A 72,089-nucleotide genomic window follows, 5' to 3' on the forward strand; every position below is an offset into this window, starting at 1 on the left:
AGCCTGGGGAACTGAGGGGATGGTGGTGCTATCAACAGTAATAAGGAGGGTAGGAAGAGGGAAAGGTTCAGAGGGGAAAATAATAAATTCAATTTTAGACATATTGAGTTTAAGATGTTTTCAGGACATGCAGTTCTAGATCTGGAAGGCAGAGATGGGAGACTGGGAGTTAGGGGAGAGGTTAGAACTGGACAAAATGATCTTAGAGTCATCTGCATAGAGGTTATCATTGAAGCCATGGAGCTGATGAAATTACCAAATGAAATAGTATAGAGTGAAAAGAGAAGAGGACAGAGGACCAAGTTCCACGCAGTGAGGCCCACATGGATGAAGGGCCACCAAAAGACACAGAGCAGTGGTTAGAGAAGTAGGAGCAGAACCCAGAGAGAGCAGTATCCCAAAAACCTGGAGACAAGACAGCATCGAGGAAAAGAGGGTGATCAATAGTGTCAAAGGTTGCAGAGAGATCTGGGAGAATAAAGATCGAGAAATGGCCATTCCATTTGGCAATTGAGAAGAGATCATCAGTAACTTTGGAGAGAGCAATTTCAGTTGAATGATCCCAGCAGAAATCAAATTGTAAAGAGTTTAGAAGAGAGGGAGAGGAGAGGAAGTGAAGATACCTGTTATAAAAAACCTTTTCAAGGAATTTAGCCGCAAAAGAGAGGACAGATATTGGAAGGTGGCTATCGGGGATGAATGACTCAACCGAATTTTTTGAGGATGAGGAGATAGGAGTATGGGTATGTGTGTAGGGAGTAGGAAAGCATCTAGTAGATAAGGAGACATTGAAAATCAGTGAGAATTGGGATAATAGAAAGCACCATTTGCTGGAGAAGAGGGGATGGAATGGAATCACTTGTGTATGTAGAGAGGTTTGCCTTGGGAAGAAGAAAGTTCACCTCTTCATGTGAGATGGGGGTGAAGAAGGAGATTGTAGCAGAAGGCAATTGAATAATGTAATATAAGGAACAGAGAAGAAGAAGGAGCTCTGTGAATGGCCTTAGTTTTTTCAATGAAATACAAGGCAAGGTTTTCAGTTGAGAGGGTAGGAAGAAGGGGTGCTATGAGAGGTTTGAGGAGGGATGAAAAAGTTTGGAAAAGCCAATGTGGTAAGCAGGATAATAAATTAATTAGGAAGGTACAGAAGGATTGCCTTGCCATAGTGAAGGTCCAGTTGAGATTATGTAACATAAACTTGTAGTGGACCCAATCAGAGTGATTTCCCACTTTCTTCCAACTTCATTCAGTAGCGAGTAGGAAGGAAGACAGCAGATGGTGGATGTAATTTAAGGCTGAGGTTTAGTAGAGTGTGGTCTTCTGTAGGCTGAAAGGGCAAAGGACTTGTGAAAAGAGGACAGTTTAAAGTTGAACTGGTTCATTAGGGGTTCAAGAAGGGGAAGGGGAAAGAGTGTAGCCAGTGCAAGGGTGATCATAGCCTGGGAAAGAATTGAGGGATCATGGTGAGGATGAAGAACATGGTTCAAAGTTGCAAGTTAGAGGGAGAGGTTGAATGACAAAATATTATAATCAGATAAAGGAAATTCTGAATTCATGAATGTGACTGTGCAACATTTGTGGGTGATAGCAAAATCCAAGGGTATGAGGATCTCTGTGAAGCTGAGGTGGGAGTAGATAATGGGAAATGAGCAAATTGAAGAATTGAGAGGTTAGGATGTTTGAGGGAATATCCATATGTATGTTGAAATCCCCTAGTCTGAGGGTAGGAGTTAGGGAAGATAGACTGTTAGCTAAGCAATAGACTAATTGAGGAAAGGAATATCTCTGAGGTCTGCAGACAACACCTGCCAGAGTTTTGATTGGGTGTTAATATTTATTGAATGAATCTCAAAGGAGGAGAAGTTACTGAATAACAGTGTTAAAGGAAGAGCCTAGAAATGGCAATGGGGAACAAGGAGAAATCCACTTCCCCCGCAATAGTGAGTCTGGATGAATGAGCAAAAGTCTAACTAGTGTTGGGAAGGGTAGCCAGAGAAACTGCCTTTAGGAGGGAACCAGGTCTCAGTGAGTGCAAGAAGATGGAGCTATGAAGAAGCAAGAGGGTCTAAGATGGAATCTTCTTTCTGACCTATGGAGTAGGCATTCCAGAGAACACAAATCTAGAAAGGCCTGATAGCTCTAGAGTGGAAGTTTGGAGGAGGTTGGGTTGAGGGGGATGAGAATAAGAGATTGGTCAATGGAAGACAGAAATAGGGTTTGAACATTGGCAACTGGACATTCAGAATCACTGGGATGGGGTGGAAATATTGTTACTGTTGATGTTAATCACTGAGAAATGAGTTCAGGTAGGTTATCATTGTTTACAGAGGTTCCTTCCTTCCCTTCCTCCCTTCCTTCCTCTTTCCCTTCCTTCTTTCCTTCCTTCCTCCCTCTTTCCCCTCTTTCCTTCCTTCCTTTCCTTCCTCCCTCCTTTTTTCCTCCTTCCTTCCCTTCTTTCCTTCCTCCCTCCCTTTCTCCTTCCTTTCCTTTGTTCTTTCCTCCCTCCTATCCTTATTCCTTCCTCCCTCCTTCCATCCACCCTTCACTCCCTTCCTTATTTCCCTATTTTTCTTTCTTTCCTCCCTTCTTTCCTTTTAAAGTTAAAAACTCCTAACTTCTATGGCTTCCAGAAAGCAGCAGGGAAATGGAAATATTGTTTCTGCACATTTTGCAAATCAGGAACTAAACTTGCAGCAGAATGCTTGCCCATGCCCGTCCAGTCCCAAGAGTACCATCTTTATGTTGAGACACACTTCTGTAAGGAAGGAGGGAGGAGAAGGAAGCTCTAGCATCTCTAGCTCTTCAACCCAGATGGACATATGGATCAAAAGAAGGAATACTTGACAGGTAGAGATTCATGTATGGACTGGGCCTTTGGAGAAGGCTCTGGAGAAGAGGGCTCTTGGATTTAGGGTTTGTTTTTTTTCCTGTGCCCAGAAGTGACCCTCTCATCCTCTTCCCCCTGCCTCATTTACTCATCCTCTCACCATCAATGCCCAGTTCTTAAGGTATTCTGTCTTCCTTGTTGTTGACTGACATAAGGAAGAAACACTCAGTACATATCCTTTGCTCTTAGAAAGCAGCCATACTTTACAGCTGAGGAAACTGAGGCCTGAAAAAGTTGCTCAGGGTCACACAGGTGGTAAATAGCAGAGCTGAGATTGGAACCCAATCCCTCTGTCTCCAAATCCAGATCACTTTCTACTGTACCACACTGCCTCTGTAGGTCTCTTTGAGCTCAAAATACAATTGTTAATTCTAGTATTCCATATTTCCATAAGAGAATAGGTATATGTGTCTATATATAGTTTTGGGAGTCATAGAGTATGATCAAATGATAAGTTCGTAAGTATGTCCTGACCAGGAATGGCAAAGTTTAGGGAACAGGAACATAAAACTGCCCAGGCCTCCTGACTGGCTGTCAATGAGTCACTGGTAGTCAGGTTCCCCAAGCAGGCAACTGCTTACTGGCTGTCATTAAGATAGGTTCATGCCCTGGCTTATCTTTGGAGCCTCTCTAGCTCAGCAGAGACTGACAATATCCTTTGTATTAGGCAGAGATGACGCAGGGTTAGCAGGGCATGTACTGTGGGCTGCCCTCCCAGTAGTGGGAGTGAGGCGGCCCCCATGAAGTCATGCTCCATGGCCCAGTCACCCATATAACCAGTGACACCCATCTGTGACCAAGCTTGATTGTATGCAGGTCTGGAGCCTCAGAAGGCAAGAAAGCTGAGCAGCATACGTAGATGCTCAACTCCATGGCCTCGTTGTTACCCACTGACCACTTAGACTGGTGACCAGAGAGAGAGAGAGGGACCGCATCACTGCAGGTCCTGCTCCAACGTGGGGGATCTGGCAATGAAATGCCTAAAGTAGGAGATAGGTATGAAAGATAAAGTGTCAGATAAGAGCCTAAAGATCACCCCTGTCACTGCCCTGTTCAGAGCCCCAGTGGCTACTTACCACCTCTAGAATCTAATAGAAATAAATGCCTTTTGGCATTTAAAGCTTTTCACAAACTGGCTCAAAACTACTTTTCCAGCCCTATCAAGCATTGCTTTATAGCATTTTACTGTCCAGCCAGACCAGCCTTCTTGCTGTTGCTCACTTCTGATATCCCGCTCTCTTCAATGAGGGGTAGAGGGTTGGGCTAGAATATCAGGGGTGGGAACCTGCGGCCTTGAGGCCACACGTAGCCTCCCAGGTCCTTAAGTGGGGTCCTTTCACTGAATCCAAACTTCACAGAACAAATCCCCTTAATAAAAGGATTCTTTCTGTAAAACTTGGACTCGGTCAAAAGGCTGCACCCAAGGATCTAATGGCCTCAAGAACGAAGGTTCCCCACCCACCCTGGCAGATGACGATCTCTAATTCCTTTCCATCTGTTGTTTCTCTATCATTCATCTCCTACCCCCATGCCTTTGCACATGCTGTTCCTCATGCCAATGGTGCACTACCTCCTCACCTCTGCCACTCAGAATCCCTAGCTTCTTTTAAAGCTCAGTTCAAGCACTTTGTGGGAAGGGCTTTCTGATTCCCTCGCCTGCTTAGTGTCCCCTCTGCCTCCATTACCTTGTATTTATAGGATCATAGATTTAAAGCTGGAAGGGGTCATTAAATCCAATCACCTGTTTTACAGATGAAGAAACTGAGGCCAAGAGAGATTAAGTGATTTGCCTAGTTTTGCATAGGTATTAAGTGTCTAAGGAAGGATTTGAATTTAGGTTTTCTGGACTAGAAATGCAGGCCCCTATACACTATACCACAATGCTGCCCAAAGGCATCTGTATATATTTTGCATCTACTTTTTGAATCACTCCCTCCTCATCTCCTCCTGGTTTCCTTCAAGTCTCTGCTAAAATCTCACCTTCTGCAAGAAGACTTTTCCAGTCTCCCTTAATCCTGGTACCTTAACTATGAGATTCCCTCCAGCTTGTCCTTCTTATCCTTATCCAGCTTATCCTTATCCGTAACTTGTTTACACATAGTTGCTTTTGCCATGGCAAGAGTGCTGGGCCTGGAGTCAGGAAGACTCGAGTTCAAATTTGTCCTCTGATGCTCACCAGCTGTGTGACCCTGGGCAAGTTACTCAACCTCTGTTTGCCTCAGTTTTCTCATTGATAAAGTGGGGATAGTTAATAGTACCTGTCTCCCAGGGTGTTGTGGGAATCAAATGAGATAATATTTGGAAAGTGCTGTATAAATGCTAGTTTTTACTATTACCATTGTTTCTCCATTGGAATATGAGGTTCAGGAGTGCAGGGACTATGATTTGCCTTTCTTTGTATCCCCAGCATTTAGGACAATGCCTGGAGTCCAGCAGGCACTTAGTAGGTGCTTCTTGACTAGACTGCACCACCTGTACCTGTACATGTATTTTCCTCCTTACCGCATCGCATACACTCCTAGAAGACAGATACCATTTTGTTTTTACTTTATATTCCACCCCACCCCCTATACAAATATGCAAAACAATTACACAATGCCTGGCACATAGCAGATTGATTAAGAATATGCCTTGGTTCCTTTGTCTTATTTCATTCAGATGGATTGTTGTTGTTAGCATTACGGTCCAGAGTACTGGTGTTTGGCTGTTTTCCTTTCTGTCCAGATAACTAACGATTAGCTCATTCCATCCAGTGAATTAGTGATAATGACCATTTACTAAAAGCCAGCTTGGAGTCAGGACACTTTGGCTTATGTTCTGGTTCTTCCACTTACAAACTCTGTGACCTTGGACATGTTGCTTTGCCTGAGCCTCAGTTTCCTCATCTGTCAAATGGGGATGCTAACAATATTTATCCTCGTTGCTGTTGCGGTGAAGTTTTAAAATGTTATAGGAATGTGAGCTATTGTGAGGCAATCCCTTCCTGTTCTAATGTTCTTCCATTCTTCTGGTTAGTTTAGAACCTACAGTTATTCAACTGCTTTCCCAGGTCACTGAGACTCAGGGCACAGCAGGAGAGGAGAAGGGGCGGGGCCAGCCTAACCACTTCTGACTCATGGCTCGGACTCCCTCCAAAGAGAAAGTACCAGATTACAAAAGAGAAGTTTAAAAACAGGAGTTTTCCCTGGCCTACTCTCCCCTCCGCCTGTGACTGCCTGGGTTTGGGATTGTACATTTTCTGATTCTCTTGGGGACCTTACCAGGCACCCCTTGAACTTCCTGGGATTGGGTTGTTTTGTTTTGAATTGTATTTTTTGGCCACATGAACGCCTTGCTCCTGCTGGCCAGGCCCAGCACAGCTGCTGTCTGGTTGCCAGGGCTCAGGGCCAGAAGGAATTTTCCACCTGCCTGTCTCTGCTGTCCCCTCAAAGCCTGCTCAACATCTGCAGGTTCACTCAGGCATGTCGACCAGAGTGTTCCATCCTGCCCCCTCCTGGGCCCAGGTCCCTCCCAGAGCACCTCTTATCTAAGAATCTCAAAGCAACTTTAATCATAGTCACTGTACTTTGGGTGGGAAGGGACCACATTTACTAGATAACAGGAGAAAAGGGAAGAACCTCTCAGATCATCTCACCTATGCCTTCTTAACCCTATTTTTGTGTCCTGGGCCCCTTTGGTAGTCTGATGAAACCTATGGACCCTTTCTCAGAATAATGTTCTGAAATGCCAAAAATCAAATATAGGAGACTACAAAAAAAATAAATTATACCAAAATAAAGTTATCAGTATTAAAAAAGAAAAACAAGTTCATGGATCCTAGGTTAATAATCCATTCTATTCCTCAGTAGTTAAATTGATCAAAGGATATGAAAAACATCTTTCAAAAGGACTGCAAACTGAAAAAGAAACTATGTGAATTTTCTAAATAACTAATAATAGGAGCAATAAAAGTCAAAACAACCTCACACTTCGAAAGTTGTCCAAAGTGATAAAAGATAGGAATGGTCAATGTTAAGGGGGTTGTGGGAAGATCGGCACTCCAATGCATTGTTGGTGAGCTTCGAATTAGTCCAATCACTTTGGAAAACAGTTTTGAGTTATACAAATAAAGTGACTAAAATGCCCAGACCCTTTGATCCAGAGATTCCACTGCTGGGTATGTAATCCGAAGAGGTCGTTGATATAAAGAAAGTTCTCATATCCTGTATACAGTTTGTTTGTACATATTTGCTTGCTTATTATCTCCCCCATTGGAGTGTGAGCTTCTAAGGGCTGTGCCTTTTGACACTTTGTATCCCTAGGGTATAGCACGGTGCCTGACACTTAGTAGGCACCTAATAAATGTGTATTAACTGTCTGACTCAGAGACATCGACATTATTTATAGCAACACTTTTGGTAGCAGCAAAGAACTGGAAACAAAATAGAAGGCCATTCATTGGGGAACGAGTGAAGAAATTGTGGCATGCGAATGGAATGGAATATTACTGTGCTGTAAAAAATGATGAAAATGATGAATACAGAGAAACATGGAAAGAAGAACTGTGGAACTGATATAGGGTGAAGTAATCAAAGCCAAGAAAACAATATACACAATGACTTCAGCAATGTAAATGGAAAGAACAAGGGACAACCACAAAGCAATGAAAGTGACTCTTGCAAAATTTAAAAGAATAAGCAGACTCCCAGAAGAAGAGATATGAGAAAATACCTCCCACAGTCTTCCTCTTGTAGAGGCGGGAGGTCCATGGGGGGGAGGGGGAGGGAAGGGGACACATTATATATTATATATATATTCAGATATATATTATATATTCTCATATTTTTTTCCCAGTGTATTGTTCAGATTTGCTGATTATTTTTCCTATTTGTCTTTGGTGGGGGGAAGTTGTTATAAGGAATGGAGAAGAAAATTTAGGAAATGTAAAACAAAAATATCAATACAATTAAAAAGAAAAGAACCCAATCTAGCCCAACCCCCTCATTTACTATATCTGTGATCTTGAGCAGATTATTTAACCTATCTAGTCCTCAGTTTCTTCATCTGTAAAATGAAGGGGACAGGGATTAGAAAAATTTTATTATTATAAATTTAATTAATTTAAAAATTCAATTCACAAAGATTTATTAAGTGCCTTCTACGTACAAGGCACATAGTATGGGAGGCATGGGGCATAGTGGTTACAGAATTGGCCTGGAAGCTAAGAATACCTGGGTTCAAGTCTGGTTTTTGACACATACTACTATTTATACCCTGGAAAGTCATTTCAACTCTTGGTATTCTCAGCCAATTTTTAAAACTTGTTGCAAAGAAGATGATGGCAACACCGTGTTGGCAGAGGGAGTTTTCTCACTGAGCAGTCCCCTATGCCAACAAAATCACATCCCAGGATCTAGCCCCTTATTGTTGTTTAGTTACATCTGACTCTTTATGACCCCATTGGGGATTTTCTTGGCCGAGGTACTGAAGAGGTTTGCCATTTCCTTCTCCAGCTCATTTTACAGATGAGGAAACTGAGGCAAACAGGGTGAAGTGACTTTCCCAGGGTCACACAGCTAGTCTCTCTGAGGCCAGATTTTAACTCAGGAAGATGAGTCTTCCTGACTGCAGGCCTGGTACTTTATCCACTTCCCCACCTAGCTTCTGGTCCAGTCCCTTCCCCTACACAAAGACAAAAACAAAACAGGTTCTGCCCTCAAAATGTTTTCATTCTTACATTTAAATAAGTACAAGAAAATATAAAAAAGGAGAGACTTTACAGGCTGTGGCAGCTTGGGGGGTCAGGGAAGGCTGCATTGGAAAGGTGCCCCCTAGGCTGAGTGAGCCCTGAAGGAAGATGAGGATTCCCAGGGAGGGCACTGCAGGAGCGGGGCACAGTTAGAGATGGATGGAATGTTGAGTTTGGGAAATGTTGGTAGTAGTCCATATTAGTAAAAACATCAAGCATGTGATGGGGAGTCCTAAGATACGGGGCCCAGAAAAGGTTGGGGGTTAAGGGGATCTGGCTAGCGTCTACTGTCTCAGTGTGACCGCTATATTCTGTGTATACTCAGAACTGTGTCTTCTGAAGACCTTCCTATTCTTCTACAGTGGCTCCAAACCAAGTGAGATGTTGATGAATTCATTAATGATAATAATGATATCATATTGAAAAACACCATGGAAGATTTGGGAGTTGCTTATCCCAAGAAATCATGCTTTCCTTGGAGCAAGTAGCCAAATATATAAAGCAGCAGCTAAAGGCTATAATTCACAATGATGATGACTTTTCTGAATCATTGTATGAGAAAGAAAAAATGAGTAGAAACTATTGTGTGGCATGTGGATCACACCAGACTGCACCTTTAGGATTCATTCCTCATTCCTTCTCACCTGTGGAAATGAAGTTTCTTTATCAGCACGTGCTTGGGGATCTGTTGTGAAAGGTCTTGGTTGATATTGGTTCCCTCTGGCTCAGTGCAGGGGTCTGCTCAGTGCCAGGCCTGCAGTGAGGAAGATGTGTCTCCCTGAGTTCCAATCCCTGGCCTCAGACATTTACTAGCTATATGACCCTGGGCAAGTCATTTAACCCTGATTACCTCATTTCCTCACCTATAAAATCAGCTGGAGAAGGAAATGGCTTGCCACTCTGGTATCTGTGCCAAGAAAACCCCAAATGGGGTCATGAAGGGTTAGGTTTTGGTGGACTATTTTCATAGTTCAGCACTGCAGCTACATGCCATGGAAATGAAGCAAGGGTTTACCAGCTGCAAGAAATGATCATTGCAAAATACAAGTCTACTAACAGAATAAAGGTGCATCATGCAGATACATGCACTCAAATCTCACTTCCGCAAAATCTTGATCTTGTTATACCAAAGTATGTCTTTGAATATTTTTCTTGACAGATCAGAACAGGTCAGAGCCTGGGAATCAATCAGCCATAATATAAGGGGAAAAGGAACCTTATTACTAACAGTCTCAAATCTCTTTCAGATCTCAGATCTACAGATGGCTATACATCTAAAGCAGTAGATTAGGGAAGTACAGTTGAACTATGGTGTATCCACGAAAAAAAAAAAGACACTGATAGAGAATCACTTGAAAGTTTCATTTGCAAAAGATCCTTTAGAATGAAGATTTACTTAGTCTGTAATATTTTTAATATATGTGATAATTTAATTAAAATATTTATTTCCAACATCTTACAAAAAGAGAGAGAACAAGGCAGTGACAAAGTTGGACTGTGGGGGCAGCCAGGTGGAACAGTGGATAGAGCACCAGCCCTGAAGTCAGGAGGACCTGAGTTCAAATCCAGCCTCAGACCAAACACTTGACACTTACTAGCTGTGTGACCCTGGGCAAGTCATGTAACCCCAATTGCCTAAAAAAAAAAAGTTGGACTGTGTTCCTGTGTTTCCACTCCTCTGCATCACTTTGAAGTTCTATCTCTTGGTATTCTCCATATTGGTTATTTCTTATGGGGCAACAATATCCTATATCACAATTTGCTCCTCCTGAGTGTTGGGTCACAGGACATGTTAATTGTTTCCAGATTTTTGCTTACAAGAAGATTTTTGAAAGTACTATTTTAGTGCTGACATAATGAATCGAAAGGTAAGAGCAACTTTATAGGTGGACTAGACACTCTCCAAGGCTCTTCCCAGATTGAAATTCCTTGATATCAAATTAGATGGCTTGCCCAAGGTCTCACAACTAGTTAGTAACTCTTGCCACCTTCTGGATGAGAGGCCTAACTCTAGTGGTTAAAGACAGGGCAACTAGGATACCTGAAGCTTATCTAAAGTCATAAAAGGATTTTAAAGTCATAAGAGGGAGTAGAAGTACTCCCTCTTCTGGTCCCAGTCTCCCAAACAACTTCCTTTGCTATTACCAGACACCCTGCCAAAGAAATCTCCAGATCCTAGAACATTAGAGCTGGAAGGGACCCTGGAGACCACCTTATTCAACCCCCTAATTTTACAGATGGGGAAACTAAGACCCAGAGAGGTTAATGATTCACTTAATATCATACAGCTGGTTGGTGCCTGAGATAGAACGGCAAAAGAGAGAAAAGGGACCTTCCTAGCTCCCAGCCTCACTACCATACCACCACCGCCTTATGAGAGTTCTGATGCCCACCCTCCTCTGCTAAACCTTAAGCTGTCTATCTCCCCTCCTCATCCAGGGCATGGAGGGTCAGTCTGAGGTAGGACTCGTCCTCTTTTAAATGATAAACAAACCACTGTGGCAATATCACCACCCCCTTCCTCTCTGTTCAGGCCACCACCCCACCCCTTACCTACACTGACTGAATTCTTAGCTGTAAGGCTGGAGCTGAGGGGAGAGGAAGGGCTCTATCTCAGAGCTACTAGTGAATGACAATATTGGGGAAGAATGAAAGATTAGAAACAGAAACAACTGAAGCCTTAAGAAATCAGCAGGAGATCAGGAGGCTGAAACTTGGACCTAGAGAGACTGGAGAGGTCTCCCTGCCTGGGGGCAGGAGGTCTGATGGACCTCCCTCCAGTGCTGGGTTTGAGGGAGCAGAGAAGTTTACACCTAGTGCCTTGGATGTGTTTTTGCTTCTTCTGTTACCTCTGTCCTCTGAAGCCAGCGTCCCTAACCCTCTCTGGCTGCTGACTCCCACATTTCTGCCCTTGGCATTAAGCTCATCCTCTCGGTACCTCTAGTGCCTACATCTCAGTGTCCATAGTGGGCCCCCCTCTCTTCAGGGCTCCATCTTATTCATTTGACTGCCAGTAGCATGACCTGGGTGCACCTGCTCTCAAGTGTAAACACCTAAGAAAGGCTTGAGGGCTCAGGAGGGTGGGGGACGGGGGCCTGAAACTCCTTACCCACAACTGAAATGAGTCACAGTCTCAGTCAGCTGGCCAGCTGCTGCCTGGGTACTTGGGCAGGGGGCCCTACCTGAGCCCTGAGGGGGCCCAGGGTGGAGCGGAGTGGGGAGGAAGAGTGGGGAGGGGACAGACAGGAGATCCTTGTGGAAAGGAATGAAAGGCTTTCTCCCATATGCCCTCAGGGGTAAATCATAGACTGTTAGCTATTAGAAGTAGAAAACTTTATAAATCATCCTAATTTCACAAGCATAATTTTGGAGACACTGAGTCCCTAAAAGGTTAAGTAGCTTAGAGCCATGTAGCTAGCAACATGCCTTAGTGGATAGAGTGTTGGTATAGTACTAAGGAAGTCTTGGGTTTGAATATCTTCTGTTACACTGATATGTGACTAAGAAACACACCTCTGAATCTCAAATTCCTGTCCGTAAAATCAAGATAATAATACCTACAGTACTTGTGCTAGGTGTCTCAGTGGATAGAGGGCTGAGCCTGGAGTCAGGAAAACCTGAGTTCAAATCCAACCTCTGACACTTATTAGCTGTATGATGCTGGGCAAGTCACTTAACCCATTTGCCTCAGTTTCTTCATGTGTAAAATGGAGATAATAATAATAGCACCTACCTCCCAGGATTGTGAAGGTCAAATGAGATAATATTTGTAAAGCACTTAGTATAGTACCCAACACATAGTAGGCACTATAGAAATGTTAACTATTATTATTATTATTATTATTATTATTATTACTCAAATGTTTGTAGTGAGGTTCAAATGAAATATGTCAGATGTTTTTCAAAATACTGTATAAATGTCAACTATTATAATAGTGGGGTCAGGATGAGAACTTCAGTTATAAGACTTCTAAACTGATCATTAATCTAGAGCTGGAAAGGACCTCAGAGGCCACCCATGTCCAACTCCCTAATTTTATGAATGGGGAAACTGAGGCTTGGAGAGGTAAAGTACCAAGTCACGCCCATGGTGAAATAGCTATCTAGCGCCCATATCTAAAGTTCTTTCCACTAGACCACATGGGCACAAGGCCTCCCAGGAAAAGACTCCAAATAAAGGGTTTAATACCAAACTTTAATACCAAGAGGCTCCAGGGGGGTGGTTTTCAAAACCTGGACCTCCGTGGAGGAAAGGCCAGAAACTGACACACTTTGCTCCACTTTATAATTTAGTCCAGCTGCTTGTGACACCATCAGGTTTCACCACTCCCCAAACTGCTCTGTCTTCTGACATCATGAGACTCCTTCACTTTGAGGTAAGAGGCTGACCCACCCTCTTGGGGATCCGACCTTGGTTGGATTCCTGAAGCAATACAGGAAGGTGACGACTCTCAGCATTTCAATATTTCAAAAGAGTCATGACTTCACTGGAGTTAACACACCTCCACAGCACAGGTCACACCCCCTCCACACCTAACTGACTCCTCTCCTCCTGTGGTCAGTTTTCAGGAGATTCATTTGAATTCAATTCAGCGACAACTACAAGTCTCTGTGTCAGGCTTAGGGAGCTAGCAGCAGAAAACAGAAAGGCCCTCAAGAAGCTCACGCTCTCCTGGCAAGATATAGTTCCTACACTGAGGTGGTGCTTGGAAGGAAGTTAGAGGAAAATCCAAGACAGGAGGAGAGCAGAAGGAATTCCAGGCTGTAGGAACCACTTACTGATCCTTTGTTAAAAAACACCCTATCCATCACTGGCTCAGTACTCTGTCAGGGCTTGTACTTCCCGTGGCCTTAGAGAACCCAGGGTCATCTGCTGGGGTGTGTGGGAGTCAGATAAAAACTTTGGTGGAGAACACTATCCCCACCCGCATTCCCAGAAAAAAAGGAATTAAAATTCTCCCCAAACCCTCTCCTCTGTGGTCACTGGAGTAATAGAATAACTGACTCTTCTTCTCTACTCCCATATGTGGCCATCATCCTAGTTCACACCTTTATCACTCTCAGCCGGACTAGTCTTTTAATTGATTTGCCTGCCTGTCGTCTCTTCCTCCCACCTCCCACCCCTCTGATCCTGGACACTCTTGATACAGCTGCCAAAGTGATTTTCCTATGTTATTTTCCAGCTCACTCATCTCCTATGGCTCCCTATTACCCCGGGAATCAAATAAAAACTCATTTAAGGTTCTTTATAACCTGATTCCAATCTTACTCTGCACGATTATTCTTCATGTAGGCCAGCCAAGCTAGCTTTCTTGCTGTTCATGGAACTGTATCTCCCAGTCTTGACATAGGCTGACTGTCCCCCAGGCCTGCAAAGGCACTCTCCCAACCCCCCACCTCTGTCTTATCGCCAGCTTGAGGACCTTGCTGATCTCGGCTGCTATGGTCTCAGATTACTTGTTATGTACTTTTTTATGGAGGAATTGACTTCTCTGATAGAATTCGAATCAGGATTGTTTCAAGGGCTTTTTTGGCCTCTCCAGCATTTCTGTACCCAGTAATTAGGGATAGAGAAGGAAGCTGTGATTTCCCTGGGATAGGAAACTCTGTCTATGAAGGTAAGACTTTTTCCTCTGAAATTTAGGCTCAGATTGTCACCACTAAGAGGTTCAGAGACTTGAACAGGGTCATACAGCCAGTATATAAACCCAGGTCTTGGCTTCAAGGCCAACTCTCTATTTGCTGTGGTGTATTACTTGGCACATAGTAGGCATTTTATTTGCTATGGTGCCTTAACTGGCATACAGTAGGCATCGAATTGCTGTGGTGCATTGCCTGGCACATAAGAGGCATTTAAGAAGTATCTGATTGACTGATTGCCTCCCCAGTATCTAGAGAAGGGTTAGTAATATAGCTCACAGAGAGAGGCAAATTATCTCTATCCAAGTCCTCTCCTCCTCATGACTCAAATCTGTCAATGATAGCTCTGTGCATTCGGCTCATTTAAATTTCACAACAGTGTTGAGGTAGATCATCCATTTTACAGATGAGAACGCTGACAAATGTTCCACAGCTAGAGAGCTTAGAGATTAACCCAGGGCTCTTGATGTCAATGGGCAGATGATGTCAATGCAAGGTGGCAAAGGGGATAGAGAGCCAGACCTGGAGTCAGGAACACATCTTTAGGAGTTCAAATCCAGACTCAGGCACTTACTAGCTGTGTGACCCTAGACAAGTCACTTCACACTGTTTGCTTCAGTTTCCTCATCTGTAAAATGGGCTGGAGAAGGAAATGGCAAACCACTCCAGCACCTTTGTCAAGAAAAGCCCAAATGGGGTTACAAAGAGTTGAACATGACTGAAACAAACAACACAAACCAATATTATTTTTATGGTCCTTTAAAACCAGCAAAGCACTTTACAAATATTATCTTTTTTGATCCTCACAATAACCTTGAGAAGTAGGTGCTGTTATTATTCCCATTTTACGGATGAGGAAACTGAAACTGAGAGCACTTTAGTGACTTTTCCAGAGTCACACAGCTAGTAAGTGTCTAGCAAGATTTGAACTCAGATCTTCCTGTCTTCAAGTCCAATGCTCTGTCTACTCCACCACTTACCCAGCTGCCTCACACCCAGTGAAGGCCATGGCCATTGTGTAAGCTAAACCCCAGAAGCCAGCAGAGCTCTCTGTACATAACAGCCACTTAACAAATATTTATTAAGCTGAATTTACTAACCTCACCCTCCAGACCTCCCAGGGTTGGGAGTGAAAAAGATTGAGAGTCTATTGCATGCTGGAGTCATTTCTTACCAATGAAAATTTTCCAAACTATCCCCACCCACTCTGATTTCTCCTAACATCCTATAGCATCTATCATCCTTACCCCACATTTTAACACTTCGTTGTACACACCCTTCTATTTTTTTTTTATTACTTCACATGGATCTCTTGCTGGAGACACAACCACCATTCAACCAAATACATGTTTGGTTGCTTTGAGATCTTTGAGATAAAAGTCCCAAATTAATTAATCTCAGGCATTAATTCCCTGTTCAGGAATACTTTCTATCTGAAGAATTCAACTGAGTCACGGCTTTCCTACGACCTCCAGAATAAGCAAGGAGAGGTTCTCTTTAGAGGCAAAGACTTTCTGGGAGTTTGTACCTGTGGCCAGGGCCACATGTATGTATCTGAGGAATATGTAGCATGGTATAGGTGCCCAATAATATCAGCTGAATGAATAAGTGAATGAGGAGCAGTGAGTACCAGGACCCAAACTAGGAGCTCAGTATATGCAACTCACCCCACCCAGCCCAGTTCCTGAGGAGACGACATAATGTGGTAGGAATCAGGACACCTGGCTTTGAGTACTGGATCTACTACTAACTGTATTACTGTCTAGCCATGCTATTTTGAACAAGTCTATGTCCATCCATCTCTGGGCCTCAGTTTCTTCATTTGTAAAATCAAAGAGTTGTATTATACTACTAGGTCCTTTGAGAGTCTTAACAGCCCGAGATGCCATGATTCCCATAAGAACACAAGGAGAAAATTCCTTCTCCAGGCTTTCCCTTCATCAACCTTGAACCCTGATGGACATAATTTATTCATCTCTTCTATTCTATTCCTGAGGCAACCTTAAATCCCATTTGAGGAAACTGAACCGCAAATGGAGGAGGGAATGTAGGTGGGACATGAGGAACCCAGGCAGGGAGTGTGTACCTGCTCAAAAGCCAATTGTTAAATGTTCAATGTGAGCATTTCTGTGCTACAAATCAGGGCTTGAGTTTTTTTTTTCTTTTGTTGATTGTCTGGGCTTAAGAAAGTGATGGAGAAAATAATACAGATTAAACTTAAAAGCCTACTGGGGATTTTTTTCTTCAGAGAGTTAGTTGGTTAACATTTACCAGCACATTCCTGATCCCAGGTGTCTTGTCCAGAACTTTCAGATGTCTCTAAAATATGTTCCTTTTCTAGATTGTTCTACTATTCACCCTCTAATAATCCTCCTCCACCATCCCTCCCACCCCCCAACCTTCACAAACTTCCTAATCAGTGGTGGGATTGGCTTCTCTTTCTTTTCTTTTTCTTTTTTTTGAGGCAATCAGAATTAAGTGACTTGCCCAGGGTCACACAGCTAGTAAGTGTCTGAGGCCAGGGATTGACTTCTCATAGACAAATCAGGGCTTGTCATAGACGTCTTTTTCTTAGTCACTGGGACCAATGAAAATTACTTTGTTGTTGTTGGAATAAGGCCCCCTCAAGGCAGCACCAATAGTCATTCTTCTCACACTCGGAAAGTCTACCTGATTGAACGGAGGTGAAGAGATGTCCAACAAGCAAAGTATTGACCCAGTACCATTTAGTAGAAAGAATATTGGATTTGAAGATAAAGGATTTAGGCAGCTAGGTGGCACCATAGTGGATAGAGTTCTGGGCTTGGAATCAGGGAGACTCATGAATTCAGATTTGGCCTCAGACATTTACTAGCTATATGACCCTGGGTAAGTCACTTAACCCTGCTTGCCTCAGTTTCCTCATCTATAAAATGAGCCGGAGAAGGAAATGGCAAAACACTCTAGTATCTTTGCCAAGAAAACCCCAAATGGGGTTACAAAAGAAGAGTTGGACATGACAAATGACTGAACATGTGACCCTGAGCAAGTCACTTACTCAGGCTGTCTGCCTCAGTTTCTTCAACTGTAAAATGAGGGTAACAGAACCTCCCTCCCAGGGTTTTTGTGAGTATCAAATGGGATACTATTTATAGGATTCTTGGCACACTGTAGGCACTTAATAAACACTTGTTCTCTTTAGATAGAAATCCAGGCTCTGTTGCTTATAACCAGTGTGACCCTGGACAAATTATTTAATGTCTCTGGACTTCAGTCTCACCCTCTAAAAAAAATACGAGGTTGACAATAAGGTCTGTCCTAAATCTATGAAGTGTTATAAACACACTTTTTTTTTTTAATTTTTTTTTCCATATGCTTTTGAGTTGAAAATTTTTCTCCCTTTTTCTCCCCCCCACCCTCCCCAAGACGGAGCACAATCTGACATAGGCTTTACATTTACATACCCATTAAACAGATTTTCACATTAGTGAAGTTGTAAGTAAAAATTATAACCAATAGGAGGAACCATCAGAAAGATGAAACAAAACTCAACAGAAGGTAAAAATAAGTGAGAGCGATCCAACTTCCATAGTTCTTTCTTTGGATGTGGACAGCATTTTCCATCCTGAGGCCTCTGGAGATGTCTTAGATCCTCATAATGCTGAGAAAGGTTCAGTTTAACATGCTTAGTCATTGCATAACGTTGCTGCTATTGTGTACAAAGTCCTCTTGGTTCTGCTCACTTCACTCAGCATCAGACCATATAAGTCTTCCCAGGTTTTTCTGAAGTCAGCCTGTTCATCATTTCTTATGGCACAATAGTATTCCATTCCATTCATATACCACAACTTGCTCAGCCAGTAACACACTCTCTTTCTCTCTGTTCATCTCATTTTCTGTTTAACTTTACCTTTCTCTCTCAGTCTCTCTGCTGGGACCTTCCCCACACCCTTACTAAGAAGCCTGGTCCGATAGGATGATGGATTGGGAAGGAGAGGAGTTGAGTTTGAAACCTAAGCTCTGCTACTTGCCACCTGTAGGACTTTGGGTCAGTAGCTTTATTTCTTTGGGCCTTAATGTCCTCATCTGTAAAACGGAAGGGATGGACCAGCTTTGTATCTATAAACTTACTACTCCTAGCTTCTGTTTCTGTTTCTTTGCCTTTCCCTCCAGCTGCCTTGCTTACTCTCTTATCGCCTGCCCCACCTATAATGGGACTAGGTTGTATGAACTTTGTGAGTGACCTCTGTGTTCTTGTAAATTATCCTGATTTTTGAGGGGATGAACTCCAACCCTGTCTTGCATTTCTTTGTTTTTCCCTTGGGGAAAGGGAAGAAAGTGAGGTGGAATAGGGGAGTGAGATAACAAATGATTACAGCATAACATGGGCTAAGTCCTAAAAATGAGTCATGCACCCTAGACGCTTCTTGACTGCTGAGGTAAGCCTCAGTTTAGAGACTGGACCAATGGAGTCACAACAAAGTGATGGTCTGGGCAATCTCAAAAGAGGCTTGGGGGAGATTCTGTTCCAGAAGATGCCATGCCTTGACAAGAAAGGAGGATGGTGATTGAGTCAGGCAGGGTCTAGAGAATAGCTTGGGAATTCTGAGGATCACCTGGCCTGAGAATAGGCTAATTCTTACATTGGCACTCCTAATTACCCTATTCTGCTACTTAATGTATTCTTTTACTTCTGTCTCTTAGGACTCTGGACCACCTTCAAAGCTCAGCTCGAACACGACCTCCTCCTCCTCCTTCAGAAAGCCCTTCCAGACACACCCTGATAGCTGGCAGTGCCCCCCACCCCCGCCATTACCGTGGATTTACTTGGGATATATTTTGTATATATTTATATGTATATGCATGTGTTTTTTCCTTTATAGAGTATAAACTTCTTGAGGGTAGATTTGTAGCATTTTTGTCTGTGTATCTTCAGTACCTAGCACAATGCCTGGAACCTAGTAGTAGTAGTAGTAGTAGTATAGTAGTAGTAGTAGTAGTAGTAGTAGTAGTAATGGTAACAGTAGCAGCAGCAGCAGTAATATTAGTTGCTGCGCTAATAGTAGTTATAGTAGTAGAAATTGTAGTAGTAATTGCTGTACTAGCAGTAGTTGCTATACTAGTAATAGTAGTTATTTCAGTAGTAATTGCTGTACTAGTGATAGTTGTAGTAGTAGTAGTTGCTATACTAGTAGTAGTTGTAGTAGTAGTAGCTAGCATTTATATAGTATTTAAGGTTTTCAAAGTGCTTTAACCTATACTCATAAAACATATAGAGTATATAACATAATGAGGCACTTAGGTGCCCCATGGCACCTAGACTCAGTGGATAGAGTGCTGGGCTTGGAATCAGGAAGACTCGTGAGTTCAAATTTGGCCTCAGACATTTACTAACTATATGACCCTGGACAAGTCACTTAACCCTTTTTGCCTCAGTTTCCTCATCTATAAGATGAGCTGGAGAGGAAATGGCAAACCACTCCAGTATCTTTGCCAAGAAAATTGCAAATGGGGTCACAACAAGTTGGACGTGACTGAAATGACTGAACGACAACGATAATAACTGATTTGATAGCGGGCATTTAATAAGCATTTATTGGTTAAAAGCCCACTCTTATGGTTTAGGATGGGGGAAGAGAAGGTAGGAACAAAGTGAAAATAGGAAGCAACGGCTCCTGTGTCACCCAAGCCAGCCTTAGCCAACATGGCAGCCAAAAAGCATTTATTGAGTGCTTACTATGAGCCAGTTATTGAAAGCAATAAAAACCAGCATTTATATAGCACTCTTAAGGTTCAAAAAACAGAACACGTTATCTTATTTGATTCTCACTACAACCCTAGGAGGTAGGTGCTATTATAATTCCTATTTTACAGATGAGGAAACTGAGACACAAAGCATTTAAGTGACTTGTTTAAAATTATATAACTAGTAGGTGTCTGGGACAGGATTTGAACTCAGGTCTAGTTCTGACTCTGAATCCTAGGGCTCTATCCACTTTGCCATCTAGTTGTACTATCTTTGTTTCAGTCTCTTCTGGAATAGGACTGAGGTTTTGGGTAAGAGCATCTAGTGATGGTAGCAATGGAAGGAAGAAAAAAGATCCTTGAAAATAGGAAGCCTAGCAAACCCAGGCGTCAAGGTACCTTGAGATGAGACATTGACCAGCACAGGTTGAGAAAGCAGTGGAAGGCAAAAGCCCTGGGACTCAATGTGGGTTTAACCTAATGAGTGGGAAAGCAAAGGTAGTTCATTGAACGGGGAAGGGTGGGGCTCAGTCTTTCGAAACATATTTATTTAGCTTCAGATTCTCTCGAAGAAGGTCATTTGACTTGAGCTTGAATCCCACCCTATTTATTATGTCAAAGTTCTCAATCTCATTTTCCTCATCTGTAAAATGGGATTTACAACACCTGTCTCAAAGGGTATGTATTAGAATCAAGTGAGACATCGTATGTAAAGCACTTTGTAGACCTTAAAGAACTTTATAAATGTTTGCTATCATTATTAATTATTATTGTTACCATCCATCCATCTCTCCATTTGCCATCACAATCATTACTGTGCTGTTCCTTGGCCTTTCTGTCATCCTGTCCCTTTAGTGAATCACTCTGCTTCTCCTCTCCCTCTGTCTGTCTCTCTTTGTCTCTCTCTCTCTGTCTCTCTCTCTCTCTCTCTCATTTTTTTTTCCATCTGTGAATCAACTATTCTCTTCAAGTGAAGTTGGTGTGAGCAGGTTTTCTTATCTCTACTCTTAAGATCAGTTATTCATGCAGGTCAAAGAAAGAAAGGAGAGGCTGGGGACAGCCTTTGCTGTCTTCTCCAGATCTAGGCTCCTCTATTAGTCAATCCTCACTGGCCTGGGGCCAAGCAGTGCCTCCATTTTGCTGTTCCCTGTGTCCCTCCAGCCCCAGAGCTCCCCCAGCCCTAGCTGGGTCTGGCTAGGCCCGGTTCCCACCCTCGACAGCCTCAGCCAGTGCAGGCAGGATGAGATTGGGAACATCTCCAGCAGCCCCCAACAGCTCCCCCCACTCCCCAAGCCCTGCCCAGTCTCAGTTTCACTCTTCTCTGAGGCAGGACTGCGATTCTGGGCAGGGGCTGCCAAAATCAACACAGCAAGTCTCTGTGGGCAGGAACAGGTTTGCCACCTGCAGGCCTGGTTTCCAGCCCCACATGCCTTGGTCTCTACTTCTCCTGGGGTCAGCTGGAGTTTCTTTTTCTCCAGGGCCCCAAGGTTCCTTTGTCCATCCCCATCCTTCCATCTGGTAACTGATTGTCATGCCTGAGAGGCCTATCGTCCGTCACCCTCTCTCCATGTACACCCCAGAATACTATCCAGATGGGCCTTAGCTTGCTCCCAGGAATAATATGGGGGTCCAAATCTGACCCCCACCCCTCCCACCCCACACCCTCCATTTCTGGATGAGTTCCCAGATTCTTTCAGGACTAAGTCCCAAATTGTCTATCTTATGGCTGACAGAGTGTGCTCATAGAAAGGTGAAACAAACGTGGGTGAACTCCGAACCACGGCCCCCAGAACAGAGAATTCACATAAATGGGCAATGGGCCTTCAGAAAGCCCAGATTTGACTGGCAAACATGTTGGCATGGGATAGAGGAGAATAATTCCCACTACAGCACATTGTCTCCACCTTTGCCTTCACAAGGGACAGGCTAGTGGCCCCACTCCATCAGCCTGATTTGCTTTGCAAAATCATTTGCAAAATGTGAGGTTAACTTCCCCCCAACCCTCCTCACCTCCCCCCATCTAGAGTGGTGGCCTTAGGCTCTCCAGAGCTTCATTCTGGGGTACATATGGCTAGTATGGTCTAGGTGAGATGTGAAAATGTCCTACTCTGTACTGTGCAGGGGGAACTCTAGAGTCCCCTAATATAACACGGCTTGACATTATTTTAAAAAAATTCTTCACATCAAAAGTAAGATTATCTAACATTAAAAATGAGTGTATTTATAATGTCATAATAAGGTAGTCTTCATTGCACCCCAGTGATAGGTGGCTTCCCACCTTGTCTTTTCCTAGGGTTGCCTCTGATCTGGATCAACGGATCTTCTACAAATCCTGCCCTCCCCACCCTGTTCCTTGGTCAATACCTCCAAATATTCTCTGAAATGGCCCCTCCCAAATCCCCATAAGTGTCCTGACCTGCTATATGAATCTGTTTTTTTAACTTGTTACCTTTTATAACTGTATTTTAATATACAGTTCATTTACTGTTACAATAGCAAGCTTTTAAACTTTTTATTTATTTGTTTTTGGTGAGGCAGTTGGGGTTAAGTGACTTGCCCAGGGTCACACAGCTGGTAAGTGTCAAGTATCTGAGGCTGGATTTGAACTCAGGTCCTCCTGACTCCAAGGCCAGAGCTCTATCCACTGTGCCACCTAGCTGCCCCCTAACTTCTTAATTTTGATGATTATTTAAATAGAATTGGTTTTCTTTGTATTTCTAGGTATTTTTTTAATGTATCTAAAACCATTCATCTGAGCAGGGGTCCAGAAATTTAACTAGATTGTCACAGGAGTCTGTGACCAAAACAGTTTAAGAACCTTTGCTTACACCTTGAATTCGTCCCAGAACCCCCCTGTTGTCTGTGTGTTCAGTCTCAGGGCAGTTGGGTTGCCTAGGTAGTCCTCTGGAGAGGACTCAGACCGGGAGGTGGCCTTACAATTCCTACGGGCACAGATGGGCAATCTGAGCTAGGGATGACTGGACAGAGGGCTAGTGGGGCCCATGCCTGATACCCCATACTCTTGAAAGCTGAGGTTACAATGGCTGGGAGCCCCTCATAGTGCCTTTCATATCAAACTGCCAGACCCACCCCACCCCATTAGCTTTGGGCGTGGCCCTTGGGCAATATGATGTCATTGGTGCCCTTTGCCCCCCAGAGGCAGGCTTGGAGAGAGCCACACAGCTGCCTCACCCAGCATCACCCTGCCCCCCTCTCCCCATCCTAGGGCGGGGTTCTCCTCCTCCCCCTGCTCCTGTGACGACTGGACTCAGGTCCCAGGGCTGTACAAAGAGTCCTTTGTCTGAGCTGGAAGCGATTGTTCTTCCCTTTATGGAAACATGGGCTGTGTCTGTATAATGGAGCTTTCAAAGGCACAGATCAAAGGGCATCAGAGCCCCTTGTGCTCTGGCTGAGGATTATGAAGCCACCCATTCTAAGGAACACCCTGACACCCTGTCATCAGGCCTCTAATCCTTATGCACTAAAAGCTAATCTATTCCCACCAAGAACACCCCTTTCTCACTGGGGGGCAGGGCCCCTAAAGGACCATGAGACCTCAAAGCCATGGGGGACCTGGACAAGGGTGGGGTGTCTCACCTTCTTGGCACCCAGGGCTGGTAACTGGAGCCCCTGCCAGCTCGGAGATGGGTGTGAACGTGCCAAGAGCACCACTGCTGCAAATGGATGGCAGCTGATTTGGCACAGTACCGCCTTTGCCTTCACCTCTCCCAGCTGCTCCAAGTACACCCCCCGCCCCCAACTAGGGCCCACTCAGAGCGCAGAGTCTTCCTCCCTGGCACCGTGATCAACTAGACCACAGTTCACCCCATATTGCAGAGCAAAAAAATGGAAAGGGGGGCTCCCAATTCTGTAGGTATCCCACCCTCCTGCTGGCTTTATAACCCCATTAGAGGCCTTGAAGGAGTCTCTTCAGGTGTCTTTCCCTGTCTCTGCCCTGTCTTCTTCATTTTCCCCCAAGGTCTCCTAGGTTTATATTATGATTAGAAAAATAAAGCCAGAGGTGTAATAATGGGGTCTAGTGGAGAGGGGCAACGTATAGTCTTGTCTAAGAGTCCATGCAGTCTGGCCTCCTCTCTGAAAACAGTGACTCAGACTAGGTCAGACTCAGTCTTTTATCTCCTCCCATTCTGCTGAATCCCTCAACATACTTATGAGCACTAGGACCCACAGTACCTAAGGACAGCCTTGCCTGATTCCCAGCCTTTCATTTAGTCATCCAGGGCAGGCTACAGGCTCCAGCTCATTGGCACCTCCTCCCCGGTCATGGCCCTCCAGCAGCTCCGGGTTAGAGATTTTGGATGAGAAACCGTTCAGTCCCTGCCCAGAGGGAGCTTAGAATCTGGAGCTTACAGTGGGGAGATGGAAGAGATATACATGGATCTGATATGAATAAACATACAGGTTGAATAGAATACACACAGAGATTATATCAAATACATGAATAATATAAATACAGATGAACAGAAATGCCTACAATGGGGAAAGTAACTGGCTGGTCTGTGGTCTACTTGCCCCAAGGATGAACACCAAAGTAGGCACACGATAAATTCTTGCTGATTGCTCGACTAGTCTAGAATTCTAGATCTTTTAAGAAAGGCATGGTACAGGGGTGGCTAGGTGGTGCAGTGGACAGGGCTCTGGCCTTGGAGTCAGGAGGACCCGAGTTCAAATCTGACCTCATTGACATTTACTAGCTATGTGACCCTGGGCAAGTCACTTAACCTGCATTGCTCATCAAAAAAAAAGAAAGAAAAGAAAAAGACATTTTCAAATTTAAAAAAAAAGGAAAGAAAAAGAAAGGCATAGTGCAAGTGAAGACATCACCCATGATGTCATTGGTCCTTTTCAAAAAGGAAGGACCAAAACTAACAACAACAGCAACAAGCAGTGGGGAAATTGCCGGATTTAGACACAGGGGAGCTGGATTCAAATCCTGTCACTGCTGGCATCACATTGGGCAAGTCACTTCACATCTGAGCCTCAGTTTTCTCATCTGTAAAATGAGAGGGTGAAGCTAGGTGATGTCTTAGGTCCCTTCCAACTCTAACATTCTAGGAATCTCTGATTCAAATTATGCTGGAGTTGATGAGTTAGCTTTACTAGTTAGTTAGGCAGGTCAGAGAATGGAGTTGAGGAGGGGAAGAGGGGAAAGTTTCTGAGGATCTGAGGTTTAGGAGGTGTGAGGGGAATTATGGTTGGGGAGGGGTTCTTACTGGAAAACTCCCACTCTGGGCTGTTTGGTTTGGCCCTGTGGAGTGAGAGTGGAGTGAGAACCAGGAATGGTGAAGGGCCATCCACTTTGATGTTGAAATCCTCGAAGACAGGAATAGGGGATTGAGAAGAGGGGTGGGTTGTGGGGAGCTCCTCTGTGGCTATACAAAAGCTTCCTGGCCTTAAACTGCAGAGGGAATAGATGTACAGAGCCTAGATCTGGACCATAGAATAACAGGGCTGCTGGCTGGGACTGTGTGCCATGTTTCTCAGAGGCTAAAGATTGGAAAAAGCAACTGCAGTGAAACAGGCATGAGCCAGACAAAGAGAGGTACTCCAGGGTGTTGGAAGGTATCCAGGTATCCAGGGATGGATTTCTCTTCTGTCAGGGGTCTAAGGTTAGGGAAGGGAATGGATGGAAATGGGAAAAACCTAGGGGCTTAGCTAAGTCCCCTTCATCCCCTTCCTTATCTATAGATTTACTGGGCTACCCTTATCTCTCTGGACTTCAAACAGCTGCTTCTTATCACTGGCCTGACCCAGCCCAGCCCAGTCAGTTATCAGGTTCTGAATAACAGCTTTCATGGCCTGGGTGGCCAGTGCCAGGAAGGAGGGGACACTCAGGGCAACTAGGGACTGTGTCCAAGTCTTGTGCCCCTCCCAGCTCTGTGTGAGAAAGGCCTGAGGCTGAGTTGATGCTTCGTGGGAAGACCACCCTGAGTCAGGCCAGACAAGGTTGACAAATGAACCCAGGACAGGCAGTACAGGATAGTGGTTAGAGTATCAGATGTGGAGTTAGGAAGTCCTGGATTCAAAACTCATTTTCAGCCCCTACCATTTATGTGACTATGGGCACACAGCTTCAGTTTCCTCACCTGTAAAATATTTTAGTGACTGGAGATCATTGTCTAGAGCTGGAAGAAATTCTGAAGGCCATCTAGTGCCACACCCTTATTTTATAGATGAGAAATGGAGGCCAGGTACCCATGGTCACACAACTAGTAATGGCCAGTAAGTGGCTTGCTCAAGGTCATACAGGTATTGGATGTGAGAGAAAGGATTTGAACCCTGATTCACAAGCCTGGGTTCTTTCCACTGTATCATTTGGCCTCCTTTGCTTATAGTACCTAAAGTTATTGTGAGGCTCAAAGCCCTGTGTAAATCTTAAAGTTTTGTTTTTGTTTTTTGATGTATTAGCTGCTCATGATCACTGCTTCACTAGAATTTCTTGAGTGAGAGACATAATGGAATGAATATTGACTTTGGCATCAAAGACCCTGGATTTGAATTTAAGCCCTGCTACTTGCTTCTGTGATGAGGCTTCTCTGGACCTGTTTCCTTATCTGTAAAATAATCATACTAGACTAGATGGATTCTAGGGTCCTTTCATCCCCTATGCTTGGAGTGCTCTCCCTCCTCATCTTTGCCTGTTGGGGTCCCTAGCACCTTTCAAAGTTCCTTTGAACTCATGAGGCACCTTCTAAAACAGTTCTTTCCTGATCTCCCCTGTTGTTAGCAACCCCCCAACCCATTTTGTATTTTTTTTTGTATGTTTTATAGGGCAGCTAGGTGGTGCAATGGATAGAGCACCTGGTCTGGAGTTAGGAAGACTTCTCAAATTCAAATCTGGCCTCAGACACTTACTAGCTGTGTGACCCTGGGCAAGTCACTTCACCCTGTTTGCCACAGTTTCCTCATCTGTAAAATAAGCTGGAGAAGGAAATGGCAAACCACTCCAGTATCTTTGTCAAGAAAACCCCAAAGGGGTCGCAGAGTCGGACACAATTGAAAAATAAAAAAAAAAGTTTGATATTCACTGAATTACGTACATGTTATATTCTCATGATAGAATGAGAACTCACTGAAGAATGGATTTGATTTGTGTTTGTAGCCCTGGCACCTTAGGTTGTTGAGTTGAATTTCAGGGAGGATATGCCAGAAAATATCTAACAACCTGCTCTCTGGAAAAAATGTACCCACAACAAACTTTTAAAACCTTTAAAGTTTAACCTGCATTATTTTTTTTATTTTTTATTTTTTAAATCTTCATTCTTTTTCTCCATCACTTACAAACCAGTAAATCAAGCCTTGATTTATGATACGTAAATAAATATTCATACTGACAATTTAACAACCAGCTGGCTCTATCCCAGCTCTAAATCACATGAAACCTTTGTGGTGTATATTGGAGAGCCCTGAATCGCAGGACCTGAATTTGAATCTTGATGACCTATTTGTCATTTTAACCTATTCATCCTCAGTTTCCTCATCTGTAAAATGAAGGAGTTATATTAGATGATCTCCAAAGTCTCTAGTAGTTCCAAATCCTTATGCTGGTTTCTCAAAGAGACCCTCTAATCACTAGAGGAGTGCATTCAATTCCTGCTACAAAGAAGCATCTGGGACCCCAATTCAACTCAATAAGCTTGCATTAGGTACCAGCTATGTGTAAGCCACTGAGATGATAATCATAGTGAACATTGGTATAATATGGATGTCAGCCATCTATCCACACAAAAAGATATCGTGGATAAAAAAGTGATAGGGGCAAAGGAGAGAACCAGACAAAGTGTTCTGGAAAGTTAAGGAGGGACAGATTACTAAAGATTAAAGGGCAGGGGGCTCCCCAAGGCAGCAGAGGGGAGGAGAGGAGAATGGTTGTGATAGTGGTGGTAAAGAGAATTCAGAGACAGCTTCAGAAAGGTGGCAACTGAATTGGTATGTCTCCCAGAAGGGCCTGGACTTTAGACTCTGAGAACTGGAGAACTAAGCCTTCACAGCATTTTCAGAGGTAGTAAACAGCTTCCAGACTCTCAAAGGCTAACTTGTTGGTATTGGGAGTGGGAGATGACAGTGAAGAGACAGCAGCAGCAGCAGAGACCAGCCAGGTTCCAGGATGCTAACTCCGCCTTCATCTTGACCCCTCTTTTCTTCTTAAAGCATCGTGCTCCAGCGGGAGTCGAGGGGGCAAAGCCACAGGGTGGATTGAGGGAAAGGGGAAAGATTTTTATTCCCAAAGTTTGATTCCAGGTAAACCCCTTAGATCTTGGAGCACATAGTTTAGTACCTCCAAGTCCTTTGTGGGTAGTGGGGAGATAAGTTACCCCTCCAGGCAGCAAACTCTGGGAGTGTCAGCTGGAGATTGGGCCAAGGCTCATTGACACCTGCAAATAGGAGAGGCAGGTGACAGGCTTGGGGAATTAGGCAGGGAGGGACCCTGAGACCGGCCTGGGAGTGCCACTGTTTATAGGATGCTGAAGTCCTGGCACCATGCCCAGTACTGCGGCTCTGTCATGGCCTTGGCCCTTAGGCCCCTCCTTGTACCTATCCTGTTCTCTGTGCTCTGCCCTAGGGTTCCCATAGAGCTCTCTTGCTGCCTTAAGCTCTTCCTAACAGACTAAAAAACAAGAAAGCTTTAGAGGTCACTTCTAGTGACCCCCATCATTGCAATCTGCCCTTTGTGGGCGGGAGCTACGGTGATGAAAGCTCATAAGGACAAGTAGAGATTGTCAGCCCAAGGATAAAGTGTCACATCCTGATGTCCACACCTTCCCGAGTTTTTGTTTGCCCACCCAAATATTCAAATGATTCAGTGAAACCACTGATTTGGATGAAAACAATCAGCGATCTGCAGAGATCACTCCAGAATTCCACAAAGGGAAAGCGGGATGTCCAGAGGAAGGAGCAAGGAGGCACCCTTTTGCAAATACATGTCGCATATATGTGTTCCTTACTATGATTACACCTTTAAGTTAGTGCTCACTCTCTCCAAGGACTCTCTGGGCATATGTGTGAGAGCATAACCCAGGCTTTGAGGGGGAATATTTTGCACCACCTGTTACTAGATATAACTTCTCATTAGATCACCCTTAAACTAAGGGATCAACTGGCTGATTGTTCAAGGAGAACACAGGGGTGGGAGCCCAAGAGCTACTATACCAGAAAGTTCAAACCTTCTAAATTACCTTAACTACTCAGGAGGGAATAGTCAGCCATTCCCCAGGTACCCCAGCCTGTGCTTATGAATATTAAGCTGGGTGAGTGGCCCCAAAAGGTATAGTAAACCAACATAGTTGAAACTTTCAGATTCTATGGTTGGTCCACTGGCATTGCCTTTAAGAACTTGGGGTCACATCTATAGCTTGATGAGACATCAGAGGACTTTGAGAATCCAAACCATGGCCTAAAATCTCCCATATATCTTCACCCACTATGTGACAACATGGCAAAGTTATAGGGGGGAGACTTTGAAGAAAAGGGGCAACAGCTGCCTGACTAAAATTCCCAAATAAAATCCAGACTCTTCTTATTTCTAATTCATTGTCAATCTGAAGTATTGATCTAAGATACAGGTACTGACAGGATGGTTGTCCATCCCATTGCATCCCAAGTGCTCGGTATATAGTAGGCATTAAATAAACGCTTACTGATTGATTGATTGAACATTAAGCATTCTTCATCCATACGATTTTCCTTTGTGGACTGTGAGGCAAATTTCTTTTGAGGGGTCAGGGGTTTCTTGAAGGAGACCCTGTAATATCCTAGGACTTCATGCAATCAGTGCGAATATTAGCTAGCATCTGGAGAACCTTGCTGTCCATGGAGAATCTCTTTTTTCATTTAGTTTTTCTATTCCTGTCCCATCTTGCCCCGCACCCCCCATCATTGTAGAAGTTGAGAAGTAGATGAGGAGCTAGGGTTGCAAGAAACAAAGAAAGGAGGAAGAAAGGAAGAAAGAGAAAAAAAGAAAGAAAGAAGAGAGAGAGAGAGAGAGAGAGAGAGAGAGAGAGAGAGAGAAAGAAAGAAAGAAAGAAAGAAAGAAAGAAAGAAAGAAAGAAAGAAAGAAAGAAAGAAAGAAAGAAAGAAAGAAAGAAAGAAAGAGAAAGGAAGGAAGAAACGAAGATCAGATCAGATGGAGTCACAGACAGCAGGATAGCTTTGAAAGTTACGAGTTGGATTTATTATATACTCTGAAAGAAAAGCAAACTGCAAATAATAGAGAATTGCTTTTTGATATACATTCTTTCTGTCCTGGGCAGCTAAGTGGCACAGTGGATAGGCCTGGAATAGGAAGACTCATCATCCTAAATTCAAATCTGACCTCAGACACTTACCAGCTGTGTGACCCTGGGCAAGTCACTTAACCCCTATTTGTCTCAGTTTCTTCATCTGTGAAATGAGCTGGAGAAGGAAATGACAAACCACTCCAGTATCTTTGCCAAGAAAACCCCAAATGGGGTCACAAAGAGTTGGACAGGACCAAAACAAATGAATAACGACTTTCTGTCCTACTGTGTATATGGAAATGCTCGTTTTAATACATGTTTGTTAGGTTTGGGAAAAAATGGGAAAATAAATTATCTTAGCTCTAATTTGAAACAGATTTGCTTAAGCATTCACTTTACAAGAGAAAGAGAAAGGCACAGAGACAGACAGAGACAGAGACAGAGACAGAGACACAAAGAGAGAATGCCTCTTTAATATAGACTTTGTTCTTGAAATCCTCCATAGGTGATGAACATCTTTGATGAATATAAATCTTCCTATTTTATGCCTCATTGAAACTGATAATCAGAGAATCATTGAGAAAAGTTATGTCTGTTGTTATGTCTATTGAGGAATCCTGAATCACTTTAACATATGCATGGGCAGCACCTTGCTGAAGGAGGACCTTTGAAGCTGTGTTTTGCTCTATGGAGTCAAACTCTTTTTTTTCCCCTCTCGTCAATAAATAGCAGTCAGTCAGTCAGTCAGTCAATAAAAATTTACTAAGTACCTATTATATGCCAGGCACTGTGCTAAGTACAGCAAGATCTTGTATTGTTTATGCAGAATCTCACACCTTTAAGCTAATTGGGTTACTCTAAAGATGTAGTCTGTCTGTTATTTTTTTAAATTACCTGCAAAAGTCTCCCTGTTCCTTTCTCAATTTCCCTTCAAAGATATCCTCAGCACATTTAATTGTACAACTCAGTATAATTCCCAAAAAGATTTTATACTCTTACTACAGTGTTTTTATTCAGTGTGGGTCCCCCACCTCACCACAAATTGCAATTTCTCCTTATGACTTGATAGTCAGATCTTGACTGACCTAGGAATACCTCTTTGAATTCCCCAGCTAGGCTGATCCTAGAATGACAGGTGCATAATCTGTCACCAAGCCTGAGCTCAAAGTCTTTTTTTTTCTTTTTGGTGAGGCAATCGAGGTTAAGTGACTTGCCTCATAAGTGTTAAGTATCTGAGGCCAGATTTGAACTCAGGTCCTCTTGACTCCAGGGCTGGAGCTCTATCCACGGCTGAGCTTAAAGTCTTTCCATCTCCATAGGACCTGACAGAACTTATGCTTCTCTGGCAGAGCCTTTAGAAATATAAGGTCGCCAAAAGATGGCAACAGCCACTGGTGGAGGGGCTATAGAAAGACAGGCACAACAATAAACTGTTGGTGGATCTATGAATTGATCCAATCATTCTGAAAAAGTTTGGATTTGTGCTAAGTAATTGACTAAAGTGTCTATACTCTTTAACTCAGAGGTCCCACTGCTAAGCACATACCCAAAAAAGGCCAATGATAAAAAGAAAGGTCTCAAATATGCCAAAATAATTCTTAACAGCACTTGTGGTAGCAAAGTACTGGAAACAGAGTAGATTCCCAACCATTGGGAAATGAGTAATCAAATCGTGTTACATGAACCTCACAGAATCTTACTGCACCGTAAGAAACAATGAATATGAAAAAAATTGGAGAAGCATGTAGCCTGATGAAAAGTGAAGTAAAGCAGAACCAAGCAATATGAACAATGACTATAACAATGTAAATAAAAAGAACAACAACAAGAAATGAAACTGAATACTGAGTAATTATAGTGACCAGGCTTAGCCTTGGAAAAGAGTTGAGAAAGTGTATTCTTCTCTTTTCACCAAACAGGTGGGGGACTATGGGTGTGTAACATTGCAAATACTGCCAGACTTGGGTGGCATGTGAGTTTTGCTGAACTGCTTTTTTCCATCTTTCTTTTTTATTTTATCTCTACAAGGGATGGCTCTCTGAGCAATGGAGAAGACAGAGATATATTTAGAAATAAAGGTGACATAAAATCAAAAGATACTAATAAAAAATTTTTAAATAAAAGAAAAAGAAACTAGAATCATCTTCTCAGCGCAATGAGGTATTGGAGGACTTTGAGAGAAGAAATTGCTCTCAGCCTCAGTTTCTTCATCTGTAAAATGGGAATGATAATAGAACCTACTTCACAGTATTGTAATGAAATAATAATGCATAAAGTGCTTCGCAAACCTAAAAAGTACTATATAAGTGTTAGCTCTTATTATCATTATTATCATTATTTTATAGAAATGGGAAAATAGGTCTTGGTGCCTCTCATTTCTGATGTTTTCCCCACTTTGGGGGCAGTAATTCTGTCTCGGATCTATTTCTTCTCTTCATCTGAAATCTTCCCTTCTTTAAGTCATCTTAACCAATCAATACTTCAATGCCTTCAAAATTATATTGCTGGGGCAGCTAGGTGGCACAGTGAATAGAGCTGCAGCCTCCGAGTAAGGAGGACCTGAGTTCAAATTCAGCCTCAGACATTTGACACTTACTAGCTGTGCAACCCTAGGCAAGTCACTAAACCCCAATTACCTCATCAAAAAAAGGAAAAAACAAAAAAACAAAAAAACAAAAAAAAAATGAAATTATATTGCTGCCCTTTTGGTTTTCTTCTGTGTATACCTAATCAGGACCTGCTACCTTCCCTGACTTTGTAATCTTCAATGTCATTTCAACTTCCTCCCATAGCAAATCAAATATTGGAGCATTTGAGTCCTGTTACTAATGATGAGAACAGATTGCTACAGAAATGCTAGCAAATATGTACCATTTGTGACTACTGGTTCTCTTTCCAATTTCATCTATAAATAACACGGCTTAGGTCCTAATTGGAGCAAATAATGAATCCCCCATGGCATTTTTCAGTCTTTCATCATATCCTCATGGACAAGGTGAACTGGATCTTAGTACAGTTAAGTGTATTTAGGACTGGATGATAAGTGGCCCAAATGAGTACCAATTAATTGATTGATGTAAATCTCAACAGTGATATCTAGTGAATGTACTTAGGTTCTGTACTTAGCATTGTTTTTAAGTGACTTGTATAAAGGCATGGAAGGTATATTATTTATCCAATTATGGATGATAAAAGGCTAAGAAGGCTTGCCAATACATTAGAAGACAATGGGGATCAAAAGATGCCTTAACAGGCTAGAAAAAATTTGATGAATCTGAGTCTGAAATGTAATAGAGATAAATGCAAAATCCTACAGTTGAGTTCAACTCTACTACTGTAGGATGGGGGAGATATGACTAGTAATATTCCTATGAAAAAGACATGGAGGTTTTAGTGGACTACAAGGCATTTAGGTGTCATAGTGGTTAGAGCACTAAGCTTGGCGTCTGGAAGACCTGAGTTCAAATCCCACCTCAGATGCTTACTATCTGTATGACTCTGGTCAAGTCACTTAACCTCTCTCTGCCTCAGTTTCCTCAACTGTAAAATGGGAATCATGATAGCATCTACCTCCCAGGATTGTTGAGAGGATCAAATAAGATATTTGTAAAGTGCTTGGCATAGTTTCTGGTACATAGTGGGTGTTTAATAAATGCTCAGTACCTTCCCTCCTTCTCTTATAAGCTTAACATGAGACAATAGTATAACATGGTACTGAAAAAAGCCAATGCAAATTTAGGCTTCATTAATAGAAACACTATCCAGATTTTAGGAGGTTATGGTCTCATTGTGTACTCTGCTGTACTCAGATTCCATCTGTAATGCTATGTTTAGTTCTGGAGTCTGTATTTTAGGATGGACAATGATAAGAGAGGAGGGAAATGTGGATGATTAGAACATGTGGAACCTTGCCATGTAAGGATGGTTTAAGGAAATGGGAATGTTTAACCTGGATAAAAGAAGACTTATGGAGACATGATAATTGTCCAGGTATCTAAAGAGCTGTGAATGAGGGATTAGATTTGTTTTGCTTAGCTTCAGAAGCACTGGGATCAATGAGGGAAAGTTGCATAAGCAGGTTTCAGTCTCATATAAGGGAAAACTTTATAATGCTGAAAGCTGTCCAAAATGGAATGGACTCTGCTATGGTGTTGGATTCTGCACGACTAGAGATCTTTAAGTGGAGGCTGGATGACTTGTTAGGAATATTATGTGTTTTTGGAGGAGGAAATTTGTTTAGTGGAAAGATCATTAGTCAAGAAGGCAAAGCAAGAGAAGGGAGGGCAAGGAAAGGGAAGAGGGAGGGTAAGTAAAGGGAAGGGAAGGAAAAAGAATGGAAAGGAAAAGAAAGGGAAGGGAAAAGAAGAGAAAGGAAAGGAAGGGAAGGGAAAGGAAAGGAAATGAAGGGAAGGGAAAAAGAAAGGAAGATTAAGTGATTTCTCCAAAAACATATGGCTGGTCAGTGGGACTCAAAACCAAGCCTTCTGACTTCAAGTCTAATGTTTCAACCCTCCCTGTGCTCCACTCCTGAATCTCTGGACATTCTCCAGCATGCTACATCAGACTTCTCTCATACTAAAAGTTCACTCAGCCCATGTAACTTCCTTGCCCTGGAAGTTCACTCTATCCTTGACCTTCTCACATTGGAAATATGCTTTTCCCATAGGACCCATCTTCTCATTGGTCAGTTCCTCCTAGATATCCATTGTAAGGAATGTTCCTAGGCTAGCCATGTCTTCATTCCTTTCTGTGCTCCACTCTCCAGAACTCCAGAATTTCTCCACCATATCCCTAATCAAGTATCTTTGCCTTACCCCCTATACCTTTTCAGCTTCCTTTGACATCTTGTCTTCCCTCATTAGAATGTAAACTTTATGAAGACAGGGACCATCTATTTTTCTACGTTGATTTGTATTCCTAGACCTTATTACAATTTCTGGTTCATAATTCTTAATAAATGTTTGCTGACTGTTGACTAATGTTCTTTCCATTAAACAAACTTCTTCCTCAGAAAAGGGAAAGGGGATGGATGATGTCTCCCAGCTTTGAGGAATGTAGAGAAGAGTAAAATGAGGCCTGCATCCTCAAGGAACTTACAGTCAAATGACTGAAAACAGAAGGCAGTCTAAGCTAAAAACCAAATGAGCAGTGCAGATTAAAAGATGTACGAGAAGCAGTCACTTTGGTCAAGAAGTAATGCTTGAATTTGGAAGGCCAAATAGCCCTCTCTGGCCATATCATGTAATGCAAAGAGCATTGAATTTCAGGTCTGAAGCCCTTGTTTGTGTCTTGGCTCTGCTGTTTTGAGTCCCAGGGTTATAAAACCATGGAATCTTAGAGAAGGAAGAGACCCCAGGAGTTACCTACTCCAATTGTCCTTGAGGTAAGAAGTCCATCTACAACATCCAACTTAGGGAGTCACTTGTGCTCTGCTTAAATACTTCCATTGAGGGAAAGTTACAAATCTACAAATGGGCTCTTGCTGCTATTAGGCAATCCTACTACACCTCCCTTATCAACTCACTATCCCACTCTCCACAATGGCTCTTCCAAACATTTTTATCACTCCTCAAACTTCCCATGGCTCCCCTTTCCTCACTCTCTTAGCTGAGAACCTTGTCTCATGTTTACAGAATGAGTCAAGGCCATTTGCCTTGAGTTCCCTCTTCTCCCCTCTTCCTCATCTCATATCACTCAGATGCCTTCTGCCATTATCTCCTCCTTCACCTTTGTCTCACAAGAGGTGACCTTACTCCTTACCAAGGCAAATCTCTCTGCCAACACAAATGATCCCCTTCCACCCTGTCTCCTCCAACAAATTGTTCCACCTGTCATCCTTATTCTCTCACTCATCTTCATTCTCTGTCTATTGGCTCCTTCTCTACTACCTATAAAAAATGCCCATGTTTCTTTCCCCATCCTCAGAAAAAACCTTCACTTGATCTGTTCATCCCTGTTGCCTTTCTTCCAACATCTTTCTTCTCTTTTGTGGTTAAACTCCTTGAGAAGGTTGTTATGGGTGCCTCTACTTCCTCTCTACTCACTCTCTTCTTGACTCCCTAGTTTCTGAGGTCATCATTCCACTGAAACCACTTTCTCCAAAGTTACCAATGATCTCTTAGTTGCCAAATCCAATAGTCTTTTCTCAATCCTCATTCTCCTTGACCTCTCTGCAGCCATTGACGCTGTTGATCACCCTCTTCTCCTTGATACTCTCTTCTCTCTAGGTTTTTGGAATGCCATTCTCCCCTGGTTCTCCTCCTACCTATCTGACTGCTCCTTCTCAGTCTCCTTTGCTGGATACTCATCCAGTAGGTGTCCCACAGGACTCTGTCCTGGGCTCTTGTCTCTTCTTTCTCTATATTACTTCACATGTGATCTCCTTAGCTCCTATAGATTTGACTATCATCTCTATGCTAATGATTCTCTAATCTGCCTATCCTGCTCTCACCTCTCTGTAGACCTCCAGTCTCACACCCCTAACTGCTTTTCAGACATCCCAAACTGGATGTCCAATAGACATCTTAAACTCAACATGTTTAAAAGGGAACTTATTATCTTTCCCCTAAATCATCTCCTCTTTCAAACTTCTCTATTACTGTTGCGGGATACCACCAGTTTCCAGTCCCTTGGGCTTTTAACCCAGGTATCATCCTCAGCTATTCACTATCTCTGCCCCCTTCCCCTGCCATATCCAATCTGCTGACAAGGCCTATTGATTTCACCTTTACAATGTCTCTCAAATATTCCCCCTTCTCTCTTCTGACACTGTCACCCCTCTGGTACAGGCTCTCATCACCTCACACCTGAACTATTGCAATAGACTGCTGGTGAGGCTACCTGCCTCAAATCAGTCTCTGCTCCAATCCATCATCCATCCAACCACCAAAGAGATTTTTCTCAATCATAGGCCCAACCATGTCACCTTTCTACTCAATAAACTCCAGTGGCTCCCCATTGCCTCCAGGATCAAATATGAAATGCTCTGTTTGGTGTTCAAAGTCCTTCACAACCTAACCCCACCCGCACCCCCACCTATGTCCTACCTTCTCAGCCTTCTTATACCTTGCTTCTTGCCACAGATTCCTCAGCTTAGTGGCTGTTCTAACAGCAAGACATTCCATCTCTCAGCTCTAGGCATTTCTTCTGGCTGTCTCCCATGCCTGAAACACACTCCCTCCTCATCTCTGCCTATTGCTTTCCTTGTCTTCCTTTTAGTCCCAACTAAAATCCATCTCCTAAAGGAAGCCTTCCCAATTCCTCTTAATTTGAGGAAGCCTTCTCTTTGTTAATTATTTCATATTTATCTTGTATGTGGCTTCGCTTGTGTATATTTGATTGCTTGTCTCCCCATTAATTGTAAGCTCCATGAGGGCAGGAACTGTCTTTTTGTATCCCTAATGCTTAACACAGTGCCTGGTACATAGTAGGCACTTAATAAATGCTTATTGACTGTTGGACAATTCACTACCTCTTGAAGAAGCCCATTCAAAATGTGAACGGCTTTAATTGTTCAAAAATTTTCCATTCCCTTGATCCTCGTTCTGCCCTGTAAAGCCAAGCAAAACAAATTTAGTCTCTCTTCCATATGACAGCTCTTTAAATGTTGGAAGATGGCTCTCCTCCAGGCATGGTGAACTAGAAAAACAGCCTGAAAGGAGCCCTGGATTGTGAAGTAGAAAACTCAGTAAGTTGCAGAAGAGAGAAAGCTCCATTCCATCTCACCAAGCTCCTGCCTTTGTGGTGAGGGCAGAGGATGCCAATTCAGCTCACTATTCTACTGACTCTGTGGTGAGAGGAGACAAGCCATTCAATTCAATCAAGCCACACCTCCTGCCTAGTGGCTGAAAGAGGAGGAACACAGGAGAAATCCCATCCCATCAAGTCTCTAGCACAGCTTCCTTTCTAGGGGAAAGGGAACTAACATAATTCCTTCACTTCCATGTGTTTATTCCCTTATGGGAATTGTGTAAGATCCTGAGAGGATTCCACCCTGAGGCCAAATCTCTATAGACAGTAAAAAACCTATCAAAACTTTTCCCTCAATGATTAACAAACTCCTTCCTGATCATCCCATCCCCATCCCAGAGATTCTGAACTACATTCCCCATGTCCACTGTAAATCCTTTATTCCCATTATCCTTTTTTTTTCTTTTTGGTGAGGCAATCAGGGTTAAGTGACTTGCCCAGGGTCACACAGCTAGTAAGTGCCAAGTGTCTGAGGAGGGATTTGAACTTAGGTCCTCCTGACTCCAGGGCCAGTGCTCCATCCATTGCACTACCTAGTTTCCCCCTACTCCCTTTCTCATTGCCCTGGGCTTCTGGTTTACTTTTGTAGTGGGTGGGGTGGGGAAGAAGTCATTTACTATACAATTTCTTATTAGATTTCTTGGTTATTGTTCAGTATGGTACAAACTTCAGGTATAGGCATATAGGATATGGATGTTTTGCCTCTGCTCAAGTAGCCCTTATTCCCATTCTCCTTATCTGTTCCCCTATACCCCCACAGTACTGAACTATAAAACTATCCCTCCTTTCCACTGTGCTCTCTGGAATTCCTGTTCCATAGGCAACAAGATTGTTTTCATCTTACATCCTTTCCTTTCCTACTCCTTTCATATATTGGCTTTCACTGAGTCGTGGTTCCTTCTTTTGACAGAGCCTCTCTGGTTGTCCTTTCCAGCAGTGGCCATACTTTCTCTCATTCCCTCATCCTGGGATAATTAGAACACTCCTTGCTCCTCACTACTCCTTCCAGATTCTCCCTGTACCACTATCATTCAGTAATCTCTCTTCCTTTGAGATAAGTTCACTCAATCCTCATCTATCACCCAATCAAAATAATGGTAACTGGTGTCTACAGTCCTCCAGTACACTCTCCTTCTTTTCCCAATCAGTTTAATGACTAGCTCACAGTCTTTCTTCTCCAACTCCTGCTGTTATACTAAGGGACTACATCATATATATTTCTACACCCTCAAGCACTCTAACCTCATTATTCACTCATTTCTCATGACCTATTCCTCCACACCACCTCAAACACAAAGATATTTATATTCTTCTACTTCTGTGTTTATTAATTCTGAAATTCCCTTATCTGATCATAGTCTATGGTCATTCCACCTTTCCTTCTGCTTTACAACCTCTAATCCTGCTCTTCCTCCACACAAGTACCTCCAATCCTTCCACCCCTTTCTCTCCCAGGCTATCACCTCTGGCTATTCCTCTCCTTTTGCCCTCTTGACTCCTTTGGTGAACCAGTTCCATTCTACACTATCCTCTTGAGTCCCTTGTCTCCTTATTTTATCACTGATTTTTCCATGCCAAGTCTCATGCTTGGCTCGCTTTTGCAATTAATTACCTTTATTCGTATGAATATGTGCAAGAAAATCACAAAGCTATGCTGACTGGGTCCACTATAAATTTATGTTACATAACCTCAACTGGGCACTCACTGCTCTAAGGCAATCCTTTCATACCTCCCTAATCTTTTCTTCTCTCTTAAACCTTCCCATAGCTCCCCTCCCCCATCCTCTCACTTAAGAACCTTACTTCATATTTTATAGAAAACACTGAGGACTTTTGCTGAGAATTCTTTCTTCTCCCCTCCTCCTCATCTCATATCACCTAGATGTCTTCTGCCACTATCTACTCCTTCATCCCTGTCTTCAGTCTCCCTCTAATGGCTATTTCTCTGCTACCTACAAACATGCCTATGTCTTCCTCTTCAAAAATCCCTCACCAGATCATCCATTCCTGCTAGTCAACATCCCATATCCTTCTTCACTATTGTGGCTAAACTTGTTGAGAAGACCACCTACAATAGGTGTCTCCACTTTCTTTCCTCTCACTCTCTTCTTAACTCTTTGCAGTCTGGCTTCCAACTTCATCATTGATGAACTCTCCAAAGTTATTAATGATCTCTTAGTGGCCAAATCTAATTGCCTTTTTTCAATCCTCATTCTTCTTGACTTCTCTGCAGCTTTTGATACCGTCAATCACCCTCTTCTAGGTATTTTCTCCTCTAGATTTTCATGATGCTCCTCTCTCCTGGTTTTCCTCCTACCTGTCTCTGCTCCTTCTCAGTCTCCTTTGCTGGATCTTCATCCAGGTCATGCCAGCTAATAGTGGGTAGACCACAAGGCTCTGTCCTGGCTCTTCTCTTCTTCCTCAGTGCTTTTACATTTAGGAATCTCATCAGTTCCAGTGGATTCACTTATTTCTATGCTGATGATTCTTAAATCTACTTATCTAGTCCTTATTTCTCCTGACCTCCAACCTTGCATCTCCAACCATCTGCTGAACATCTCATAGTGGCTATTCTGTAGAAAGCTTAAATTCAACATGTCCAAAACTGAATTTATTATCATTCCCCCAACATCCTCTCCTCCGTTTAAACTTCCCTGTTACCACTGAGGGTATCACCATACTCCCAGTCCCCTAGGCTTCATACTTGACTCCTCACATTCTCACATCCCAGATTTAATCTGCTGCTAAAAACTTGTCAATTTTACCTTTGTAACATTCATCACATATGCTTCACTCTCTCCTCTGATACTGCCACCTCTCTGGTATAGTATGGTATCATCTCATGACTGGCCTATGGTGGATCCGCCTGCCTTATATCTTGCCTCACTCCAATCCATCTTCCATTCAGCCACCAAAATCATTTTCCTAAAGATCTGAACATGTAACCCTTCTACTCAATAAAGTCAGTGGCTCCCTATAACCTCAAAGATCAAATAAAAAATGTTTTGTTTGGTGTTCAAAATCCTTCATAATCTGCCCTCACTTGCAATCTTTTCACACCTAATGCCTCCCTGCCACCACCACCACATGCTCTTTGATCCAGCGATTAACCTCCTTGCTGTTCCACAAACAAAAACTTCATTTCCCAACTTGGGCATTTTCACTGGCTGTCCCCCATGCTCTTCCTCCTCAACTCTGCCACCTGTCTTCCTTCAAGTCCTGGCTAAAATACCACCTTCTACAGGAAGCCTTTCCTGATTCCTCTTAATTCTAATGCCTTTCTTTTTTTTCTTCACTTCATAGTATTTTATTTTTTCCAATTATATGTAAAGATAGTTTTCAACATTCATTTTGTTTTCAGATTTTGAGTTCCAAATTTTTCTCTCTCCCTTCCTTTCCTCACCCCTCCCCAAGACAGCAAGTAATCTGATATATGTTATACAAGTGCAATTATACTAAACATATTTCCACATTAGTTATGTTGTGAAAGAAAAATCAGAACAAGAAAGAAAAAACAACCAAAAAAAATTAAAATGTTATGCTTTGATTTGCATTCAGACTCCACAGTTCTTTTTCTGGATGTGGATAGCATTTTCCATCATGAGTCTTTGGAATTGTCTTGGATCATTGTATTGCTGAGAAGAGCTAAGTCTTATCAAAATTGATCATAGTACAATGTTGCTGTTACTGTGTACAGTGTTTTCCTGGTTCTGCTCATTTCACTTAGCATCGGTTCATGTAAATCTTTCCAGGTTTTTCTGAATTCTGCCTGCTCATCATTTCTTATAGCACAATAGTATTCCATTACATTCATATACCACAACTTGTTCAACCATTCCCCAATTGATGGGCATCCTCTCAGTTTCCAATTCTTTGCTACCACAAAAAGAGTTACTATAAACATTTTTGTACATGTGGGTCCTTTTCCCTTTTTTATGATTTCTCTGGGATACAGACCTCATAGTGGTATTGTTGGATAAAAGGGTATGTACAGTTTTGTAGTTCCTTGGGCATAGTTTCAAATTACTCTCCAGAATGGTTGGATCAGTTCACATCTCCACCAACAATGCATTAGTGTTCCAATTTTCCCACATCCCCTCTAACATTTATCATTTTCCTTTTCTTTCATATTAGCAAATCTAATAGGCATGAGGTAATACCTCAGAGTTGTTTTGATTTGCATTTCTCTAATCAATAGTGATTTAGAACATTTTTTCATATGATTATAAATAGCTCTAATTTCTTCTTCTGAAAACTGTCTGTTCATATCCTTTGACCATTTATCAACTGGGGAATGACTTGCATTCTTATAAATTTGACTCAGTTCTCTATATATTTGAGAAATGAGGCCTTTATCAGAAACACTGGCTGTAAAAATTGTTTCCCAGCTTTTTGCATTTCTTCTAATCTTGGTTGCATTGGTTTTGTTTGTGCAAAACCTTTTTAATTTAATGTAATCAAAACTATCCATTTTACATTTCATAATGTTCTCTCCTTGTTTGGTCATAAATTCTTCCCTTATCCATAGATTTGAAGGACAAATTATTCCTTGCTCTCCTAATTTGCTTATGGTATCACCCTTTATGTCTAAATCATGTACTCATTTTGACCTTATCTTGGTATACAATGTGAGATATTGGTCTATGCCTAGTTTCTGCCATTCTATTTTCCACTTTTCCCGGATGTTTTTGTCAAATAGAGAGTTCTTATCCCAGAAGCTAGAGTCTTTGGGTTTATCAAACAGTAGATTACTATAGTAATTTGCTACTGTGTCTTGTGTACCTAACCTTATTTCACTGATCTACCACTTTATATCTTAGCCAGTACCAAATAGTTTTGATGATTGCTGCTTTATAATATAGTTTTAGATCTGGTATGGCTAGGCTACCTTCCTTTGCTTTTTTTTTCATTAATTCCCTTGATATTTTTGACCATCTCTCTTCTAGATGAATTTTGCCATTTTTTTTCCAGCTCAATAAAATAATTTTTTGGTAGTTTGATTGGTATGGCACTAAATAAGTAAATTAATTTAGTAGAATTGTCATTTTTATTATATTAGTTCAGCTTACCTATGAACAATTGATATTTTTCCAATTATTTAGATGTGACTTCATTTGTGTGAAAAGTGTTTTGTAATTGTGCTCATATAGTTCCTGGGTTTGTCTTGGCAGGTAGACTCCCAAATATGTTGTATTATCTACAGTTATTTTAAATGGAATTTCTCTTTCTATCTCTTGTTGCTGGGCTACATTGGTAATATATGGAAATGCTGGTGATTTATGTGGGCTTATTTTATATCCTGCAACTTTGCTAAAGTTGTTAATTATTTCAAGTAGTTTTTTTGTTAGTTCTCTAGGATCATATCATATCATCTGCAAAGAGTGGTAGTTTTGTTTCCTCATTGCCTCTTCTAACTTCTTCAAATTTTTTTCTTCTCTTATTGCTAAAGTTAACATTTCTAGTACAATACTAAATAATAGTGGTGATAATGGACATCTTTGTTTCACCCCTGATCTTATTGGAAAATCTTCTAGTTTATACCCATTATAGATAACACTTACTGAGGTTTCAGATAGATAACTACATATCATTTTAAGGAAATCTCCATTTTTTCCTGTATTCTCTAGTTTTTTAATAGAAATGGGTGCTGTATCTTGTCAAAAGCTTTTTCTGCATCTGTTGAAATAATCATATTATTTCTGTTAGTTTTGTTATTGATATGGTCAATTATGCTGATAGTTTTCCTAATATTGAACCAGCTCTGTATTTGTGGTGTAAGTCCCATCTGGTCTTGTGATAAAGTGCTATAATCTCTTTGTTAATATTTTATTTAAAATGTTTGCATCAATATTCATTAGGGAAATTGGTCTATAATTTTCTTTCTCTGTTTTGGCTCTTCCTGGTTTAGGTATCATTATAATATTTGTGTCATAAAAGGAATTTGGTAGGACTCCTTCTTCACCTATTTTCCCAAATAGTTTATATAGTATTGGAATTAATTGTTCTTTAAATGTTTGGTAGAATTCACTTGTAAATTCATCCGGCCCTGGAGATTTTTTCTTAGGGACTTCATTGATGGCTTGTTCAATTTTTTTTTTCTAAAATGGGGTTGAGTATTTTATTTCCTCTTCTGTTGATCTGGGCAATTTATATTTTTGTAAATATTCATCCATTTCACTTAGATTGTTAGATTTATTAGCATACAGTTAGGCAAAATAGCTCCTAATTATTGCTTTAATTCCTCTTCATTGGTAGTGAGTTTATCCTTTTCATTTTTTATACTGGTAATTTGGTTTTCTTCTTTCTTTTTATAAATCAAATTAACCAAATGTTAATCTTTTTTTTTTCATAAAACCAGCTTTTAGTTTTATTTATTAGGTCAATAGTTTTCCTACTGTTTCTATGATTTGCTGTTTGATCCACTCATTCTTTAGGATTAGATTAGTTAGTTTCCAATTAATTTTTAATCTACCTTTCCATGATCCTTTATTACATGTAATTTTTTATTGCATCACAATCTGAAAAGGATACATTTAATATTTCTGCCTTTTTGCATTTGATTGTGAGGTTCTTATGCCGTAATACATAGTCAATTTTTGCATAGGTGCCATGTCCTGCTGAGAAAAAGTTATATTCCTTTCTATCCTCATTCAATTTTCTCCAGAGGTCTATCGTATCTAACTTTTCTAAAATTCTATTCACCTCCTTGACTTCTTTCTTGTTTATTTTGTGGTTAGATTTATCTAGTTGTGAGAGGGGGAGGTTGAGGTCTCCCACTAGTATAATTTTGCTATCTCTTTCTTCTTGTAACTCACTCAACTTTCCTCTGAGAATTTGGATGTTATAACACTTGGTACATATATGTTTTGTATTGATATTACTTTATTGTCTATGTACCTTTTAGCAAGATGTAGTTTCCTTCCTTATCTCTGTTATTAGATCTATTTTTGCTTTCGCTTTGTCTAAGATCAGGATTGCTACCCCTGCTTTTTTGACTTCAGCTGAATTGTAATATATTCTGCTCCAGCCTTTTACCTTTACTCTGTGTGTATCTCTTGGCTTCAAATGTGTTTCTTGTAAAGAACATATTGTAGGATTCTAGTTCTTAATCCACTCTGCTATCCACTTCCATTTTATGGGAGAGTTCACAGTTATGATTACTAACTGTATATTCCCCTCCATCCTATTTTCCCACTGTTTACACTTTTCTCTCTCCTTTCACCTTGTCCCGCCTCACCAGTGTTTTGCTTCTGACCATGACCTCCCTCAATCTGTCCTCCCTTCTATCAGCCCCTCCCCCCCATTCTTTCCCTTTCCCCTCCTACTTCCCTTTAGGGTAAGATAAATTTCTATATCCAACTGAGTGTGTACGTTATTACCTCTTTGAGCCAAATCTAATAAGAGTATGGGTCAAACAATGCTCACCCCCCTCCCTTTTTTCCCTCTACTGTAATAGGTGTTTTGCACCTCTTCATGTGTTGTAATTTACCCTATTCTGTCTCCCCCTTTCCTGTTCTCCCAGTACAATCCTTTTTTTCACTCCTTAATATTTTTTGTACCAGCACATCAAAATCAACTTCCACCCACAATCTCTGCCTATGTATACTCCTTCTAACTGCCATAATAGAGAGTTACAAACATCATATTCCCATGTAGCGTTATAAACAGTTTAACCTTATAGAATAACACAGTTTTTTTTTCCTGTTTACCTTTTTAGGCTTCTCTGGAGTCTTGTATTTGAAGATAAAATTTTCTGTTCAGCTCTGGTCTTTTCATCAGAAAAGTTTGAAAGTCCCCTATTTCATTGAATTTCCATCTTTTCCTCTGAAAGATAATGCTCAGTTTTGCTGGTTAGTTGATTCTTGGTTGTAATCCAAGCTCCTTTGCCTTCTGGAATATCATATTCCAAGCCCTCTGATCCTTTAATGTTGAAGCTACTAAGTCCTATGTAATCCTGACTGTGGCTCCTTAATATTTAAATTGTTTCTTTCTGGCTGCTTGCTGTATTTTCTCCTTGACCTACTAGTTCTGGAATTTGGCTACAATATTCCTTGGAGTTTTCATTTTGGTATCTCTTTCATGAGGTGATTGGTGGATTCTTTCAGTTACTATTTTACCCTCTGGTTCTAGGATATCAGGGCAGTTTTCCTTGATAATTTCGTGAAAGATGCTATCGAGGCTCTTTTTTTTGATCATAGCTTTCAGGTGGTACAATAATTCTTAAATTATCTCTCCTGGATCTATTTACCAGGTCAGTTGTTTTGCCAATGAGGTATTTTACATTTTTTACTATTTTTTTTCATTCTTTTGATTTGTTTGACTGATTCTTGATGTCTCTTAGAGTCTCTTGTATAACTCTCATTTCTTTTCCTAATTTTTCTTCTGCCTCTCTTATTTGATTTTTTAAATCCTTTTTGAGCTCTTCTAAGGTGGCTTTCTGGGCTTGAAACCAAATTATCTTCCCCTTTGAGGCTTTATATGTAGGCATTTCGACATTTGTCCTCTTCTGAGTTTGTGTTTTGATCTTCCCTGTTGCCATAGTAGCTTTCTATGGTCAAGGCTCTTTTCTGTTTTTACTAATTTTTAGACTATTTCATGACTTTTAAAGTTGAGCCCTGCTCCTAAGCTTCTTGTGTTGGGAGCCAGGGGCCTGGTCACTGGCTTTCTGCACTGGGGTTCAGGTGCTGGAGACTTGCCTGGTCTAGTCTCACCTGTTGTGCTGGGGGTCCTTGACTGGCAGTTTGCCTTCTACACTGGGGCTGGAGGCCTCACAGCTGGCCTGCTGTGCCACTAGCCTGCTGAGCCAATCCTGAGAGGCCTTGGTTACTGATCTGTGCTGTGGCTAAGAGCTTCCTGCTGGCTTGCCTGGACACAGTTTGTTCTGGGCTGTACTTTTCTTCTATCCAAATGAGACAGACCTTTCCTGAAGTCTTTCTAAGTTATCTTAAGCTGGAAAAATTATTTCACTCTCTGTTTTTGTAGATTATGTTGATCCAGGGTCCATGTAGAGGCTTGATTTAACGTTGTTCCAAAATAGAACTCATTATCTTTCTCTCAAAACCTTCCTCTCTCCCAAATTTCCTTATCAATGTTGAATGAATGAATGAATGAAACATTTATTAAGTGCTTCTTATGTGGAAATCACTGTACTAAGTGCTAGGGATACTAATAGAAAAATGAGACAGTCCCTAATCTCAAAGAGCCTACATCCTAATGGAGAAGACAACACATATAGCAGACTCCAACTATCCTACCAGTCACCTCTTTGCTTCCCTCGCTTCCTTCAAAAATCAACCCAGATGTCAGCTTCTATAGGAGATCTTTCCAGGTAGACTTGACTGCGAAGGCCTTCTCTCTTGAGATTAGTTCACATGTATATATCTTATACATATGTAGTCGTTCACATGTTATCTCCCCCAGTTAGAATATGACCTCTTTGAGGGCATGGACCTTGTTTGGGCCTTTCTTTATATCCACAGTTCCTGGCACACAGGAAGTGCTTAACAAATGCTGACTGACTAGATTGATTGACTAAATGGCAGATTTCAGCAAAATGACTCAATTCAAACCCAGGTCCTCTGACTCCAAAACTAATGTTCCTTCTGTTATAATACAATGCCCCTGAACCTCCCTTCCTAAGCTGAAAAACAGCTGGGATAATTCCTGTCCTACCTAGCACATACAAAGATGTTACTAGAGTCAAATGAGAAAATGCACAACATGAATCTCTTTATTAAGGACCTACTGTGTTAGGCTTTGGAGATTCAAAGTCCCTGCCTTCAAGGAGCTTACATTCTATTTGGGAAAACAAGTGCACACAGATGTAAACATAAAATATACACTGGGGAATAATTTCAGATGGGGAAAGGGAGGGACTGGCAGCTGAGGGGAATCATTAGAACGAGCAGGCTCTAAACTCTTCACTTTACATATCAGGAAGTGAGGGCTAGAGAGGTAAAGTGACTTGCCCAGGATCACAAGATAATAAATAGAAAAACTAGGATTTGAACCCAGGTTCTTTGACTCCAAATCTAGCATTTTTTTTCTACTGTACCATTCAGGAAAGGTCTCATGTGATGTATGGCACTTTAGCTGAGCTCTGAAGGGAATCTAAAAAACTCAAAATAATCTCCACAGCATCCTTCAGGGACCTCATCTCCCTTACCTTTTCCATCCTTACCATGCCCTGCTGGGGGTAGGTTACACTGAGTACTTATAATTTTGTTTTGTTGATATCTTATTTTTTACATCACCTGCATTTCCCAATAAATACCTCCACCCACCCACCTAGCCAGCCATCCTTTTCAATAACAAATGAAAAAAGGGAAAAAAAGATTTCAGCATAACTAGCCAATACATCAACCAAGTCTGCCATTATGTATAGTATTTCATACCCACAACCCCGGGCTCCCACTCTGCAAAGAAGGGAAGGAGATTCAATGCCATGACCTCTTTTTTGGAACCAAGCTTGATCATTATAATTTCACAGCATTAAGTTTTGACTGATGAGCTGTTGTCATCTCCTCTTCTGTTATGGTTATTATGTGGATTGAATTCTGTTTCTGCTTTGGCCCTCTCTATCTTATGACCCTTCCCATGTTTCTCTATAGTCATTGTATTTGTCATTTCTTACAGTACAGTGACATTCCATTTCATTCAAATATCACAATTGATAGACAAAGAACCTGTTCTTTACTACTACAGAAAAAAGTTGCTATAAATATGTTGGTGTATTGTGTGTGTGTGTGTGTGTGTGTGTGTGTGTGTGTGTGTGTGTGTGTGTGTGTGTAAGTAAAATCATTGACGCCTTTGGGGTATATACCTAATAGTAGGATATCCAGTTCAAAGGGAATGATCAGTTAGTCACTTTTTTTTAGCATAATTCTAAATTATTTTCTAAAATGGTTGGGCCATGGGCTACATCAATTGGGGGATGGCTAAACAAGTTGTGAAATATGACAGTAATGGAATACTACATATCGTTCTATAGGAAATGATGAGCAAGCTGATTTCAGAAAAACCTGGAAAGACTTATAGAACTGATACAAAGTGAAGTTAGCAGAACCAGGAGAATATTGTACATAGTAACAATATTGCAATGATGATCAATTATGAATGATTTAGCTCTTCTCAGCAATGCATCTGATCCAAGACAATCCCAAAGAACTCATAATGAAAAACACTATCCACAACCAGAGAAAGCACTGATGGAGTCTGAATGCAGATCAAAGCGTATGATTTTTTACTTTTTTATTTTTTTCATGGTTTTGTTTTCTTTTGGTCTGTTTCTTCTTTCATAACATGACTAATATGGAAATATGTTTTACATGACTGCACATACATAACCTATATCAAACTGATTACCATCTTAGGGAGGGTGGAAATGAGGGAGGGAAGGAAAAACTTTGGAACTAAAAATTTTTTTAAGTTGAATATTTAAAAATTGTTTTTACATGTAATTGGGGAAAAGATAAAATATTAAAAATAAAAATACAATAAGAAATTTTTAAAAAACAAAATAGTTGGGCCAGTTCACAAATTTATTAATAGTTAATGTGCCTGTCTTTCCATGGTCCCTCCAGCGTTGACTATTCCCCCTGGAGGCTGATGGGAAAGCATGAGGTCCTCAGGAGAATATGCCCAGTCAAGACCCTAGAAAGCCTAAAGATCTTAGTATCCTGATGACTGAGCTTTTCAATCCAATTAAATTCAACTCAATAAATATCCAATAAGATGGGGATTGGGAGTGGAAAGGACAATGTCTACAAAAGACAAGGTAGTTCCATATTACAGAACTTATAGGTGCCACACCAGGCTTGAGGGAGGGGGGCAGGCAGGAGAAATTATTCAGGTTATAGTAAATTGATGAACTCTCCTTTACCTAAGCAGGTGATTTCTTGGACATATCATTACCAAGCCCCATGCTCTGAGCAGTACCTTCAGCACCAGGATAACACCTATAATCAGACAAGTGTAATACCCCAAGTGCATGATTAAGTGCCTTAGAAAGGCACAAAATAAATTAATATGTACAGTTCAAGGAAGGGAAACAGTCCTTAGGGACAAGGGGGATACCTATGCCTCTCATTCTTTCTCCATGGCCTTGACCCCATTTAACCCCTTGCGGTTTTGGGTCAAGCGGCATGGGCACAGCTGGGTGAGCCTGTCTCTCTGGATTGAATGCCCTCCAGTGGGAAACCAGAAAAGTCTGCTTTTCTGGCTTCCAGCTACCCTAGGGCATATTTCCATGAGCTTCACCAGGTTCCACACAGGAGCCACCCCAGTAATCTCCCTGATCTAGCCTCCAGTCAACCCTAAGCATTTCTTCTAGTAATGACCCCTACCCCAATAACAGTTGCTATAGCCACTGACCATCATTGCCACCAGTAAGACTGCCCCATTGGCTGCTGGGCTTTGTTGAGGTTCGTGACTGGGTGTCTGTTTGCAAAATGTTGACACCCAGGGCAGCCAACAGTTCTGACGTTTCCTGGGCCCTGCTCCATGCTCTGGGCACAGGCCCACATGTCACACACACGTATACTAGGAAGGCTCAGATTCCACCCAGTTCCTCTACAGTTACCACAACTGCTGCCTGGGAGATGGGGAAAGGAAAAGTTAGCCCCACCCACCACCTTAGGTGCCTTTGGAGCAACAAATGGCCATTTCTGAGAAAGCCCCAGGCAAGAGTGGGCCAGGTAGTCATGGAGACCAGGTTCTGGGGGCAGGCCCATTTCCGCCTTCTCAGAATACACTGTATTTGTGTCTCTGTGGAAAAAGGCACCAGACTTGTCCTAACCTGCTCTCCCAAGTCTGGCCCCTCCAGGCAGCTTCGGCCTTTCCCTCCCTCCTACCCTAGTGGTTGGGTGCCTGCAGGCCACATTGAGAGGCTACGGTCTGGGCTGGGAAAAGTTCTTCTAGTAACAATAATAAATTAATGTGCTGTCCTTTGTCTTCACAGGGCCTCTCCTAGGCCCACCATCAGCAGTTTCCCTAGAAGAGAGGAAAAGTTTCATGGGATCCACTCACAGTGCTTTACCCAATGGACAGGAATTTGTGAGATGACTGCCTGGAGCTAGCAAGAAGGACTGTGGCCGTGGAGCCCGAGCTAATGTTCTCTTGTCCTGGATACCGAAGCTAAGGTTTTAGGTACCTTCAGGCATAACATGCCATCATAGAAAGAATGGTAGACTTGGAGCCAGGAGGGACAGGTCAAATCCAGCCCCTGGTGTTTACAAGCCATGAGCAAAGCCTGGCCTCTGAGATTCCAGTCGGCTCTAAATCGATGACCCTATGAATTGATCAACCTTTCTCAGTTTCATTAATCTGTAAAACAGAGTTAATGACACCTCTCCCATCACAGGGATGCTGTGCCAATCAAATGAGATGGCATGTGGGCAGTAATTTATAAAGCCGTAAGGCACTATAGAGATAATAGTGTTATTAAGGGACTAATAAAAACTGGATCTAGAATCAGGTAACCTGGATTCAATCCTTCCTGTGATATCTACTAGCTAAAGGGCAAGTCACATCACCTCTTGCTCTTAGAGGCAACTAGCCGGGTGGTATGGTAGATAGAACTAGTGGGCCTTAAGTTAAGAAGACCTGAGTTCATATCCCGCCTCAGACACTTACTGGTTGTATGACTTTGGGAATGTCATTTACCCTCAGGCTCCTCATCTTAAAATGGAAATAATAATAGCACCTACCTTGCAGAGCTGTTGTGAGAATCACATAAAATAATACTTGTGAAGAGTTTAGCTGAGTGCCCAGCATATAGTAGGTGCTACTGTTTCATTCCTTCCTTTATCAGTGTCCTCATCTATAAAATAAGGTAGCTGGGTGGATCAATGGATAGAGCAGCGGGCCTGGAGTCAGGAGGATTCATCTTCCTGAGTTCAAATCTGACCTCAGACATGTACTAGCTATGTGACCCTGGGCAAGTCACTTAAGCATATTTGGCTCAGTTTCCTCAGATGTAAAATCAGCTGGAGAAGGGAATGGCAAACCACTCCAGTATCTTTGCCAAGAACACCCAAAATGTGGTCACTAAGAGTTGGACACAAAGGAAAAAAATCGACTGATCTATAAAATGAGAATGATAACTTGAACTATTATCTCACAGAGTTTTTTTAAATGAAGATCAAATGAGATTATATGTGTAAATATAGTTTAGCTAATAGCTAACATTGACATAGCGCTTTTATATAACTATTAAACGCTTTGCAATCTTCTTCACTTTTCATCTTCTTAACTCCAGGAGCCCAGCTGCTTATCTACTCTTGACACTTAGCATAAGTTACCTGATCCTGTTAGGCGTCTTTTCATACATGTATTTGCTTTGCTAGAGTATAACCTCTTTGAGGGGAAATATCAGCTATTATCTATTTTGTCAGGTTTCTTTTTTGGATTTGACCTGTGATTTCATTGATGTAGGGAATTCCCAGAGAGAAAACTCTACAGATGTAGTTTGCTCCTTTCTGCCACATATAGTCCTACTAGAAAGTCACTGAGAGGCAATGAGAGGTTACGGGACTTTCCCATAGTCCTAAAGCCAGCATGTATCATAGGCAGAACTTGAACTCTGCTCTTTCTGCCATCTTCCGGATGCTAGCTCTCTCTGTTCATTAAATTACAATGCTCCTCATCTGTTGTTAATTATTATCCTATTATAATCAATCAGCAAACATTTTAAAGCACCTACTATATGTCATGCACTATATATTATTGTTAGTAGTAGTATATCTTTATACGTCGGTCAGTAATTATTACAGTATAAGGGCTGTGAAGACTTTTTAGAGTCTTCTAAAGAGGGACAGGGAAATCAGGGAGAGTCCTCAACATTTTGAAACTTACTAAAACCCAATAGGACATAGTATAATAGTGTTTATACTATTTTGAGCACACCATGGATTAAAGTGTATTCCCACCATGAAACATGATGGTCCACAGAATAAAAGCCTAATTAGTAGGGTCAGCTGGTCACACAACAATATTAAAAGAGGTTTTACTGTACAAGGATGATCTCAACATTCCATCTTTTGCCTGGGGTAGGTTTCTGATGGAAAAGACTGCTCTCAAGTGATATAATCCAGCCCCTCTAGGGCCTAAGAGAAGAGTGAACTGAGGTTATATGGACTCTGGAGAGACTTCAGAGAAATGGAGAGACCTGGGGGTGGCAGAGGGGCAGTAGCAGGGAAATGGAAAAGGACTTCTCAAGAAAAACTGAAAGAAACAGAAAGGGATAGAAAGAGGGCAGGAGCAAGAGACAGAGGGAGAGACAGGAAAACAGAGGGCCCAGTATAGAGAAAACAAGGGCTGCAGAGACTTAGTCCATACTCCTTGTGGTGGTGACCATCCTAGCAACCATCATGATATAATCAACCTTTGAACCAGGGACAGGGAGTTTCACAGGCTCAAAATCCTGAATCAAGTCCTATTGTAGTTATGAAGTAGTAGTCAAGGCACACAGAACTGACTAGTCTTCTAATTAGGTCATCTTTAGAATATGAGCTATTTGAAAGTAGGAAATACCTCTCATTTTCTATATTTATATTTCCATTGCTTAGCACAGGGACTGGACTTGTAGTTCTAATGGTATAGGGAACTCCCCGTGAGTAAATGCCCACCGTTTAAGACAGATTCTTTCTCTGGGAGAGTTGTCTGGACTCTAGACTCTACAGTGCTTCTGGGCAACAGTAAAAAGTTTCTGGACCCTTGACCAAAAATTAATTCAAAATCAAATGCAGAATGAATCCAAGGTGTTTCTGGCAGGGCATTGCACAATTTCACTATAGCCTTGGTTATGAACACAAAGCACATTCATGCCCTCAGGACATGAAATACCAATAAGGGCTGCCAAAACTCGAAAAGGGGTCTCAAGTGGAAAAAGTTTAAGAAGCCCTGGTCTAGAGCAATAAGAAATTAAGTAACTTGCCTGGGGTCATACAGTCAGTCTGTGTCAGAGATAGAGTTTGGACTCAGGCCTTCCTGTATTCAAAACTAGCTCTCTATTCAATTTATCATGCTGAGGACAAGAATAGAACTTGGGAACATCTCTCCATTCCCTGAAAGCAAGGACTGTGCCTGATACTTTCATCTAATTCACACATGTATTAAATGTCTACTATTTGCAAAACACTTTGCCTCAAACAGAAGATATAACAAATGAGTGGATGTATATCAACTCCTCCTTCTACTCCAGGGTCTTTATGAGAGCAGCTAGACCAGGAGAAAGTGACCAGGGATGAGGCATCATCTGAGGGGAGCCGGCTTTTTATGAGGAGAAGATGAAAAGAGCATGAGTGAAAGGAAACTCAGATGAAGAGAAGTTTGATAAAGGTAGACCTGGGGTAGAGGTAGTGGGGATTCAGAGAACTCAGTGGCCCAGGGGAGGACAGAGGCCTAGGATGGGGAAGAAACAGGATGAATTAAACAGGGTTAAGAATGTAGGGAGAGGGGGCAGCTAGGTGGTACAGTGGATAGAGCACTGACCCTGGAGTCAGGAGGATCTGAGTTGAAATCAAGCCTCATACACATAACACTCACTAGCTGTATGACTCTGGGCAAGTCACTTAACCCCAATTGCCTCACAAAAAAAGAAAAGAAAAGAAGAAGAAGAGAAGAGAAGAGAAGAGAAGAGAAGAGAAGAGAAGAGAAGAGAAGAGAAGAGAAGAGAAGAGAAGAGAAGAGAAGAGAAAAGAAAAGAAAAGAAAAGAAAAGAAAAGAAAAGAAAAGAAAAGAAAAGAAAAGAAAAGAAAAGAAAAGAAAAAGAAAAGAAAAGGAAAGAAAAGAAAGGAAAAGAATGTAGGGAGAGGAAAAGGACCCACATGGACAAAAATATTTATAGCAGCTCTTTTTGTGGTAGTAAAGAATTGGAAATTGAGAGGACGTCCATTAATTGGGGAATGGCTGAACAAGTTGTGGTATATGATTGTGATGGAACACTATTGTGCTATAAGAAATGATGAGCAGGCAGATTTCAGAAAAACCTGGGAAAACTTACATGAACTGATGCTGAGTGAAGTGAGCAGAACCAGGAGAATATTGTACACAGTAACAGCAGCATTGTGTGAAAATTAACTATGATAGACTTAGCTTTTCTCAGCAATACAATGATCCCAGACAATTCCAAAAGACTCATGATGGAAAATGCTATTCATATCCATAGAAAGAACTGATAGAGTCTGAATGCAGATCAAAGCAAACTATTTTCATTTTTTTTTCTTTCTCGTGGTTTTTCCCTTTTGTTCTGATTGTTCTTTTACAACATGACTAATGTGGAAATATGTTTAGCATGATTGCACATGTGTAATCTATAACAGATTGCTTGTTTTCTTGGGGAGGGGGGAGGGAGAAAAATTTGGAACTCAAAATTTTACAAAACTGAATGTTGAAAACTATCTTTACATATAATTGGAAAAAATAAAATACTATTAAGGGGGTGGGGGAAGAATATAGGGAGAGGTAGCCAAAGACATAAAGGATTCATGCTTACTTAAATAACAATTCTAAATCACAGGAATTAGGGGATATAGGACAGGGAAAGCAGATCAGGGTATTCAGGGCTGGAGAGGGAAGCATCCATGATCATGGGTGGCCCAGAAGGTTTTGTGAAGGAGGCAGCATCATGCTGGAATTACAAAATTCAGTCACTTCACTTTGGGGAGAAGTAGAACCAGTCTGTTCCCACTTCCCCATATTCTCTTGTTCAGCTTGTCCCCAAACAGCTAGGACCAATGGGCCAAAAATACAGGGAGTTTGATTTGTATTCTATACAGGATGTCTCAAAAGTCTTAGTGAAGTTTTAAGCTAATACAGTGCTAAAGACACTAAGACTTTTGGGACACCCTAGAGAAATACCTCCTAAATGATTAGAGCTATAATTGGCCACCATGTTTAGGTAATGAACTCCCCATTCACTAGAAATACCCAAGTAGAAGTCAGATGAATGCAGTTTTGGGATGTTATAGAGGAGATACTTGCGCTAGGTGGGAGCCTGGTCTGGAAAATCTCTGGAAATTGATTTTAAAAAAAAACATTTATGGGGCAGCTAGGTGGCACAGTGGATAGAGCTCCAGCCTTGGAGTCAGGAGGACCTGAATTCAAATCAGACCTCAGACACTTGACACTAGCTTTGTGACCCTGGGCAAGTCTCTTAATCCCAAGTGCCTCACCAAAAAGAAAAAAAACACATTTACTAAGTGCCTACTATGAACCAGGCACTAAGCTAAGTCCTAGAAATGCAAGGACAAATACACAACAGTCTCCACCCTCAAAGTTCCCTCCAACCCTGAGATTTTATCCTCCACCTCACCCAGCACCTCACTGGGTACTCCATAAATATTTGCTGCTTAACTAACTACAACTGATTCAGTAAGAGAGATGATGCCAGATGGATAAAAGATCAGGAAGACACCAGGAACAGACAGGCAGACGACAGGTCATGGGACCGAGCCTGCTCATCTCTCTCAGTCCTAAAGGGAGGGTGCTATCTTGTCTCTTCTAGCTTGACCTCCCTTTCTGAACCTTCTCTTACTGGCCAAACTGGAATAAGCACCCCAAGAACAGCAGATGCCTTAAGGAGTCAGGACATATTTCTTCATTTTCTCAGAAAATGAGGCGCTATTAAGACCCTTCTGCCTCTCTTCACATTCTGCCCTTTCATGGCCCAGTCCCATGGCCCCAGTTTCTCCCTGATGTCCTTCTCACAACCAATCCTCTATATCTCCCCCACCCCAACCTAGATTCCCTACCCCCCCTCTCCTTCCACCAGCCCATCCCAACCAAGATTACTGTACTCCTCTCTCTAAACAGATGGTAAAACTGGAACATGGCAATGTCAAGAAGCTTGGCTTGGGCAATTCAAAGGCAGAATTAACCATAGAACTCCAGCTTCCACCTTCAGAATTCAGCCAGGACCACGGAGTGACAAAACATGTAAGAAGTGGTACAGCTAGATTCTATTCTCTGAGCTTCCACAGCCCTCAAAGAGCAACTGTAGAGCTGCCTCAGTTCCTACTCCCCCTCACCCACCTACCCACCCACCCACTCAGGAAGAGAAGGGAGATGTACTCTCAAACTCAGGACACAAAACTGCAGTGTGGCTGGAACCAGATGAAAAAGCAACTGGGAGATGTTTAACAAAATAAATAAGTAAAAATATAATATAACATAGATAATGTTAATTTGTGGTTTTCTAAGTTAATTAACCTCCCTCAGCCTCCATTTCCTCAACTGTAAAATGGGGATAATGATTAGTACTTACATCACTGTGAGGGCTCAAAGAAATAATATGTAAAGTGCTTTGTAAACTCTAACTGGCTACATCAATGCCGGCTAATATTCTTAAGAAGAGGGGCCCTCCCCCAAAACACCATGAGGCTTTCATTGCTCTACACACCAGGAACATCTCCATCACTTAGGACTGGTTGGGAAATCCCTGCTACAAGGCTGGCAAGAGTGTAGCACCAGTCCCTGCCATGTAGAGCAGCAGAGCTCAGTCCTTGGGGACCTGAATCACCTGCCAGGACTGCCCACTCCCTCCTCCCACCCTCTCAGAGGCTCTGCCCAACCTGTCCAACAGGTGTGCCTGGCTGTAGGCCAATAGGGCCCTGTGCCCGACTCATTTACGGGAAAGGGAGGATGTAAACAGAGGCCAAGGGGCCAGTTGAAGGACAAAGGCACTAGGAACACCAAGTCTGAAGGGGCAAACTGCAGTCTTTTATTTGTTAACTGATGAAGAGTAGATAACAACAAAAGGGTCCAGGACCCCCAGAGGCAGAGGGCCCTTGGGTGTGGAGGCTCAGCTGTGGGCTCAGAGTGGGCATCAGCTGTCCCCATGGCGGTTGGATGTCCCTTTTCTGTGTTGTTATGGGGGGTGGATTTTCGGTTACTTCAATTCAGTTCAACTAATGTTTATTTAAGGATCTCTACTTTGAGCCAGGTGCTGGTATAAGCACAGAGATGATCATGAAAGCCCCTGCCCTCACAGAGCTTACAGTTCCCTCCAACCTGAAATTCTGTGATCTTGTTTCTTCTAAAGAAACCCCTGCTGGTGGCCAGACTGCCCACTGGGCACCTTGTGGGGCCTCTCGTTAAGTCGCCATTCAACTAACCTGGACCATGCCTGAGAAGTAGCCAGGGTGGCAGAGCAAACAAGAGCTGAGTCATTGGGCCAGCCCCTGATTTGTGGCGGGAGAGTTCAGGTTTCGTTTTCCTGATCTGGGAGTCCAGAGAAAGCAAAGGAAATTGGGGTGGCCATAAAAAAACTAGGCCACACAGGGTTAGTAGTGCCAACAAGGTACAGAAAGAGCTCTGGGCCGAGAATTAAGGAACCGGAATGTGGGGGTCACTGTAGAAAAGACTGCAGTGTCTGCTCCGCCTGCCCCCACAGCACGAGTTCATGACTTGGCTCAGGAAGTCATTTAAATTCTCTGGCCTCAGTTTTCTCACGTTAAAATGAGGTGTCTGGACTAGATGAACTGGAAGGCCCCATCTAGAAAATCTCTGAAACCTCAAAACTGGAACCTCAGGGCTCTGATAATTTACCAGTAATATGACCTCAGATAAGTAACTTCAACCAGAATTCTGTTTGCTCATCTGCAAAATGGATATAAATATACCTGGCCTGCCTCTCTCCACCAGGCTGTTGTTTTCAAAGCCCTACAGAAATGTGAATTGTTGGCCTCAGACCAAACGCATGACACTTACTAGCTGTGTGACCCTGGGCAAGTCACTTAACCCCAATTGCCTAAAAAAAAAAAGTGAATTGTTGCTATTGCTGCAAAGGTCAGAGGAGAGAGGTATATGAAAGAGAGCTGGAAAATAAGAAAGAGATTTGGAAACAGTAAAGCAATATACAGACAGTATGATGATTTTGCCAGGTGAGGCAAATCTAACCAGGCCCCATAGGGTAGTAGGCATTGAGGGGAGCAAGGTCTGGGGATTTCTGAGACTTGGGGCCTTAAAGGAACTTTGGACATCTCTGCATGCACTGACCCCTTTCTATCTTTCCACTTTTCTTACACCCTATTCTCCCCATCACCTCAGCCATCCAGTGACACTAGTCTTTTTCTATTCCTCAAAGAAGACACTCAGTTCTGGGGAGTTTCACAGCCTGTCCTCCTGTCTTGGAATTCTCCCCCTTCCTCTTCTCTACCTCCTGGCTTCCTTCAGGTCTCTACTTTCTGCAAGAAGCCTTTTCCAATCCCCTTTAATACTAGTACTTTCTCTCCTGCGATTATTTCTAGTTTATCTTATAGCAATTTTGCTTATGCATAGCTGTTTGCACATTGACTCTCCCATTAGACTGTGAGCTCCTTAAGAGCACAAACTATCTTTTTACCTTTCTTTGCATTTTCAGCTCTTAGCACACAGTGCCTAGCGCATAGTGAGTGCCTGATAAAAATGCTAGTTTACTGACTGAAAAATAATGGGCATTTGGACAAGCTGTCTTTACATCCTCATTTCCAGAGTCTGGGATATAAGATTCTGTTCTCAACGTGCCTTTCAGCTCTGTAGGGGAGGGATCCCTTACCCTATTTCAGAAGCAAAGGAATAATCAAACCTCATGGGCACAAGTGTCCCAACCTTCCTTGTGACCTCCAATGAGGACAGAGTCACCAGCACACCTACATTGCCAGCTGTTAACAGTGGTACCCATCGAACACGTCCTCAACCACAAACTCTCTTAGTCTCAGCACCTGGGCATGCAGCCCAGACTAGCGACTGTAACCAGGTCATCCACTTGAACTGTTCATCATCCTTCCCTTCCTTCGACTGGCCCTGGGTCCATCTGCAGAATCATGGAATCAGAGGCTTGCATCTGGAAGGGACCCTTAGAGGCAAGCCAACCAACCCAATCCAACCTCCTCGTTTAAAGATGAGGAACCTGAGGTTTTAGGGAAACTAATTGATCTGCACATAACTAGTGAGTGCCAGAGGCTGGACTCAAAGCCAGGTCTGCCGGCTCCAAGTTCAGGGTTCTATGCAGTATGTCATGCTGTGTCCCTGGATTGGGGGTCTTTCCCATTGATGATGGTACAACATCCCTGGCACCACTCTCCTGAGAGGATATCTACTAGGAGGCCTCTGATTCTGCACAGGGGAGGTAAGAGTAAGAGTCCAAGAGAATTATGCTAGTGCTGTAGCTGCTGCTGTCATCAGAGGCTCACAGGATTTAGAGATGGGAGGATCCTCAGAGGTCATCTAGTTCAACTCTCTCCTTTTACAGACAAGGAAACTGAGGCTTAGAAAAAAATGAAGTGACTTGGGAGGTCATCTGGCTTCAACTCCCTTATTTAACAGATGGGGAAACTGAGCCCCAGAGAGATTAACTGACTTGCTCAAGGTCATACAGGTTGAAGAGTCGGGTCCGATTCCAAATCTGGCACCCTTTCCACTTGGCCACCATATCTTTCAATCTCTGACTTAAGGGGACACACTTGACCTCAGGTGTGTGTTCAGCTGGGTCCCTGTCACATGGGGAAGGTGGAAAATGAGCATACCCATCTCTCCCAAAGCCTCCCTCTCATCTAGCAGCCAGCACTATATTTCAAGATGGGGATATTCAGCACCATGTGCTGTGACCCCTGAATTTGGAGTCACAAGACTAGGTTTTATTGTTCCTGACCTGAGAGTCAAGGGAAGGCAGAAGGGACTGAAGTGACCATAGAAGGTCTTAGCAACATGTAGTTGGGTGGAAACTAGCTGTGGCAAAATCCCTGGCCTGAGACTCAGAGAGCTGAATTTGTATGGCAAAGTGGAAAAGATCAGTGGGTCTGGAGATAGAGGATCTAGGTTCAAGTACTGACTGTCAAGTACTACCTGTAAGACCTTAGGTAAGTCACTCCCTGTACCCCTTTAGGTTTGTTTCCTCATCTGTAAAATAAGAGAGCACACACACACACACAAATACCCACCCTCACCCCCACCCCGAAGCCCTAAACTCTCTGATGCCTTGAGAGCTAGAGTTTGGGAATCCTACTTCAAGTAGATTGGCTTAGAAAACCCCTCAAGCCCCCTCACTCAACATTCAACAGGTATTTTATTAAGCACCTCCAGTAAATGCCAAGCCCTGTTTCTTGCAGCTCAATGATTTCATGAAGCTTGGCCTGAGCAGGTCAAAGGATTTGAACTGGGGTTTCTCTAGATTCTAAGTCTGGTGCTCTTTTCACTCTTGCCAATTCATGTCTCTGTGTCTGGACTTCAGGATTTAGTCTCTGAGCCTTTTAGGATCCTAGGCACTCCTAGTCCACGATTGCTTTCTCCTGGAGGCCAGGGCCCTTTCAAGGGGTTGGTGGTGAAGGCCAAGAGGGGTTGCTGTCTGCCTAGGGTGAGAGCTCCAAGCAGAAGCAGCAAAAGCAGCCTCCACCCATCCGCCGGCTGGCCAGCCTGCCAGGCAGAACAGCGGCTGGTTAAACATTTGCTCAGCTCAGTGAGGTAATCAGATCCTCTGGGGAGAGAGATGAACTAGGCTGGTAAACAAGCCCAGCCTGAACCACCAGAGCTGACATCACCCATCCCCGAGGCTCTCTCCAGGCTACCCCCAGGGGCAGGCTACCCCCAAGCCTGGGCCACCTTAGTGCTGGGGGTAGGGAGAGGGAGAGAAGAGAGGGAGAGATGGGGCAGTGCTTTCTTGGGCTAAGTCTCATTCCTGTCCGTTGCTTGCATCTGAGTGACTTTTCCAGGGCACTATCTATGGGGAAAGGGAACCAATGGATCAAGGCTGGGGGACCAGTAGAGGAAAGGACTTCCTCTAGTATTCAAAGATTTCCATGATCTGACCTTTCCTAAACATTCTTTTCTAACCTCATCTTCCACTTTGGGGGAGTCAGGACCAGTGACTTCATCAGGGAAGGAGCCCCAAAGTGTAGAAATTTCCTCTGTCAATGCCTATGTATATAACTCTTCAGTAATTTCTTATCCACAGAGAAGTTGCCCAAGGCACTGAGAAGTCATGACTTTCTTACTGTCACACAACTAGTAGTCAGAGGCAGGATCTGAACACAGATCACTATTCTTAGGGTAAAGAAGGAGAAGGAATCTTAAAGTTCATTCTAGACCAGACCTAGGTCAGAAGGGTAAAGTGATTTATTTGATGTCACATGGTCAGCAAGTTAACAGCTAAGGATGTCCATGGAGGTCCTCACATGCCAAATCCACAGTCTCCACATAGGTACTCTACGCTGTAGCCAAACTAGTTTACTCCCTTTCTCAGATTCATTCATTTGTTCACACAGCAAGCATCCAGTAAGTACCTACTAGGTGCCAGTTAATGTGCTAGATGTTGGGGTGACAAATACAAAAACAAAATGATCCTTGCTCTCCATGAGCTTACCACACTCCATTGGAGAAAAACAATGTGAACACAGAGAAAGACAAAATATACATGAAGTTCTATAGTTACAAAGTATTTGGGGGTGCTAGCAACTGTGGGGTTTAGGACAAGCTTTCTATAGGAGGTGGCCCTTGAGCTGAGCTTTGAAGGACACCAAGAATTCCATCAGTGATGAGGGAAGGCACAGTAGACATGGGGAGACAGCCCATGTAAAGGGTGAGAAAGGGATAGTATAGACATGGAGATACAATATCATTTCAGTGATGGGAAGGAATCATGAAGAGCTCTGATTAATGAAATGACTACCCACTATTCCAGAGAACTGGTGATGAAACACACTACCCACCTGCTGACAGAGACGTCATGAATGGACTGTAGAACGAACCATATATGTTTTTAGACACGGCCAAGGCAAGAATTTGTTTTGCTTGACTATGCATATTTGTTGCAAAAGTTTCGTGGGGGTTTTTCAATGAAGGAAAGTAGGAGGGAGAAAAATAGATTTTTGTTTATTGACATAAATTAAATTAAATTGGGGGGGAGGGGGAAGATCATGGAGATCATCTAATCCAGGGGTAGGGAACCCCACCCCTGAATCCAACCTCCTCATTTTACAGAAAGAAATCTGCCTTGAATTTTCCTGACTCCACAATTTAGCTTCATGAAATTTCTTCATCCTGGGCTGCCACCATCCCTACCTCTTGAAATGCTTTCCCCAGGGTCCAGTTCAAATGCCAGTTCCTCATGAAGTCTTCCTGGATTTCCCATCCAACTAGAAATAAATTCCCCCTCCTCTGAACTCCCATAGGCCACCATACTTTACTTATGGTACTTGCTAGCATCAGATTAATGTGTTAATCAGGGGTGGGGAACCTGCCCGCCTCTAGGTCCTTGGGTTCAGCCTTTTCCCTGAGTCCAGTATTAACTCAAAGGGTGGTACTTGAGGACCTAGAGGGTCACATGTGGACATGAGGCCTCAGGTTCCCCACCCCTGTAAATTAAACTTTTAAGATAATCCCTCATTTTTGAGATAAGAAAGCTGAGGCCCAGAAAGATGAGATGATTTGTCTAAGAATGCTTCACCTGAATCCAGCTCCTATGACCCTGCATTCAACATTCTTTCCTTTACCCCAAACTGCTACTGTTTTATATAATAGTTACATGTTAGCATGTTTTATCTTACCCATTAGACTGGAAACTCTTCCTCTTTACTGCAATCTTCTTTAATGTAACCCCCCTTAGCACCCAGTTCTGTGCACTGCGCATTGCAGGCTTAGGTGTTTGTCTGGTAAGTGAATAGCATTAAGAATAGGTGGTAAAGAATTTAAGGGGGAGGGGATGAAAGTATGGGGAAGACCCTAGAAAGGGTGGAAGAGTTCTCTGTGTATTGTGATGTTAGATATTCAAACTGTGCGGGAAACAGGTCAGCACTGTCTGGAGACCTGGTTTCTAGTCTCACCTCTTCCACTCACTGGCAGGTGACCTTGGGCGGCTTTGCCTCTCTGAGCCTCAATTCGGTCACCTGAAGAATGGGGTCAATAATCCTAGCCTACTAGACCAAGTAGTGCGGATCAATTGTGTTCAGAGGACCTGAGCCTGAATGCTGACTCAGACTAAATGCCTATGTGACCTTCAGCAAGTCCCTTCCATACTAAGAGCCATAGTTTCTCCAGACTAAGAATGGGGCTATAATATGTGTACTCCCAGCCTAAAGGAGGAGGTGGTTGGGAAGAAAGCACTTATCTAAATGTGATCTGTCTTTATTATGTGAAAGCCCTAGACAAAGGTATTATCTATAACTTTTATTATGCAAACCAACAGCTCCAGCCAGTTGGACTAGTTGACCTTAAAAGTCCCTTCCAGCTCTAAATCCTAGACTTCTACAAACTGGTTGCCATAGAAAACACTTCCAGAGAGCTTCCTTTTCTGGTCCTCAACATCAGCCTTACCCAATAGAAGCCCATAGGCCACCAAATGGGACCAAGGGACCAGCCACCATGAAAAAGACCCCCAGTAAACCTCAGGAGTACACCAGGAGTATGAGTGTAGGGTTGTGGTGGGAGGAGGGTCGGGAGAGAATAATGCATGGTGGGAATTGTAGTTTTCCTGGGCAGTACCTTTCTTTGGGTGCTGGGCCCTGGGGGTGGAGGTAGGGTTTTCAAGTCTCGGTTAAGCAGGTGTTAAGGGGTGGAGCAAACCCAAGCTGAGTCAGGCTGTTCAGGGTGTTGGTCATTGGACGAGTTCCAGAGTTGACATGAAGGTTCCAGTAACGGGCGGCCAAGCTGGGCTAATTGCTGCTCTGGCTACTCTGGGCTGACCTTGCTCCATACTCACGAGGAGAAGCCCAGTAAGGAAGGGAGGGCAGGAGCTAGGCGCACTGTGAACTTTCTGAGAATACCAGGGCAGAAAAGACAACTACCTAGAATCCTTCTGACCACTACTGGCCAACACAGCTACCCTTCCCCCTCCAGACCCATCTTCCCCACCCCCCCCAGCCCCAGCCTTGCTTCAATTTAAAATGCAAAATTGAGTATTCAAACAAATCCTTACATTTTCAAAGGCCTAATTAATCCCCTCACCCTTTGGATTTGGACCTCTGAGATCAACAGGCCCAACCCCCCATTGCTATTAAGGAAACCATCAAAACACAAGTTAAGTGACTTGTGGAAGGTCACACAGCTAGTGGGGGGGTGGGGAGATTTGAACCAAGGTTCTTCTGACTCCAGATATAGTCATCTTTCAATCACTGCAGCCTTGCCCCCAGCTGGTAAGTGTTAGCTGGTGTTTAAGGATGACTCTTTCTAGGACTATGGGCTCCTTCTGGACCTCTTTCTGAGGATGTGCCCCCAACCATGTACTCGAGCATGTATCCTTCCCCCACCTACACCCCTTCCCTCGACCCCAGCCTGAACCCCCTCCCCACACACACTTTCCATCTCTACTGTTGTTCTGGGAACTACAGTAATCAAATCAGCTGGAAAGGGTGTATCAATTGACTTCCCTAGGGGTCCACTCCCCATCTTGCCATCCCTGGGGACTCACCTAACCCAAACACCCTTACCTCTTTCCTAGGCTTTCTAGGTATTGCCCTCCCTCTATAGGAATGCAAACCTCCCTGAGGGCAGGGACTATCTTTTCTTTCAGTATTTGTGTATTGGCATTGTAGTAAGTGCTGGGGAACTAGTGAGCACTTAATAAGTGTTTTTTCATTCATTCATTCATTCATACTAGGTAAGATGCCTTTCCAGTTCCCCCTCACCCCTCACCCCTATTAAGCTAGTCCTTCCCTCTGAGCAATGCATCCAATTTAACCCGTACTCATCTGGTTTGTAAATAGTGTTCTGCTTATTGTCTCCCCATTGGATTGTGACTTCTGTGAGGGTAGGGACTGGTTTTTTGCCTTTCTTTGTATTCCCAGTGCTCTTCACTGTGCCTGGCACAAAGTGGATGCTCAGTAAATTAATGAGGCAGCTAGATGTCAAAGAGATGGTGTGCCTGAGTCTGGAGTCAGGAAGAACCATCTTCCTGAGTTCAAATCTGACCTTAGACGTTTACCAGCTGTTTTACCCCAGGCAATTCACTTTACCCCGTTTACCTCAGTTTCCTCATCTGTAAAATGAGCTGGAGAAGGAGATGGCAAACCATTCCGGTATCTTTGCCTAGAAAACCCCAAATGGGGTCATGAAGAGTCTGACACAACTGAAAATGACTGAACAACAAAGTAAAGAAACACTTGTTGACTTGCTTGTAGACTTGTAGATGACAATAGCAAATAACCTAGATAATTCTTCTTAGGTTAAAAATGAAAAGGATTGAACCAGTGGGAAGTGTTGGAGTCTAGTTGAGGAGTCAGGAAGTCAGTTGTTGAATAAGAAAGAGAAGCATTGCTAGCTACACCCAAACCTCCCCCATCATTAGAAAGCCTTCATTGACGTATGGTTGTCCCTCAGGCATCTCAAACTCATTATGTCCAAAACAGAATTCATGATCTCTCCCTCCTTCAAACCCAAACCCAAATCCTGCCACCACCCCCCCCTCCATTCCGTTGATGGTACCTTCACCCCTCCGGCCACCTAGATTTGCAACCTTAGGGCCCATCATCCAATGCTTTGGCCACTGATTGACTGGAGATTGAAGAATGAAACAACCCTACAGAACATGGAGAGAAACCAGGCACAGAAGACTGGAGGCACTACGGATGGCCAAGTGAATTGTAGGAATTTGATTGGGATAACTTTGTACTTCTGGGAACCTGCAGTTTTCAATACTATTTTTAATCGAATTTAAAGAATTTTGTTGTTGTTGACTTTGCAATTCCTTATCCTCATATCCAATCAGTCTCCAGGTCTTGGTGATTCTGCCTCAGTAACATCTTTCAAATCCTTTCCATTTTCCTCATCCGAATAGCCTCTACTTTTTGCCTAAACTATGGCAATAGCCTCCTAATCGGGTTTCTTCCCTCTTCAATCAATGCTACATATTACCGCCAAATTGAAATCCCTGAAATATAGATATGGCTGTGTTATCCTCCCACCCACCCCTCATACATACACTGAAAATCTTAAATGGATCCTGGCTTTCTCAAAGATAAAATGAAAAACCTCCAGCCCATCCCAACTTCATTCTCACCTACGTTTCCAATCAATTCATTATTGTGTCCCTTCACTTTCCGTTCCAGTCCCACTGGCCTGCTAAGCTGTTTGTCCAACAGAATATTCATCTCCCAATTGGTCTCCCATGTCTGGAATGCACTCCTGCTCACTGTTGCCTTGGAGAATCCCTAGCTTCCTTCCAAGCTCGGTTCAGGTGCTATTTCTTCTTAGATCTTTCCTCTTTCCTCCCAATTATTGCTGTCTTCTACCTCTTGAAATGACTTAGTGTTAATTTTCAATATACACTTACACTTTGATGCATTCTGTCTCCTCTTTCTTCACAATACCCTTCCCCCGTGCAAGCTCCTACAAGGTAGAAACTATTCCATTTTGGTCTTTGTATGCCCAGATCTAGCAGTGCCCTGGAAAAGGCAGGCAATAACAAATATTTGTTGAATTGAATCTATTGATCTAAGGGTTTACAAAGCACTTTCCTGACAACAAACCATGAGAAGTGGGTTCAGAGGATCTTGGTTTGAATCCTACCTGTGTGATTTCTCTGGGGCATTGATTCTTTCTCTATAAAATGAAACCTGCTCCAAATCAATCCTGTGAAAGAGGTATACCCTTACTTTACAGGTAAGGGTAAAGGGCTTACTCAAAATCTCAAGCATCAGATTTTAATAAAACAGGAGCAGCTAGGTGATGCAGTGGATTGAGCACTGCCCCTGGAATCAAATAGGACCTGAATTCAAATCCAGCCTCAGACGCTTACTAGCCATGTGACTCGGGACAAGTCATTTATCCCTGATTGCCCCCCCCAATTTTTTTTTTAATAAAATGCAGAATTTTCCAGTCCTCATACCCAATCAGTCTCCAGGTCTTGCTGGTTCTGCCTCTATAACATCTTTTGTACCCTTTGCATTTTTCCATATCCTAACAGCCTTAAAGGCCTTGTCCAAGGTCACAAGCATCAAAGTTATGATTTGAACCCAGGTCTCCCGACTCCAAATCTACCCCACTGCATGGTTCACAGCCCAGCAATAAAAGTGCAGAGGCCAGCAGGTCAGTGAACAGCCAGAGACAATCCATATCAGGCATGTGTGCGGGAGACAGGGAGCAACAGGGCCGGGCCCAAACAGGCACACCCAAACAAAGAAGCTGCTTGACCGCTCTCTGACCCACATAGCAAGGTAGTGTGCCACACAGACAGAGCAGATAGCACCCAGCAACCGCCGGCTCACTGCAACATCTCAAACAGTCCGGTGACTCCATCAGCACCCCCCTTCCCCACTCCCGGCCCCCCCAGTTCAGAGCCCACACCCAGGGCACACCCACATAGCAATCAAAGGATGGGAAGAAAATGAACTTTATGAGTTTCTTACCTTGTTATCCACCCTATTTCTGGGCAAACAGGGTACAGGGTGGAGGGGCAGCTTCCCCAGCTGGGTGTAGCCTTATTCCTTTTCCCAGGCACCTCTTTGGGGTCTCTCCCTTCCTCCCTCTCTCTGAGGGGGGAAAGGTTCAATCTGGAACTTGTGGGGGTCAAGAGGGATGAGGGAATCTCCCTTAGAGCTTGTGGGGATCCCTTAATGACAAATCCTAGACTAAAGAGTGCAGGTTTGCTGTGAAAGACGAATAGGAGTGGCTGAAGGTTTTGTAGGCAGAAGAGATATTCATTCAGAGGCAGTGTGGGAATCAAAGGACCTGGGTTCAGATCCTCTTCTGTCACTATTTGTGTCATTTTGGGCCAGTTACTTCTTTCCAGAACTCAGTTTCCTTATCTGTAAAATGGGGTGAAGGGGCATGAGCTTAGAATAGATGGTCTTTAAGGTCTTTTCCAGCTCTAAATCATGTGGCCTATGAGTTTTAGGGTGAGTGCCTGGGATCTGAGACACTGAGACACTTAGACACCTCTAGCCTCTGGATTGTCCTTCGATTGCTTTCAGACCCCAGATCCCTCCTTTCAGTACCCAGTTGTCTGTTGCCCTCCCAGAAAATCTCTCTGATGATGGTCCTCAGGCTATCAAAATGAAGGACTCTCCCCTTTTTGGGGGGGGGGGGAAGGGAGAAGAATCTTATAGTGCAAGGGGAGAAGTGTATACTAGAACAGGATAGCTAATTATTTGTCAAAAAACTAATCTCACAGCCTCATTTTTCAAACTGTCTCCCCTTGCTTTTTCCAAAGTTGACTAGTTTCACCTCTCCAATTTATTTCCCATCCTTCTTCTAGAGCATCTCTTGGCCCTGAGGACAATTCCTAACATTTCCTTAACCATGGAGAAACCAGGAGCTGAAATGCATATCTTGAGAGAGGCAGTTGCTAGGAGCAATTATATCTTTTTGGAGCTTCATTCATAGCACCTTCTGGGGTCCTCATACATCTTCTCCTCTTATCTGCAAACTTTTAATTAAATACAGATGGTTTCAGAGATGGGATGTTGTCTTCTGTTTTGAAACTTCTCTGAGAAGCAGCCTTCGGCATCCCTTTCCTCTCACTGTCTTCAGCTGTAAAATGCCCCCACCCCCACCCCCACCCCAACCTCCTTTCCAGATTCCCTTTCGCCCTGTACTGCTTGTGTTCTGTATCCTTTCCACACCAATAAGCTGGTTATCACTTTTTCTCAACACACAGAACTTTAGATTGGAGGAATAGATCAAGTAGAAAGTTTAGTTTCTTTCTACAACTACACACCAAGAGGGAGCCAATAACAGAGATGGGAAGGGTGCAGTTTCAAAGGACAGCTGTATCACATGTTGCAAATACCTAACTATTAGATCATAGGGTCACAGATCTAGAAATGGAAGAAACTTCAGAAGCCTCTAGACCAGGCCCTTCATTTTACAAATGAGAAAACAGAGGCCTAGGGAAGTGAATTCACTCGTCCAAGGTTTCATGGGACCAGGCAGAGTGAGGACTTGAACCCAAGTGTTCTGGCTCCTAATCCTGAGCTCTTTTCTACCTTGCCATGAAAGTTCAGGGCGTTAAGTCTCAGTCTAGGGTTCTTGCCCCACTAAGTTGTTACTCACCTTCTGGTGCCATGACCTTTGGCCATCCATCTCCTTTGCCTTCTCTTGACTCCCAGGTAGAGAAAATGAAGCCCACATTCAGTATCAAAATGAAGAAATACTCTTTCCATGACACTGCCTTGCCTCTCCCCACCCTGTGATATGGAATCGGCTGTTGGATAAGAAAAGAGGCCTGCTGGACTGAGGCCCAATTTGAGCAAACATCCTTCAACTGTTGAGCCAGTATGCCTTCCCCAACCCAGGAGAGGCAGTTTGATGCAGAGGGAAGAAGAGTACCATGACAGGAAGCATCCTTGTACTGTATAGCAGAAAGAACACAGGCTTTGCCTCTTGCTACCCACCATTTCATGAAGGTGTTGGAAGAAGGAGGGTTCTTAACTTTTTTGTATGATACGGACCCTTGGGGCAATCTGGTGAAACCTATGGACCACTTCTCACAAGGTATTTTAAGTAAAAGAAAATCCTTAGGATTACAAAGGAAACCAATTACATAAAAACATAATTATATCATTTCATGAACCACAGGTTAATAGCCCCTAGAGATTATCTCTACTAAGTTTTTAAGCCAGAAAGCTTTTGCATATGTTGTCTCTTTTGATGCACAGGACCTTGTATCTCCTTAAGTTTTATGAAGAGTCAGGAGATCCCTATGTGTGGGAGAAACTCCTGAAATCTAGAGAGAGGACCGTTAGAGGAAGAATCTTTTAATAAAAGCAGGAAAAATAAACTATTGGGTAATTGCTCTGATTCCCAGCTAGCATGAAGCTATGCTATGACATATTACCCTGAGTAATACCTTCTTTGCCAAGGTTTCTCCACTCATCTCTCCAAGGATTTTTTCCCCAGGAGAAAATTTCTATGATTATATAATGGCAGTTTCATGAGAAAATAAATTCACATTACAATTATTCCCCTGATAGCCAAGGTGTAGGAATGCAGGTGCTGTGGAAGGTCAAACCCATGTTTCTTACATGCCATATTCTGGCATTCTTAGGATTTTACAGTTTAAGGATCATCCTATCTACCCCACCCTACCCTTTGTATCATCTCATATCATAATGGTTCAAGTACCAGATTTCAATTCAGAAAACTTGAGTTCGAATGCTGGGGCTTACTCTGGAAAAAAAAAATCAGCTTTTCTGGACTTGACTTTGCACATCTGGAAAATGAGAAAACTGAGGCCTGTCACATAGCTCAAGTGATAAACATTGGGACCAGAACTGAAGTTTCCTGACTTCTGATTCAATGTTCTCATGGGTTCCTGGGCAAATTTTCTCAAGTCATTCGAAATCATCAACCAATGGACATAGGTAGTTTTTCTAATTAAACGTGTTAGTTCAGGGTGCTGCATACTCTCAGCTCCCTCAGCCCCATAGTACCAGTGACCAACTAGGCTGGCTTTCAAATAGGCCCTGACTTTTACCAACCTACTGAGCACAGTGCAAAGGAGAGTGCTGTTTTGGCAGTCAGGAAGAGCCAACTTCGAATCCTGGACCCGTGATCCCACCGCTCTAAGGAATTCCCACATGAACAAACTCCCTCTGCCAATGTAGGTCTTCTAAGCCTTTGTCTAGAGCAGGTGACACAGACACCCGGTGTCAGATGCAGGACTTGAAGCCATCTTCCCAGCTTGGAGGCCAGCCCTAGTAAAATGGGAGTTAATAGTTGTAGGACCTACCCCACAGGGTTGTTGTAAGGATCAAATGAAATGCCAGGTATTGTTTTCTTACCCTTAGGGGACAAGGAGGATGAGAAGCTTGTGACAATGACTAGAACAGGAACATAGATTTGGAAGTGGAAAGGACCCCAGAAGCTATGCAGTCCAAGCTCCTCATTGTACAGAAGAGGACCTGAGGCCCAGACACTACCCCCTCCCTAAAGTGATACAACTACTAAGGTACAATTTGAACCCAGGTCTCCTGACTTCTGACTCCACTTCTCTTCATGCTCTTCTTGTGCTTCAGTCCTAGGACCCTGAACTAACATTTATGGCCAAACTTTTGCATATGTTGTCTCTTTTGATGCACAGGACCCTATACCTAGCACCTGGCAGCCACTTAATGCTTACTGAATTGAATTAAATATTGAATCTAATTCTCCCAAAACTAGCCCCCATTTCAGAGTGGAAACAAACTAAGTTAAGTGTCTAGTGTGTCTCACCATT

At 42.7% G+C, this 72,089-nt stretch overlaps 1 pseudogene; it reads left to right on the forward strand.

The window, feature by feature from the left end:
* Positions 1-695: 695 nt before the first annotated feature.
* LOC144457704 (uncharacterized) lies at positions 696-19,018 on the forward strand (annotated as a pseudogene).
* The last annotated feature ends 53,071 nt before the right edge of the window (positions 19,019-72,089 follow it).

This window comes from Phascolarctos cinereus, unplaced genomic scaffold, assembly GCF_003287225.1.
Source record: "Phascolarctos cinereus isolate Bilbo 61053 unplaced genomic scaffold, phaCin_HiC Scaffold_5;HRSCAF=322, whole genome shotgun sequence".
NCBI classification, from domain to species: domain Eukaryota; kingdom Metazoa; phylum Chordata; class Mammalia; order Diprotodontia; family Phascolarctidae; genus Phascolarctos; species Phascolarctos cinereus.